The sequence below is a fragment of the Nicotiana attenuata genome, unplaced genomic scaffold (genome assembly GCF_001879085.1).
Source record: "Nicotiana attenuata strain UT unplaced genomic scaffold, NIATTr2, whole genome shotgun sequence".
NCBI classification, from domain to species: Eukaryota; Viridiplantae; Streptophyta; class Magnoliopsida; order Solanales; family Solanaceae; genus Nicotiana; species Nicotiana attenuata.
In genome coordinates this window covers 237,647-309,735 of record NW_017670332.1, presented here as the reverse complement: position 1 = coordinate 309,735, position 72,089 = coordinate 237,647, and the positions used below count along the sequence as shown (strand labels likewise).

At 38.9% G+C, this 72,089-nt stretch overlaps 3 protein-coding genes across 8 annotated transcripts; 2 read left to right on the top strand and 1 right to left on the bottom strand.

Annotated features, from left to right (window-relative positions):
- Positions 1 to 33,175: 33,175 nt before the first annotated feature.
- On the top strand, positions 33,176 to 38,468 carry LOC109237990 (putative E3 ubiquitin-protein ligase RF298). Of its 2 annotated transcripts, none has more exons than XM_019404411.1 (3): positions 33,176 to 33,333; positions 33,891 to 36,066; positions 37,634 to 38,468. In XM_019404411.1, exons 2-3 carry the CDS (start codon positions 33,898 to 33,900, stop codon positions 38,174 to 38,176), a joined length of 2,712 nt encoding a protein of 903 aa, XP_019259956.1. In that variant the 5' UTR covers positions 33,176 to 33,333; positions 33,891 to 33,897; the 3' UTR covers positions 38,177 to 38,468. The 2 variants fall into 2 exon arrangements, with proteins under 2 accessions (XP_019259956.1, XP_019259957.1); XM_019404412.1 differs by having other exon boundaries at positions 37,596 to 38,468.
- A 2,033-nt stretch (positions 38,469 to 40,501) lies between these two features.
- On the bottom strand, positions 40,502 to 45,935 carry LOC109237989 (putative pentatricopeptide repeat-containing protein At1g16830). Its single transcript, XM_019404410.1, has 5 exons — positions 43,576 to 45,935; positions 42,594 to 42,684; positions 42,436 to 42,504; positions 42,176 to 42,320; positions 40,502 to 41,067 (listed from the first exon to the last, which is right to left on the bottom strand). The coding sequence occupies exon 1, from the start codon at positions 45,713 to 45,715 to the stop codon at positions 43,703 to 43,705; it is 2,013 nt and encodes a 670-aa protein (XP_019259955.1). The 5' UTR covers positions 45,716 to 45,935; the 3' UTR covers positions 40,502 to 41,067; positions 42,176 to 42,320; positions 42,436 to 42,504; positions 42,594 to 42,684; positions 43,576 to 43,702.
- Positions 45,936 to 54,026: 8,091 nt separating this feature from the next.
- LOC109237988 (pyruvate, phosphate dikinase, chloroplastic) lies at positions 54,027 to 63,704 on the top strand. Of its 5 annotated transcripts, none has more exons than XM_019404405.1 (21): positions 54,027 to 54,161; positions 54,469 to 54,744; positions 56,394 to 56,450; positions 57,262 to 57,492; positions 58,177 to 58,314; positions 58,484 to 58,646; positions 58,766 to 59,001; positions 59,103 to 59,231; positions 59,395 to 59,574; positions 59,884 to 60,021; positions 60,314 to 60,478; positions 60,560 to 60,721; positions 60,812 to 60,901; positions 61,084 to 61,222; positions 61,412 to 61,589; positions 61,946 to 62,075; positions 62,298 to 62,426; positions 62,614 to 62,751; positions 62,843 to 62,920; positions 63,258 to 63,349; positions 63,475 to 63,704. In XM_019404405.1, the coding sequence occupies exons 2-21, from the start codon at positions 54,475 to 54,477 to the stop codon at positions 63,515 to 63,517; spliced, it is 2,886 nt and encodes a 961-aa protein (XP_019259950.1). In that variant the 5' UTR covers positions 54,027 to 54,161; positions 54,469 to 54,474; the 3' UTR covers positions 63,518 to 63,704. The 5 variants fall into 5 exon arrangements, with proteins under 5 accessions (XP_019259950.1, XP_019259951.1, XP_019259954.1 ...); XM_019404406.1 differs by having other exon boundaries at positions 54,449 to 54,744; XM_019404409.1 differs by lacking the exon at positions 54,469 to 54,744.
- Positions 63,705 to 72,089: the final 8,385 nt, after the last annotated feature.

Below are 72,089 nucleotides of genomic sequence, written 5' to 3'. Positions count from 1 at the left end.
TTTCGCAATGTTTTGAAGTTGACGTGACCTAAGCGTGAATGCCATAAAGTGTTTGACTCAAGTAAGTAAGAAGAAGCATTAACTTTATTGATAGGAACTGCTATTACATTTAGCTTAAAAAGGCCCTCATTCAGGTAACCTTTTCCTACATACATATCATTCTTACTTAGTACAACACTATTGGAAACAAAAATACATTTGAATCCATTCTTGACAAGAAGTGAGGTAGACACCAGATTCTTGCGAATTTCTGGAACATGGAGAACTTGGTTTAGAGTCACAATCTTTCCCGACGTCATCTTCAACGCAATATTGCCAACTCCTTCAATTTTGGTTGTAGACGAATTTCCCATGAAAATTGTCTCGTCGGGTCCTGCGGGGGCATAAGAAGAAAATAACTCCTTGTTAGCACAAACATGGCGGGTAGCTCCAGAATCAATCCACCATTCTTTAGGATTTCCTACCAAGTTGCATTCAGACAACATGGCACACAAGTCCTCCATGTCTTCAACATTTTCAACCATGTTTGCTTGATTCTTCTTCTTCTTTTTCTTTTGTACATCATTCTTTGGTGCACGACAGTCCACGGCCTTATGCCCAGACTTTCCACAGTTGTGGCAATTACCCTTGAACTTTTTCTTGCTTGGGTAATTCTTTGGTCCAGAAGCCTTTTTCCTCTTCTTATTTTGTGGCGCCTCCTCAACAATGTTAGCCCTTATTATTGTCGAGTTTCCACGTGACTTCTTTTCAGCATTTTTGTTGTCTTATTCTATCCTCAAACGAACAATCAAGTCTTCTAGTGTCATTTCCTTCCGCTTGTGTTTAAGATAGTTCTTAAAGTCCTTCCACAACGGAGGTAACTTCTCAATGAAAGCGGCGACTTGAAAGGCCTCACTAATGACCATACCTTCAGCAAGGAGGTCATGCACAATAACTTGTAATTCTTGGACTTGAGTTATGACCGACCTAGTGTCAATCATCTTGAAATCCAAAAACCTTGCAGCCACAAACTTCTTAAGTCCGGCATCCTCAGTCTTGTACTTTTTCTCAAGCGCATTCCATAACGCTTTTGATGTTTCCATGACACTATAGACATTGTACATGATATCTTCCAAACAACTCAAGATGTAGTTCTTGCACAGGAAATCAGAATGTTTCCATGCTTCAGTTACAACACATCATTCGTCATCTGGAGTGTTTTCAGCCAGGACCGGAGGATCCTCCTTGATGAATCGCTGCAAACTCAACGTAGTAAGATAGAAGAGCATCTTCATTTGCCAACGTTTGAAGTCAATACCGGAAAACTTTCCGGGTTTTTCTGCTGGTGTCATAGCATGAGCAAGAGTTGAACGGCTTGACGAGGCAACCATATTTGTAACAGTAGCACCCGTTCCCGCAACATTTCCATTAGTTTGGTTTTCATTCGTCATTTTTCTGTAAAGTTGGAAACAAAACAGAACTTGGTTAAATCAGTGAAGTTTTGATATCTTCAAACTGAATACCAAACCAAACATACAACACGTAACAATGGTGAAGTTTTTATATACTTCAAACCCGTACGTTTATTATTCCGGTAAAGTTTTGATATACTTTAAACCGGAAAAAACAATTATTGGAGCAGAAAGCACGAAAGCTTTAATCTCTAAAACAATATACAAATATAAATAACAGTTTTAATATATATTTCAACACAGAAACGTTAGTATAATATAAAATTCCTTAAGCTTGTTGTTGCTACTGTGTTAAAACACAAAATCAGAAAAACTGTTAGAAGAATAAAAGAAATTGGAAAAACAGTAAAGATTAAGAAATATTCCGAGTCCACAATTTGTTTGTGCGTCCTTAAGGAATTTTAACCCCCTCACACGTTGCCAAGGTAATGGATTAAATCCTCCCAGGATAAAACGGAATAAACCTTCCTGCAACAGTGGCAATACAAACTGCAGGATACCAACGAACTTAAAGAACGGAGCAAAATCACACTTACGAATTTGAGAGAGAGAGATTGCGAATTAGAATGCAGTATTTTCAGAAAGAAGGAAGTTCTGTAATGTTTTTGGTGTGTTAAAAACGAAGCCATGACTCAGAATTTATAGGCAATTATTGGAAGAGGTGTGATGTTTGTTCTGGAAAAGGTGCCTTTTCAGAAGTTTACGCGGCCTGCCGCGGTCCTACCACGGTTACGCCAGGACCGCGGCCAGAGTGGCCCTCTGAATCTGCAGCAGGGTTCTGGCGCGGTCCTACCGCGGTTACGCCAGGACCGCGGCCAGACTATCCTTCTGATCTTCAGTAGTGATCTGGCAATTAATTAATTATTAAATAATTAATTAAATAAATTTTGTCCAAAAATAATCTTATCGATCGATCATTTGACAAATCCAAATCCAAATCCAAAGCCGAAGCCGAGCCGAGCGACGACGACGGCGCGAGGGTTCATTCTCTTCAACTCCTTTTAAGAGCTTTAAAAAGTGATTCTATATATAAGCACACAAATATAGTTGTCCCTCACCAATGAGGGACAAAGTGCAAGTCAAAAGCTCACTTCATTCAAATTTTCATTTCCCTCCATTTTATTTCCCACCATTCCAATTCACACTCTTATACTTTAAAGCCCAATGCTTAAAGTCTTTGAAGCTCAATGCCTTTAAAGTCCAACAGGTTGTGTGACTTATGGTTGTCTAGATGTACACCAAAGTTCGACGGTTCAAAGATATTAAATCTACCGATTGACCGAGTATATCCGACATAAGTTCACTACGGAAAGTTCAAAGGGAAACCTACTTATCCAGATGTAATTAATCCTTGCTTGCGAATCACACAGTTTTTCATGCATATTTCCGTGATATAGCCATTCCCCATTCATGTGGGGGATTGTTGGGCTTTTAAGCATTAAAATAAGCTTAAAAGAGGGTGAATGGGAAATGGAGGGAAAATAAAATATTTGAGTTTCATTTGAGATTCCCTCCTTGACAAAGGGACATTGTCCCATTTGGAAGAGGAAGGGGTTTTTGATGGGTATATAAGTAATTGCTCTTCTTCTAGCTCTTAAAGAGTTGAGAAGAAGGCAAGTATCGCGCCGTCGTTGCATCGCTCGCTCGGCTTGGCTTCGGCTTCGGCTTCGGCTTCGGATTACGATTCGGATTTGGATTTGGATTTGGTCAAATGATCGATTAATTGACTAATTTTTTGGACCAGATTTATTTGTTAATAGTAAATATTAACAGAAATATTATTAAATATCAGTTTTAATAACAGAATATTAAATGTTAATATTAATATTAAATCCAACGGAATATTAAACGTTTTTTCGTTATCCGTTTTACGGTTGTGTAACTGAAAATTAACCTCCCTCTTGAATTTCCGGTTTATTATTATGTAAATAGCCATTTATGTTATGGCATTTATGCTATGGCCGTTTTGCATAAACATCCATTCTGAAGAGTTTCACCTCTTCAGTTTTCAGCCCAACCTTGGCTATAAATACAAGTCCATTCTCTCAGATTTTCCATACGATTTTCTGCGTTTTCCTCCTTTCTTCTGCATACTTTTAACTTCAAAGAAAGCAACAGTAAGTGTGATTTGCTACCGAACTTTGTGTTCGCTGAAACACTGGGGTTTGAAGTACCACTACACCAGTGTGTAATTCGTTCTATCCTGGGAGAAAATAATCCATAACCTTGGGTACTAGGAGGGGATTAAATTCCTTAAAGAAACACTGTGAATTCAGTGGGTTCAGATTAACTTATGTTTGGTTTGCATTTTCTGTTTATATATTATTCTATCTTTTCCAGAATTAGTTTACAAATACAGTTTGATATAACACTCACTCAAAAGAAAGCAAAGATTTGACTTTTTTTGTCTACAAATAGATAATTGGCTAATATTAGTAATATTTAATGAATTGGCTAATTTGTATAATAAGCTACTTATAAATGGACATAGTTAGTAGTTTCCCAAATTTTAATGTATAATTTTAGCCGCTCTAAAAATAATAGCCGATAATATATATATATATATATAATATACATATTTTTTTTATATTTTTCAGCTAGCGAATACAACTAATTTCAGTCTACCGGTAGTTCCGTATTTTGCCCGATTCAAACCCCCCCTTCCTTTTCTTTAAATTTTCAATTACACTAGCTAAATACACTTCTAATGCAAAATAAAAAAACATAAAAGAATATTTTGACCTATCCATCTGGTAAAGTCAGAAGGGTTTTACTTTCTTGAGTTATAAACTCTATATTATTCATTTTTTTATGCAATTAGGGTTGTTTTGGAATTTTGGCATCAAATTATAACTAATTAATTTGATTTTAAGTTGCTTTTTATTTACTTCAAGGAAAATTTGTATTTAACATTATTTTGGTAAGAATGGATCTATACTGTTTTAAAAACTTTGGTGTGAATCATTTTTTTCTCGTAATGTATCATGAATTAATTTAGATTTCAAATATAATTACATTTGACAAAAAATTGTATAATAATGATTATAACAGTTGTTTTACATTCTACTTCATGATTATATATGACAGAGGATCATGAGTGGCAAACGAGCGGTTTGGACGGATATGGTTCGGGTCAAAAATGGGTAATGAAAAAATAAACAAAATTATCCAACCCGAACCATAGTTAATACGGATAAAAAACGGGTTAACCGGCAGATAATATGGGTACCATATTATCCATGACTTCTTGCATATGATCACTTTTGGGAGAATTCTTAATCTGCCTAACTTGAGGAACCCCCGATTTGAAGTCAAAATAGCACGGTATAGCCAGTTTTCGGACTGGTCATTCAAAAATAGCCAGCGTTTACCAAGTCAATGAAATATAGCCACTATTGTGCTGCAGCAGAGACCGGTCCAGCATAATATACTGGAGTTCGGTGCACCTTTGTATAAACTCCAGCATATTATGCTGGCCCGGTATACTTTGCTGGCTCCAGCATAATATACTGGAGACTGGAGCACCAGTGCTCCAAACTCCATTATGCTGGACCGGTATACTTGCTGAACTCCAGTATATTATGCTGGAGTTCTAGTGTATTTATGCTGGAACTCCATCATATTATGCTGGAGTTCCAGCATACTTATCCTGGAACTCCAGTATAATATGCTGGAGTTCAAGTATACTTATGCTGGAACTCCAGCATAATATACTGGCGTATTTTCCGAGTTTTGAACAGTGTTTTCGCTCAGATTTATCTTTACATGAAAAGTGGCTAAATTTCGATTACTTTTGAAACTGGGCTATTTTTGATCGACCAGTTGTAAATCTGGCTATTTTTGAATTTCTCCCCGATTTGAAGCTTTACAAATGTAAAAGTTAGACCCATTGGTTATCCATTTTCTAAATGGATTATATGGTTCTTATCCATATTTGACCCGTTTTTAAAAAGTTCATTATCCAACCCATTTTTAGTGGATAATATGGGTGGTTAACTGTTTTCTTTTAACCATTTTGCTAGCCTACGAAGGATCATCAATCTACAAAATTTTATAGCTGCTTCAGCTCTCGATCCCTTAATAATTTTATCAAATGTCTCTAATCTTGTTATTTTTTCGAAATATACAAAGGTGAACATAAACTTTTATACTATAATTTTCCAACAACTAAAAAAACACTTCAACCAATGAGAGGTGATAGGACTATAAATACTTAAGTTATGGACTTATGGTGATTGCTTCTTAATTATCAGAATAGTTGTAACCTAATTGAATTATTGAAATAAAGGTGTGCTTGTGCTTGAAACTTAAGCTTTCTTCTTTTCTTATAAATGTAAGCACGTCTAACTCATAAGTACAGAAGAAGGCTCTAAAATCAGTAGAATTTATTCAATGCATCAAATATTAAAGGCAAAAGTCAACATTTTGAAGAAATAAAAAAGCCATTGACATATCACAAGGAACAACTCCTATTTTTAATCTTTTAATATTTTTTTTCGTCAATCCTATGCAAGTCTTCTTTTTTTTTTTTTTTTAAAACAAGTACGATTTGTGATAAATTGCCTTTTTGAACTAATTGATTATCAAGCAATTATTACCAATATAAAATCAAAAAACACACCAATAAAATTCTAAAGAAAACTACATCATTGCATGTCATGTTTGTATCATATAGTTGTGCATCACAAGGTCTTTTCTTTTAAATTGTCTAGTTTCTATTATCAAGGTCACACACATAGTCTTATGGTATTAATGTGAACGGAACTATATTTCTCACACAATATGTACACATTAAATTTTAGCTATTCTATTTTTTCTCTCTATTTCTCCTTCCCGAACAAAGGACAAGATACGGGAAGCAAGATTTAGATGGTTCGTATTAGTACTGGCAAAATGAGCCCATATTTTATTACCCGTCCAATCCGCCCATATTTTAGTGGGTTGGATGAGTGATATTTAAATTGGGTTTGGGCTTCAACCCATATTCAACCCGTAGAAATAGGGCATTCATGGGTAAAATATTGGTTAGCCTAGTGGGTTATCTTCCAACTTTTGCTTACTCAAAATTAGGAGTGGCAAATGGGCAGGTCAGGTCGGATATGAGCGGGTCAAAACGGGTAATTAAAAAAAAAGAATAAATTATCCGACCCAACCTGTACGGATAAAAACGGATTTATCCGGCGGATAATATGGATATCCATATTATCCATGGCTTCTTAAATATGATCACTTATGAGAGAATTCCTAGTCTTCCAAACTTGAGGAACTTCAATTTGAGGCTTTACAAATGTAAAAGTTAAACACATTAGTTATCTATTGGTTATCCATTTGGTTAACCATTTTCTAAGTGGATAATATGGTTCTTTATCCAATTCGTCCCATTTTTAAATGGTTCATTATCCAACCCATTTTTTGATGGATAATAAGGGGGGATAACTGTTTTCTTTTAAGCATTTTGCCATCTCTACTCAAAATACATGATATCATTTTTCAAACTGAAAATGCTATCAAGGTATTCCAACTCATTTTCCTTCGTATGTTTCTTCTCAATATAGTTGACTATGTGAGTTTTCTTTTTCCATCTAAACATTCTAAGTACTGTTTACTATTGTTTAGCATACTTGTTCTTTCTAGAATGCATACTTGAATACCAAAAATAGTGTTTACCTTGAAAATACGAGTAACAACTAAATTTGGTTTGTGGTTTTTGATCGCGGCCTACCCCGCACTACTAATTAAGTAGCGAGAGAGGATCAGAGCAGCTTTTACCTGATTTAGAGTCGGGATCGATATCCACAGAGAGCTAGAATTTGGAGTCGGGTATCTATCTAGTTTAGGATTGCGTACGTGTTCTTAATTACACTTCTATTCATTTTTGGGATTTTTGTTTACTTCTACTATTATCAAACTACAAATGGTAATTGCAACTATATTATGCTAAGAGATATAATGATACGAGTTGTTCAAGTAGGTTTAAAAGGCACTAGGGCACTGACTTCCGCCTAGGTGGTCAATTGACGGGTACTTGAATCTAAGGCACGTTGACACATTTGGGGAGTATGTTATAACCGTTGCACGACTTTACCCACTCTACACCTCTCGGTGGTTCGAGTGATTTTGCCCGAATTGGCTTTCTCAAGACCAATTGGGTATTGCAAATTTGCACAAGCAACTAGGTTCAATTCTGGTATTACTCTCTCGAGGTCTAACCCATTAATTGGGGCTATCAATCTCTTGAGTACGCCCCAATTCATTGTTGGACCAATTTCGGAGACTTAGGCTCTCTTTCTCAAGAAGAGCTCAAGTCAACTCAACACAAACTAGTGTCTGCAACCACTAATTCAGAAATTAACCATGAAATTGGACCAAATAACAAACACCCATAGTCAAATTAGCCCTAAAATACAAGACCCATCAATTACCCACACTAGGGTTGAGCCACAACCCTAGCTTATGGGTCTAGCTACTCATATTCAAAGAAGAAAAGCAAGAAATAGATGAAGAAAAGCTAATATTAATTAATCACTAAGTTAAATACAAAGATTCAATGATTAAAAGTAGCTAAAATTGCCCAAAATAGCTTAGAAAGTCGAACCCACGAGTGCAGCTGCTTAATTCTAATATCTGATACCCTAAAAATGGAAAAAAAGCTATTTATACTAGGCTGAAAAATCTGGACAAAAATACCCCTGCGGGGTTAGTGCGGACCGCACAAAATGGACCGCGTCCGCACTAGGGCTTTGGCCTTGAAATACAGCTCTCTGAACCTTGGCATTGCAGCGCAGAGAATGGACTGCGGCCGTGGAGGCTTCTAGTGCGGTCCGCGTAAAATGGACTGCGGACCGCATTGGCTTGAAAACTCCAAATTGCAACTTCTCTGATTCTTGGCTCTGCGGACCGCACTAAATCGACTGCGGCCGCATTACCTTCACTGCAGACCGCATAAAACCTAGTGCGGCTGCACTGCCTCTTAGCCTGGAAATTAGCCTCTCTGAATCTCCTAGTGCGGACCGCACAAAGTGGTGTGCGGCCGCACTGGGCCTGTTTTGCTGAGCTTGTCTTGTCTTTGGCACTTGTGCAAGTTTCACTCCTTTTGAGCTGATCTTTGACATCTTGTCACTTTGATGATCAAACCTGCAATCAAGTACAACTTGTGAGCCTTTTTGGGACTATTTTGTATGAATTTCTAATCAAAGCATAAGCAAGAAGGAGTGTAAAATGCGTCAAAATCCCTAGTTATCAACTCCCCCAAACTTAAGCTTTTGCTTGTCCTCAAGCAAACAAAATAAGACTCACCCCTTAAAGAAAACCATGAAATTTTCAGTTGTCCTAAAGTAACCTCAACTAGCCTCAATTGGGACTAACAATTGCCCTCAATACACATGAATCATTAACACATTTACTCTTTTAAAACACTATGGATCAAGTGCGACACAAGAGCATCAAGAATTGACTCAACACATCAAAGAACTCTTTTCTATTACTTCTGTCATTGTGGAACTCAAACCCACACATCCTCAACTCTCCCTAAGCAATCCTAACCTTTAAGATAATGGCACTCATAACGAGAATAATGGGAATTCACTCATCTCTCTCAAGAAAAAGCCGCAAGTCCGGCTCTAGGTACCATATGCTTTCCCCTTATGTGAGTATCCACTAATGTAAGCTTCATTCAACTCAAGATCATATAGGGCTTTAGTGGAGACATTGTGAAGGCTTTTGGTTCAGGGTAGGAGATATTTTGGATTAAGTAGGTTCCATCTTCCCTTAAGCACTTCTTTTGATTCATTTGGCATCCATTCACTTGACTCTTTGAGTCATTTCACTTCTTTCTAAGGGGTTAAAGAGACACGCTGTCACTATTTCTTATGCATTTCAAACCTTTTCTCCTTTTTTAACTTTCCACACCTTTCATTCTTTGCTTTTCTTTGAATCCCTTTTTATTCTTTTTCACATTGAACTTTCTTTTTGTCTTTTTGCTTTTCTTTTTTTTTCATTGCCTTTCCTTTTCTTCATTTTTGTGCTCTTTTTATCACTTTGTTGCAATCCTCGTCTCTCCCCCCAAACTTATACTTTTGCCATGTGCTAAAGGAAAGATCGAGTTTCAAGAGAGGGTATCTTTTAAAACGGGTATAGGCTTGTATCATGGTTATTGAAGGAAAAAGGTCCAAGGCTCAAAAGGGTTGACTAGGGATCTTATCATTGGTAGGTTATGGAAGTGTTCAAGCTATCATTTGGACCAAGGAGAGCCTATAATCATGTCTCAAGTCAAAATTCGCTTAGGATTTCGCCTCAACAAACATTCAGGGCAAGTTCTAAACCAATGGCTCGGGACATGGACTTGCAATATGATTACTCACCACACAAGCTATGGGATTGCTAACGACACAGAGTCGGGGCCCACAACGACCTTAGATAAGATTTAAGCTCACAATGGTCCCGAAAAATCACTTGATGATTATCGGCCAACACAAGAGTCTCAAGGTCACGACTTTCACCATCCTAAACACAACAAATTGTTTTTGACCATAAGATCAAAAAGGCAAATGTGCTAGGCCCAAGTGAAGCTTTGCTCGAGGTACCCTTAACTATTAACTACTAAAAACAAAAAGAAAAACGGACTCAAACCCTTAAGAAGGTTGTCACGCCATCTATCATTGGGAAGAGCCACCCGGTTCACACAACACTCCACCTTTGGAAAGAGCCGTGGAATTAAGAAAACCAAATGCTTATTGCAAATTTCAAAACAAGAAGCTACGAATCACAACTAAGAAGCTAAAAACGAAAAATTTGCGGAAAGTAAAATGAATATATACAAGAGGGGATTTATCGAATATACAATAGATGGGATGAATATCTACAATGTAACATAACTTTATATACAGACCCAGAGTAAAATAAAAGTGCGAGAATTGTAGCGAAATGTTAAAAATATATACAGACCAAAGATGAAAAATAAAGAAAGCATAAAAATGTCAAATACATACAGTCATCCAAAATGTAGGGCCTATCCCCTCAAATGAAAGCTGGCATTGTCCCCAATGTCAACTAGTCTAAATAAAGCATCAAAAAGAGAGAGGAATGAGGATATAAGAAAACTCCCTATGGCCTGTCTGTCTGCATAAGCTCATGTGTGGTCCCTGGGTCCTCTCTATGCTCGGGAACCTCAGACTGGTTCCCTGTGTCCTGCTGCTCTGCTGCTGGGACCTGGGCCTGGACCTGGACAGGCTCCCAAGATACATCCGGTGGCGGACTGGAGGAAGCCTCCGTTGGGTCGGCCAACTGGATGATTGCATCATCTGCTCTGGGAATCATCCTCCTCCTCTTGGGAGGCCTCTGAGACTGCTCCGGCTGTGGATGAACTGCTGGTGGTGGGTCCTGGAGCAATAAGTCTAAAGGCAGGTGATCTGCCTTCAGTCTGTCAACGTCCGCTCTCAGCTCCTTCACGGACTCCTTGGACGCCCGTGTATTCCTCAGCTTCTTGTGCTCCCTAGCAAGCTCCTTGAGAGCCTTGCTGTGTGAATCAACTCCCTCAGCAAGCTTCTTCAGGTTGTCGAGGATTTTCTTCTGGTTGTCCAACATCTCCTTAAGAGCATCCTCTATGGACTGTGGAACCTGTGGAGCTGGAGGAGCCGACTGAGCCTCTACAGTGGTGGTCAAAATGGACAACTTGGATGAGGAAGTCTGAATCCAGTTGTTGATACTCAGAAGTGCCTGGCTCAATCTGTGGGTAGTAATAGGATGGGCCCGGGAAGATGGAATCTCTGGGCCTGCTGAGGTGGACGGGCCAGAAGGAATGGCTGTGGATGGACCGGGAGGGATATCTGCGGAAGTGGAGGTAGGCTCAGCAGGAGCCACTACCACAACTGGTTCTTCAGACTGGCCAGTTGGAGCAGTAGCTGTACCTTTGAAGTTCTTGCTCTTGGGGTTATCATCCCCCTGCATGCTATACCAAGAGAAAGGGGCCTTTGCTTTGACTTTGACATCGAAGGACCTCTTATCCACCTTCAAGTCCCGGAATTACATAGTGAGGGTACTGGGGAACGGATAGTTTCTGTCATGCTCGGCACCCACAATTGAGATAATCCTCGACATCACATTTCCCATATTGATTGGGTACCCTGCTATGATCGAAGCTACCAAAACAGCCCGGGAAAGAGGAAGGGTGTTGTCGTGAGTCGTGGGGTCCAACCTACTACATACAAAGGTCTCCCACCCCCGTGCCTCAAAGTTTAAACTCCGACTCAGAATTTTGACTCCAGCAGTCAACCAGTCAGGGGTGGCACCTGGGATTTCCTGGTATTATGCCAACCATGGACGGACCTCCTCACCCATTTCCAACTTTGCCATGTACAGGGTCTCATCCTCCTCATTGAAGCCAAGGTATTCATTGATGTACTTCCCTTCAAATAACACTTTCAGATTCCGAACCTTGGTCACTTTGGATCCCTTTTTGATGTGGGCTACATTGCAGTAAAATTCCTTGACCAGGTGTTCGTTGGCATCCACACACTCATCTAGAAAATGCTCCCAACCCACTCTTGTCCTAAACTGCCTCAGCATGTTGGGATTGTGAGGTAATAGATCTTTATCAACAAAACTTCGCTCCGGGATCAACTTTTGCTAACAAATCTATCTTGCCAAACCTCCGGCTTTCTGGTTCTAGCAATGCCCCCCACCTAAGGCTCACCTCCTTCTCCTACCTCTTGTTCTCCCCCAACTTCCTCCTCAGCACCTACTGTACCCTCTCCAGATAATGAAGCTGTGGGAGAGGTGGAGTATTCCCCACTACCTGTTGCTGAGCCCTCAGACGACTCAGAAATGACATTTGTTGGTGCTTGGTCAGTGGGTGATAGTGGAGGACTGTCTCTTAGCCTAGGTCTCTCCGGCCATCTTCCGTGTATTCTAACACAGAGTACGAAGAAATGTCCCGTGATGGCTCATACTCACTCCCCGAGGAATGGGAAGCAGCTCTATCAGCAGCTTTTATAAGTTTTCTGCTCCTTTTAATATTTTCCCGAGCTTGGGGTGTGAGTTTTATCATCTTCTTCTTCCTTCCCCGGGAGGATTCTCCTCTGCCTGGTTGTTTACCACGTTGTCTCCTCCATTGTCTGCAATCATAATTCAATCAGCTTGTTAGTCTCAGTGTAATCAATTAAGAAGCACAATTGCAGAACAAAATTGCAGAAGGGAGAAGTTGCAGAAATGTTGTAGAAAGCACCCAGTGCGGACCGCACAAAATCAATTGCGGCCGCACTGAGGTCACCGCGGACCGCACAAAATCAACCGCGGTCCGCACAGAGGTGGGGTTCAGACTACCCACTCTCTGTATATAGGCAGTGCGGACCGCACAAAATCAACCGCGGCCGTACTGGGCTAGTGCGGTCCGCATAAAATGGTACTGCGGACCGCACAAGGGCACCGCGGACCGCACAAAAACGACCGCGGACCGCACAGGGAACCCTACTGTGGCACTAACTTAGGGTTTCACATATCTTGATTTTGGGTCCAATTTTCCACCTAAATAGTGTCCCTACATGATTACCCATTGATTTTAACTATCTATGTCTATTTTAACCTAAAAATTAACAATCCTAACCTAATCAATTGAAGAAAATAAGGGAAGAAAAGAATGAAAGACAAGAAAAAAGAAAATTAAGAGAAAATTAACAAAATTGATCAATTAAAAAGCAAGTAATGGTATCAGATGTGAGAGTTAATGAAGAATAACAAGTCCAAGCAGTTGATTGCAACCAAAATAGATGATGAACAGTTATTTTTAGGGTTCTGAGAGTTCAAGGTGCGAAAAGGGTAAAAGAAGGGCCTCAGGCCCTATTTATAGAAAAGGACCTGGGGCCCAGTCTCACCAACCGGTGCGGACCGCACAAAATGGACCGCGGTCCGCACTGCACTGTTTTGTTCAAGCTTGAGAAGGCAACGCTCTGCGGTCCGCACAAAATGGACTGCGGCCGTAGAGGTCCACCGCGGACCGCACAAAATATTGTGCGGCCGCAGTGGCAAACTTCAGAGAGTTGCATTTTCACATTTTCTTCAGTACGGTCCGCACAGAATGGACTGCGGCCGCACTGACAACTTCAGAGACCTGATCATTTTTGTCCACTATGTCCTGCAATGCATCAACTCAATCCTGTAACATCTCAATACAAGTTAGCCTAAAAATCAATCCTACACTACAATGAAAATCAAAGAAAAACAAGAATAAAAACATATGGGTTGCCTCCCAAGAAGCGCCTGATTTAACGTCGCGGCACAATGCATGTTACCATCCAATCATTTGAAATGCACAAGAGCCACCACATGGCTATCATCAAACTCCCCAAATAGTGCTTGACCCTATGCCCATTCACTCTAAAAGCTTCCCCACTTTTGTTCTTTAAATCAAGAGCGCCAAACGGGGTCACACACACTACTTCAAACGGTTCGCTCCACTTTGACTTTAGCTTTCCCGGGAACAACCTTAGTCCAGAATTGAATAATAGCACCAAATCTCCTACCTTGAACTCCTTGCCCCGAGTATATTTGTCATGAAGGTATTTCATTTTATCCTTATACAGTGACGAACTAGAGTAGGCATGGAATCTAAATTCATCAAGCTCATTGAGTTGCTCCACCCGAAGATTAGCAGTTATATCCCAATCAAGATTCAACTTCTTCAAGGCCCACATGGCCTTATGCTCCAACTCCACTGGTAAATGACATGCTTTCCAAACACCAACCGGTACGACGACATACCAATTGGAGTCTTGTAAGCGGTTCAGTAAGCCTATAGAGCATCATCTAACTTTTTAGAACAATCAATCCTATTGGCATTGACGGTTTTGGACAAAATGCTCTTGATCTCCCTGTTTGACACTTCAACCTGGCCACTTGCTTGAGGATGATAAGGCATAGACATTTTGTGGTTGACACCATACTTGGAAAGCAAGGCATCAAAAGCTCTATTACAAAAGTGCGATCCTCCATCACTAATAATTGCCTGAGGCGTACCAAACCTTGTGAAAATGCTCTTCTTCAGAAATGCCACCACACTCCTAGCTTCATTGTTGGGCAAGGCCACGGCCTCAACCCATTTTGAGACATAATCAACCGCTACAAGAATGTAAGTGTTTCCGCACGAGCTTACAAAAGGGCCCATAAAATCGATACCCCATACATCAAAGATATCAACTTCAAGAATTGTGTTTAGAGGCATCTCATCTTTCTTGGAAATCCCGCCCGATCGTTGACATTGATCACATCTTTTTACTAGATAACTTGCATCTTTGAACAAGGTTGGCCAATAAAAACCACAACTCAGAACTTTGGAAGATGTCCTCGCCCCTCCATGATGGCCACCATAGGGGGAGGAATGACAAGCCTCTAGGATGCTAAATTGCTCCTCCTCAGGTACACACCTCCGGATCACTCCGTCTGTGCAAATCTTGAACAAGTATGGCTCGTCCCAATAGAAGTCCAGACTATCCCGTTTGAGCTTCTTCCTTTGGTTAGAAGAGAGCTTACACGGGATGATGCCAGTCACAAAGGAAATTAGCAATGTCCGCAAACCATGGCATATCACTCATAGACACAGAAAGTAGTTGCTCATCGGGGAATGTATTATTGATCTCTAGGCCATCACATGGCCTTCCTTCCTCCTCCAAGCGGGACAAATGATCCGCCACTTGGTTTTCGCTACCTTTCCGGTCCACTATCTCCAAATCAAACTCTTGAAGTAATAAGACCCATCGCATCAGTCTAGCTTTGGAGTCTTTCTTTGACATCAAATATCTAAGAGCTGCATGATCGGTATGCACTATGACTTTGGCTCTCATAAGATATGGGCGAAATTTTTCCATGGCGAACACAATAGCCAACAATTCCTTCTCAGTCACAGTGTAGTTCCTTTGAGCTTCATTCATTGTCTTGCTCGCATAGTACACCGGATGAAATATTTTGTTCACTCTTTGACCCAAAACTGCCCTAACCGCAACATCACTCGCGTCGTACATGAGCTCGAAATGCAAGCTCCAATTGGGTGCGATAATGATTGAGGTGGTGGTCAACTTATGCTTGAGAAGTTCAAAGGCTTGCATACATCTCTCATCAAACACAAACTTTGTATCCTTTTCTAGCAACTTGCATAGAGGATTCACTACCTTCGAAAAGTCCTTGATAAATCGCCGGTAGAACCCCGCATGTCCAAGAAAACTTCTAACCCCTTTGACAGAAGTGGGTGGAGGAAGTCTTGAAATCACCTCAATTTTGGCTTGTCAACCTCAATACCATTCTTTGAAATTTTATGACCCAAAACTATGCCCTCCTCAATCATGAAGTGGCATTTTTCCCAATTTAGCACAAGATTGGTGTCTTCACACCAGGACAACACTCTATCCAAATTGTTCAAACACTCGTCAAATGAATCACCCACAACACTGAAGTCGTCCATGAACACCTCCAAAATATCGTCCACCATATCGGTGAAAATGGCCATCATACACCATTGGAATGTTGCCGGTGCATTGCACAACCTAAAGGGCATCCGAGAGAAAGCAAAGGTGCCATATGGACAAGTAAAGGTTGTCTTCTCCTGATCTTCGGGAGCTATCAGAATTTGATTGTACCCTGAATAACCATCAAAGAAACAATAGAAGGCACGCCCAGCAAGACGATCAAGCATTTGGTCAAGGAAAGACACTGGGAAGTGATCCTTGCGGGTCACCTTGTTCAGCTTGCGGTAGTCCATGCACACCCTCCATCTGGTCACTATCCGGGTTGGAATAAGTTCATTATTAGCATTGGTCATGATGGTCATACCACCCTTCTTCGGCACACATTGCACCGGAGAAGTCCATGAGCTGTCAGAGATAGGATACACCACACCGGCATCTAACCACTTGATCACCTCTTTTTTCACAACTTCTTGCATTGCCTCGTTCAACCTCCTTTGATGTTCCAAGGAGGATTTTGCATCATCTTCCAGAATAATCTTGTGCATACAGAATGCGGGGCTTATTCCCCGAATATCAGCTAGAGTCCATCCAATTGCCTTTTTCTGCTTTTTGAGAACTGCCAATGTGGCATCTACCTGCATGTTAGTAAGAAAAGAGGAAAGAATAACTGGTAAAGTTGAATTAGAGCCCAAGAATTCATACCCGATGTGTGGAGGTAATGGCTTCAACTCCAACACCGGGGGTTCCTCAATTGAAGGCTTCGTTGGAGGGGTCTTTCTATTTTCAAGATCTAAAGAGAGTTTCTTAGGCTCATAAGAATAAGAGCCCATTCCATGTAAAGCATTCATGCACTCCACTCGACCCGCATCATCATTGACATCAAGATTCAACAATACGGCCTCCAAAGGCTCCTCAACATTGATCATTGCACTAGTATCATCAATTATCACAGCCGTGACTAGATCCACAAATGAGCACACTTCGGTACAATTGGGCTTCTTCATTGACTTGCACACATGAAAAACGACCTTTTCATCACCTACCCTGAAAGTGAGTTCCCCTGCTTCCACATCCCTTAGAGCTTTCCCCGTAGCAAGGAAAGGTCTCCCTAATATGATCGGGACCTCATAATCTACCTCACAATCCAAGATCACAAAATCAGTTGGCAAGATAAATTTGTCCACCCGGACGAGCACATCATCAACAATACCCAATGGTCGCTTCATTGATCTGTCTGCCATTTGAAATCGCATGGAAGTTGGCCTCGGTGGCCCAATACCCAAAGTCTTAAAAACTAAGTAGGGCATTAAGTTGATGCTTGCCCCAAGATCACATAAAGCTTTAGCAAAGTCTGCACTACCTATAGTGCAAGGGATAGTGAAAGCACTAGGATCCTCTAACTTCGAAGCCATTGAATGTACTATAGCACTAACTTGGTGGGTCATCTTGATAGTTCCACAGTCCATAGATCTTTTCTTTGTCACCAAATCTTTCATGAATTTAGCATAGCCAGGCATTTGCTCCAAAGCCTCCACCAAAGGCACGTTGATGGATAAGCTCTTCATCATGTCAATGAACTTTTAAAACTGATTCTCATTCTTCTGCTTGGCTAGCCTTTGAGGATAAGGGGGAGGTAGCCTAGGCAAGGGAGCCTTGGCTTTTGGCACAATCGGCTCCGGCATGTCAATTACGTGCTCCCTAGACGGGTTCACGTCACTTTGTGTTTCCACCTCGGCATCTTGAATATTGATCCTCACTTCTCCATTCACATTTTCATCAACCATATTCTCATCCACCAAAGGAACTTCATCTTCTTGCAACTCAACATCTTCACCCAAAACTTGCGTTTGTTTGGAGGCATTCGCATCACCGCCTCGTCCACTCCTAGTTGTCACAGCCATAACATGATTATTTTCTCCCTTTGGGTTCACTACCGCATCACTTGGTAGAGCACCCTTAGGGCGTGTATTCAAAGACTGAGAGATTTGTCCTAGCTGGACCTCCAAATTCCTAATTGAAGTATTATGAGAAGCCAGTTGCGCATCGGAGTCCGCATTCTTTTTCATCATCTGTTCGAACATCATTTCAATTCTACCCATTTCATTGTTGGATGTACTAGGATCCTGGGATGGAAAAGGTGGTGGATTGCTCGGCTGTTGGTACATTGGGGGCCTTTGAAAGCCTTGCCCCTGATTTCCTTGGTTATTGTGCCACCCGTCTTGGTTGTTGTTGTTTCCACCCCAATGGTTGTTGTTGCCCCAATTTCCTTGATTGTTGCGGTTGTTATTTTATTTCCCCAATTGTTGTTCCCTTGATGTTGATTGTTCCAATTATTGTTGCCTTGTTGTTGATTGTTCCAATTGCCCTGGGATCGCCATTGTTATTGTTGATTGGAAGAATTGCCTCTTTGGCCTTGGTAATTATTATTCATATATTGTACCTCTTCATTTTTCCCATCATAAAAATCATCTTGGAATCCACCACAATCATTGTCAAATTGGTCCGAATTCCCTTGGTTCTGTTGACCCCTTTGTCTTATATTGTTCACAAGCATGTTAACACCCTCTATAGCATTCACTTGGCGAGGATTTTGGACTTGTTGTAACTGTGCCTGTGCTAATTGGTTCATTGTTGTTGTAAGTTCTGCTATAGCCTGTCCATGGTCATGTAGTTCTTTATGCAAATGAGTAACCGTGGGGTCACCCTGAGGCACATGGCTCTACTTTGCCAAGCGGAGGATGTGTCAGCAATTTCATCAAGAATCTCACAAGCTTCATCATAAGGCAGCTTCATGAAATTACCCTCAGCCAATTGGTTCACTATGCATTGATTTGTTGTATTGATGCCCCGATAGAAGGTTTGTTGTATCATCGCCTCTGTCATATCATTGTTGGGGCATTCTTTCACCATAGTTCTGTATCGCTCCCAAATCTCGTGCAATGGTTCAGTAGGCTCCTTCTTGAAGGCTAAGATCTCATCCCTTAGTGCTGCCATGTGTCCCAGTGAGAAGAATTTGGCAATGAACTTATCCGCCAACTCATCCCAAGTTGTGATGGAATAGTTGGGAAGTCGCTCAAGCCAGTCCAATGCTTTCCCCCTAAGTGAAAATGGGAAAAGCCTTAATCGAAGAGCATCCTCGGACACATTGGTTTGCTTGCTCCCCCAACAAGTATCCACGAACCCCTTAAGATGTTTGTACGCATTCTGAGTGGGAGCACCTGTGAAATACCCACGCTGCTCCAATAATGTCAGCATCACGTTGGTTATTTGAAAATTGCCCGCCCGGATCCGGGGCGGAACAATAGCACTTGCATAGCCTTGATTGGGAAGAACTCTAGGAGCCACTCTTGGAGGTGGCGGAGGAGGGTCTGGGACGTTCTCATTTGCATTGGCCCGGTGGCCAATACGTTGTCCTTGAGGTACAAGAGGCACCTCTTCATCTCCATTGTCATCCACCTCCTCCCCCGTATTCACGTTTCCAAGAGGGTCATTAGCATTTAATGCCATTTTGTACCTGATGTATTGACACAAACAAATTAGTAACAAATAAGGAAAGAAGAACAAAACACAAGTCTATCTATATAGATAGCCAAAACCGTTAGCTCCCCGGCAACGGCGCCAAAAAGTGATCGCGGCCTACCCCGCACTACTAATTAAGTAGCGAGAGAGGGTCGGAGCAGCTTTTACCCGATTTAGGGTTGGGATCGATATCGACAGAGAGCTAGAATTTGGAGTCGGGTATCTATCTAGTTTAGGATTGCGTATGTGTTCTTAATTACACTTCTATTCATTTTTGGGGTTTTGGTTTACTTCTACTATTATCAAACTACAAATGGTAATTGCAACTAAATTATGCTAAGAGTTATAATGATACGAGTTGTTCAAATAGGTTTAAAAGGCACTAGGGTAGTGACTTCCGCCTAGGTGGTCAATTGACGGGTACTTGAATCTAAGGCACGTTGACACATTTGGGGAGTATGTTATAACCGTTGCACGACTTTACCCACTGCGGCCGCGGAGGCTTCTAGTGCGGTCCGCGTAAAATGGACTGCGGCCCGCATTGGCTTGAAAACTCCAAATTGCAACTTCTCTGATTCTTGGCTCTGCGGACCGCACTAAATCGACTGCGGTCGCATTGTCTTCAGTGCGGACCGCACAAAACCTAGTGCGGCCGCACTGCCTCTTAGCCTGGAAATTAGCCTCTCTGAATCTCCTAGTGCGGACCGCACAAAGTGGTGTGCGGCCGCACTGGGCCTGTTTTGCTGAGCTTGTCTTGTCTTTGGCACTTGTGCAAGTTTCACTCCTTTTGAGCTGATCTTTGACATCTTGTCACTTTGATGATCAAGCCTGCAATCAAGTACAACTTGTGAGCCTTTTTGGGACTATTTTGTATGAATTTCTAATCAAAGCATAAGCAAGAAGGAGTATAAAATGCATCAAAATCCCTAGTTATCAGTTTTAAAGATATGTGATTTAGTTCAATACCAATTAATAATCAAGAAATATAAAGTATAGATGAAAGGAATGAATGAATCAAACCAGTGTTGCCAAACAATATCGGCCTCGAACTTGGTGACCTCGGGATGAACCAAGAATAGTAAAATAAGAACAGTAAAGAGAAAAGACAAGTTTGATGATTAATGAGCCAGAAAAATAAGATAGTATATTCTTTACCAATGATTAGATGATCTTTACAAATGATTGGGGTCCCCTTTATATAATAGGGGAATCCTATATAAGGTACATTTCCATTTATAGTAAGGAATCTTATTGGGACAGCTGTCTAACCACCTAGTACGGAATCGTACAATTCTATTCCAGGATTTGCGCCATGATTTTGGGGATGTGGCAGGAATCTCGCTCATTCCGTTTGAAATTCATATCGGTATTATTTCGGGGTCGAGCATACTCGGCTTCGGTATTCATTGTACTTCGATCCTCGGGCATTGCATCCTATCTTAGAGCTCGAGTCTGGTCCATCGGCTCGAACTCGATCTTTCCTAAACTCGGTCTTAAGACAACCCCTCGAGCCTATCGATCGAAGGCATATGAATTTGACCGTATACAGATAGTCCCCGCGTTTCTTAGAGTAGATTGATAAGAAATGATTTGATCATCGATGCTCCGACGCCTTGATCTTGATGTCAATCTCGCGATGTCAGCGGCTGAAGTGACTGAAAGGTCGCTTTCGTGCAGTTCCCAAAGTCATTAATTGGGGGTGGCTGACGGTCGCCTATTTGGCTTCCCCGATACGCTAAAGTGACTTCTATAAATAGCCCAACTTGACAATTTTGCAAACATTACTTCTCAAATCGTTCTCAAAATCTCACTAGCTCTTTCAACCTTTCTGAATTCACCCTTCTCTCAGTTTGTTCTTGATTCATCATCCCCCTTTTTTTCTTCTCTTGAATTTCCAAATCGTAATGGCTAAAACAACTAAATCCATTCCCCAAAAAGAAAAAACCACTTCATCATCGAGGCCGGCCAGAAGTAAAATGGCGGTGTCACCTCGTATCGAGGAGTGTATTCCCCCGCCGTGTGAAACAACATCCGATTTCAAAATCGAAAAACATGTATCGACACCAGGCCGATGTGAGCCTATGTCCCGATATATCTCTTTGATAACTAAAGATGAGCTCCAGCAGGTGAAAAGGACTGCAATTGGGAGAACAAAGATGTAGTGATTCCTTCCCCTGAAGAGGACATCACTACTCATAAAGCAGGGTACTTAAGCGTGTACACCTACCCATTACGATGGGCCCTGCCGATCCAGCTCTAGGTCCCATTGATCCAGTTATTCTTGATTTTTGCCAACAATACCAAGTGACGCTTGGCCAGATCTATCCTTCATTCTGGCGCATCATCAATCTAATCAGATTCTTCTCGAGACAGGTCGAGGGAATGCCTTTTACCATCGATCATCTGATCAGGCTATACAGCCCTCGTCTTTACCGAGGTGGCCTGATAAAGCTGCAACACCGATCCACGAAATCTCTCTTCTCCAGCATCTATGAAGACAAAGATCGAGGGTGGATGAGCCGGTTTTATCCGAGTCAGGACCTCCGACCTGATTCTTGCTGAGAGGATGCCATTCCCCAAGGAATGAAATATGTAACGTAAGTACATGCTTGTCGATAATGACTTTATACCCTGTTTTCCCTTCTCTTTCTCGACCTCATCTTTTTTCTCGGTCTAACCCCTTTCCAATGTGCGGTCCCAGATCTCAAAAGTTGGGTCCGGAAACTGGCCTCTACTTCTTCGTACGCGGAGCGCAGCTGGCGTGACCTGGCCAAAGGTCGATGGGAGGCTAAAAACCATGGTGAATCCTCTTGTTTTCTTATTTGTGTTTCTCAGAGAAATACTTACTTTGTCTTTATGCAGGCCTCAGAGACGCCGCTGCTATAAGGCCGCCCCCGCCCGGTGAAGAAGAGATCCCAAAGCCTTTCAAAGAAAAGAAAAGAAAGGAGGGGTCGCCTGCAAATTACCTGAAGCCAAAGAAAACCAAGTCTCGAAATCCTAAGGCCAATACTGTGGCCCTATCTCCAAGAACGGCCCAATGCCTTCGGGACGAGGAGGAAGAGAGGGAGGATGATGACTGCCTGTTGGTAGTTTGAAAAAGAGGAAGCATTGACGCTTCGAAGTCTGCCGAACCGATGGTGGATGATGCGGTTCATTCTAGGACTGAAGAAATCTCCGATGAGAGCTCGAGCAAAGTCTCCAAGCCATCGGGCAGCAAACGAAAACATCGTCTAGGAGGTCATTTGGAGGGTGAGACCGAGGGGCTTAGTCCCGAGGCCCTTCAAAGAGAAGAGAATGCCCCAAGTGGATCACTTGGGGGGTAATTAACGTGGATAAATCATCGCCTGGTCCTTAATTCTCCGAGGGGAAATTCCGAGATGCTCAGAACATGCGAACTCCTGATGTGGGGACGAGCCGCGAATGGCACGATATCTTTCGAGAGTGCCTTGCAGGGATCGAAGATGGTCCCGACCCAGATGCTTATTTTATTTTTGATGAGGCCCAGCAGCTCTTTAAACAAGTAAGTTTCTGCCCTTAGGATCACGCCTGCGTTCTATCATTGTTGTTTTGAGTCTAACTTTTCCTTTCTGTGAAGGCTGTGACGCTCCATCGGGAAGCTTTTTCCAAGTCTCGAGCTGAGCTTGCTCGATGTGAGGCCGAGCTCAAGAAGCTCTCGGAAGAGAGGGATGGCCTTAAGATCCTCTATGTCAAAAAGGAGGGGGAGATCAATGACCTTCAAGCTGAACTGGCGAAGGCTCGTCAAGAACAGACAGAGCTTGTCGAAAAGGTAATATACCTTTTGAATTTTTGTTATGCATTTTTCCGGTTGGTCGGCTAACACTTCAACTTTGCAGGCTCAACAAAAGGGCGAGCTGGTGGAGCAGCTCCGAGAGGATCTCAAGATGAAGGAGGCCGAGACCCTGGGGTGGAGACAAGGCATGGACCGTCTCGCCTCGGAGAAAGATACTCTTTGGGAGCAGCTGGCTTCAGTTGAACGCCAGCTCCAGAGTGTAAAGGAGGAAAGCCTGGCCCGAAGCCGCAGAATCGAGGAGCTCGAAGCTAAATCTGCTGTCGAGCTTGCCAAGGCCAAATCTGACACATAGGCATTTATATCCTCGTACCGAGCTGATGCTGAAGTAGCTAACACCCGGGCAAAGGAGATCTCTACTGCAGCCAAAGTTAAGCTATCATGTGCACTCGACCACGCCAGGCGACAGTCCCGGAGAGAAACCCTCGAGAAGGTGCATGCTCGCGGCTTCGACCTCTCAGCCGATATTAAAAAGGCAAAGACTTTGGAAGAAGAGGCTGCCGCTTTGCTTTCTGACGACGAGGACTCAGCTAGTGGCTCCGAGAGCGGAGGAGACGAAGATGAGGTCCCCGAGGAGGAGGTTCCTGAAGACGCGGCTCCCGAAGATGCAGCTGCCGAAGATGTTGCCCCGGATTAGGTTTAGGTTTCTTTATTTCGTCTTTGTGTTTTTGTGCAAAGACCCCTCGTGGGTATTGTAAAATATCTCTTGTAAGCCCCTCTTATGAATATAAAAGGATCTTTTTGCTTCATCTTCGATTCTGTATTGTCTTTATTTTATAAAAAATTTGATAACTTCAATGACCAAGTGAACCTTGGCTCGGATTCTGAATAAAACAACCCTTAGGCTATTTAGTGATTAGTATGTGATCCTCGAACTTAGAATAGAATACCTCTTAAGATTTTTGTTAGTCTTCGAGCTACCCTTAAGTTGATTTGGCGCGAGCTCGGGATAATGGGATTCTTGAGTCCGAGTTGAATGAGAGCAAGGTCTCGAACCCTATATGTTTTAGCCCTTAGGCTCTTTTATATCGGCCCTTAGGCTCTTTTATATTGGCATTAGGCTCTTTTAGGTCGGCCCTTAGGCTCTTTAAGTTGGGCCAATTCGGCCTCTAAGGTGGCTATAATTTTTCTCTCTTTTCGGCTAAAAGACTTAGTGAAAATTTATCTATGCCTTAGCATGTGTTTTTTGTACCCGTTGGGTTCTTCGAAGGTTCGACGTAACTGAACCCTATTAGTAATTTGTTTCTGTAAATATAATCGAATACCTCTTGAGGTTATTTCGAAGGCTGATGTTATCGAAGCCTTTAAATTATTTGAGGGATGATTTTATGGAAGCCCTTTGTCTTTTGCTTTTGCCGAGGGTAGCCTGATTTAACCAGTTTTTTCAAAGTGTTTGAAGGCCTTTAATTTTATGGCAGAAGTCAGACGTCTCCGAGCCGCATTATTTTGGCCGTAGCCTTTTTATATGACCGTAGTCTTTAATATGATCGTAGCCTTCGATATGGTCGTAGCCTACGGGTATGTCTCTTGGACTTGTTTCCCGATAACCTTTCAAAGTATGATGGCCTTGGCCTTTATATCGAGGGGATGCCTCTTTGAGGTCTTATGAGTTCGAGTTTTTGATGATTCGGATGTGTTGACAGTCGATGACAGCCCCGAATATTCGGGGTGTATTTGCGTTCTGGCCCTTGGGCCGTTTCTCGTAAAATTGTAAGTGTAGAGCTCGTATAATAGTAGACTTCTTTGAGACACAAAGTGTTTTGATATAGAAGGAATGCTTCTTTGAACAATTGATACATGCGTACATATTTTGCCGTCGGGGCTCGACTATTCTATATGGACACAGTTCATCTGACCGTTTGGCCCATTACAAAGTTCTCCTATCGAGGCCCTCTCAGGAGTGAAGTATCTTCCTTGAAAATATGACCTTCGAGGGTGATGCCCCCCAGTATTCGAGGTTGATTGAAAAGAAGCCTTGGATACTGTTGAGTTCTCCTTAGGTAGCATATAGTTGTTGCCTCGTTAAAAACCTCGTCGGTAAAACCCATTTGGGACAAAATCCGATCTAAGGAAAAAAGAGTGCAACGCATGCTTTAAAACCTAAAGCCTTTGTGTAAAAAGGTGCCTCTGATAGCTTCGATCGAACACCTGCAATGAGTAAGTTTCAAATTCAAATGAACAAGAAAGATACATTCATACCTTAGCAATAGTACCGTTTGAGTAATGATACGTTCCAATTGTTCGGTAGTTCTTCACCTTCCATTGTGCTAAGTTTGTAAGATCCTTTACCGACAGCTCCGAGGACGCAAAATGGTCCTTCCCAATTTGGGCCCAGTTTCCCTTCATTCGGGTCTCGAGTATTGAGGGTGACTTTCCGTAGAACTAAGTCCCCGATTCCGAAGTATCGAAGGTTGGTCCTTCTATTATAGTATCTCTCAATCCTTTGCTTCTGCGCGGCCATCCAAACAAGTGATGCTTCTCGTTTTTCATCTAATAGCTCGAGGCTAGTATTCATAGCCTCGTTATTTGACTCCTCCGATGCATGTCGAGACCTGGCACTGGGTTCTCCGACCTCGACAGGGATAAGGACCTCGGAGCCATATACTAAAGAGAACATAGTAGCACCTGTGCTAGACTTCGATGTTGTTCGTTATGCCCAAAGGATCTCGGGTAGAACTTCTCTCCATTTTCCCTTCGCATCGTCCAACCTTTTCTTAGGTTTTGAATGATAGTTTTGTTTGCGGACTCGGCTTGTCCATTTCCAGTTAGGTGGTACGGTGTTGATAAGATCCTCTTTATTTTATGTGCTTCGAGGAACTCCATCATCTTATTGCCAATGAATTGTTTTCCATTGTTGCATACAATCTCGGCAGGTATCCCGAACCGACATATGATATGGTCCCGGATGAAGTCAATAACTTCTTTTTCTCTGACCTTCTCGAAGGCATGTGCTTCCACCCATATCAGAAAAATAATCAGTCATAAACAAAATAAATTTAGCTTTACCTGGGGCCGTTGGTAGAGGGCCGACTATGTCCATTCCCTATTTCATGAAAGTCCACGGGGATAGGATCGAGTGGAGTTGTTCCCCGGGCTGATGGATCATCGGTGCAAACCGGTGGCACTTATTATATTTTTTGACAAACTCCTTAGTATCTTTTTCCATGATGTCCCAGTAATACCCTGCTTTAATAACTTTGCGAACCAAAGAATCGGCGCCGGAGTGATTCCCACAAGTACCTTCGTGGATTTCTCGTAGAACATAATCGGTGTCCCCTGGAACTAAACATACCGCTAATGGCCCATCGAACATTCTCCTATATAGTGTTCCATCTTCATGTAATGCGAACCTAGCAGCCTTGGTTCGTAGGGCCCTCATTTCTTTGTGGTCCGATGGGAGTTTTCCATTCTTCAAATAATCGATATATTTATTCCTCCAGTCCCAAGTCAAACTTGGTGAATTTATCTCGGCGTGACCCTCTTCAACCACAGACCTCGATAACTGGACGACAGTCCCCGGATGATATCATCTTCTTCGACCGAGGATCCCAGATTAGCAAGTACATCGGCCTCGCTATTTTGTTCTCGAGGCACATGATCCATAGTCCACTCCTTGAAGCGGTGCAAAGTTACTTGTAGCTTATCCAAGTATCACTGCATATTGTCCTCTCGAACCTCAAAACTCTTGTTTACTTGGTTTACCACCAATAGTGAATCGCACTAGGCTTCAATGACTTCTGCTCTCAAGCTCTTAGCTAACTCGAGACGTTCAATCATGGCCTCATACTCGGCCTCATTATTAGTCAACCTAGAAGTTTTGGAAGATTGTCTAATGGTACCACCCGTAGGTGGCTTTAAGACAATGCCAAGCCCGGACCCTTTCACATTTGAGGCACCGTCCGTGAAAAGGGTCCATACCCCCGATGATGTACCCGATCTTAGCAAGAGTTCTTTCTCCACTTTGGGTACGAGGGTCGGCGTAAAATCGGCCACGAAGTCGGCTAGGATTTGCAACTTGATGGCCGTTCGGGGTTGATACTCAATATCGTACCCGCTAAGTTCGACGGCCCATTTGGCCAACCGGCCCGATAGGGCTTATGCAAAACATTTCAAAGGGGGTAAGTTGTTAATACACATATGGGATAACATTGAAAATATGGTTTTAGCTTCCTAGATGCGCTTATCAATGCAAGTGCTAATTTTTCTAAGTGAGGGTATCTAGTTTCAGCATCTCCTAGAGTTCGGCTTACATAATAAACAGGAAATTGTGTACCTTGCTCTTCTCGAACTAGTACCCCACTTACCGCTATCTTTGATACTGCCAAGTATAGGGACTTAACCAACATATCATCAATGTAAACTTCCATTGTTTTACCTATCTATTCTTCGAACATTTTGTTAACTAGGCGTTGGTACGTAGCTCCTGCATTTTTTAGCCCGAAGGGCATTACATTGTAACAATAAGTTCCAAATTTAGTGATAAACGAAGTCTTTTCCTGATCCGCTGGGTTCATCTGGATTTGATTGTACCCGAAGTAGGCATCGAGAAAAGTTAGGATCTCGTGTCCGGTCGTGGCATCGATCATACGATCGACGTTGGGCAGTGGGAAAGAATCTTTCGGACATGCTTTGTTTAAATCCTTGTAATCTACGCACATTCTAAGTTTATTTCCTTTTTGAGGAACTACAACTATGTTGGCTAACCATTCGGGGTACTTTACCTCCCGAATAGACCCTTTTAAGGAGTTTGGTTACCTCGTCCTTTATGAATGCATGTTTTACCTTGGACTGGGGCCTCCTTTTTTGCTTTACTGGTTTGAACCTGGGGTCGATGCTTAGCCCGTGTGTTGTGATTTCCGGTGGAATCCCTATCATATCTAAGTGGGACCAAGCAAAGCAATCCATATTATCAATAAGAAATTGAATGAGTTTTTTCCTGAGCTAGGGGGTAATCCCGTTCCTAGGTATACCTTTCTCTCGGGCATGTATTCGATCAGTATGACCTGCTCCAGCTCCTCGACAGTTGATTTGGTCGCATCGGACTCTTCGGTAACGATGAAGGTTCGAGGAGTAAGGAAATCCTCTTCTTCATCTTTGATTACCTGTTGCTCCAATACCGTCGAGGCTGGGGGCGGTGATTGCTATTTGGCCTCCTGCTTACCTTTGATGCTCGATTTCTCTGAGGTCGAAGGCTCTGGTACAGGCGTCACTTCATCGACTGCAAACATTTCCTTTGTTGCATGTTGCTCTCCGTAGACCGTATTCACACCATTCTTCGTTGGGAACTTCATCATCTGATGAAGAGTTGAAGGTACCGCCCTCATGTTGTGTATCCATGGTCTCCCGAGGAGTGCATTATACCTCATGTCTTCTTCGATGACATGGAATTTGTATCTTGTATGGTCCCGGCTACGTTGACTGGCAGGATTATCTCCCCTTTTGTTGTTTCGCTTGCCATGTTGAAGCCATTTAGGACCCGGGATGCAGGTACAATCTGATCCTGTAGGTCAAGCTATTCTACGACCCTCGATCTGATTATGTTCGCTGAGCTACCTGATCCACTAGAACACGTTTAACTTGAATTTTGTTTAAAAGGATAGAAATTACCAGGGCGTCATTATGCGGCTGATATATGCCTTCTACTTCCTCATCATAGAATGATAAGGCGTCCTCGGGCATATAGCTACGAGTCCGTTTTTCTCTGGTGATCGACACCTTGGTGCGTATGAACACAGGTCCTTGCGAGACATCGACACCGCCAACGATCATGTGGATTACATGTTGTGGCTCTTCCTGCTCATTTTTTCTTGCATCTCTCTCCCTGAAGTGGTTTTTAGCTCGGTCACTGAGAAATTCTCGAAGGCGATCCTCTTTGAACAACCGAGCTACCTCCTCCTTTAGTTGCCTGCAATCTTCGATCCTGTGGACATGTGTTCCATGATACTTACACATTAGGTTTGGATTCCTTTGAGAAGGGATCGGTTTGTATGGGCCTGGGCCACCTGGTGTCTTTGATTCTTCCAATAGCTGACACGATCCCTGATGCGTCTACACTGAAATTATACTCTGACAATCGAGGTGCCTCCGCGGGATCGATGTGTTTATCGAACCTGCTCTTACTCATGAGTCCCTGGGAGTTTTGACCTCGATCGTTTCTCTGATCATTCCAAGGAGCGTTACGGCCCGAACCGTTGTTTCTCCGATCGACATACGGCTGATACCGTTCTTTGTTTGACCTCGACTCCCTGTCTATATCCCTCGGGGGCTTGGCTGCCGATCTGTTAGGATGAACTGAACCTGAGTGGGATCCCAACTGGTAGTCCCCGACCCTAATCTTCAATTGGTAATGGTTATGTACATCGGACCACGTCACGGCTGGATACTCGATCAGATTCTGCTTTAATTGTCGAGACGCAATCGAACTCCTTTCATTCAAACCCTGCTTAAAAGCTTGTACTGCCCAGTAATCCAAGACCGATGGTAATTCCATTCGCTCCATCTGAAACCTGGACACGAACTCCCTCAACATCTCGTCGTTCCTTTGTTTTATCTTGAATACATCTGATTTCCTCGTTGCCACCTTTATGGGCTCGGCGTGTGCTTTCACGAAAGTGTCTGCTAACATAGCAAACGAATCAATAGAGTTAGGAGGCAAGTTGTGATATCAAATCATGGCTCATTTCGACAGTGTTTCCTTAAACTTTTTTAACAACACGGACTCGATCTCATCGTCATTCAGGTCGTTTCCTTTAATCCCACAAGTGTACGAGGTAATATGTTCATTAGGGTCGGTTGTCCCGTTATACTTGGGTATATCGGGCATGCGAAACTTTTTTAGGAATGGGCATTGGAGCCGCGCTTTGAGGAAATGGTTTTTGTATGAACTTTTTGGCATCTAAACCCTTCAAGACTAGAGGTGCCCCCGGTATCTGGTCAACACGGAAGTTATAAGTTTCCACCTTTTTGCCATTGTCTTCAATCTTCTTTTCCCCGGACTCTATCCTCTTGGTGAGCTCTTCGAGCATTCTCATAATAGTGGGGTCAGTCCTCGAGCCATTTTCGTTTGACCTCTCCGGCACCGGTTCAGCACGTCGAGTATTTTGCGGTTCAACTATACTCGGAGTTTTATTCTGACTCTGAAGTTGAGCGATGGCGATTTGCTGATCTTGCAGCATCTCGAATATCACTTGGAGGATGACTCCCCCATCTCCTATTCCTGGTGTTCCTTGACCCAGATCAGGCTTCTCTACGTACACTCCCTCCGGGGTCTATGCTTAGATCTGTATTCAAAGCAATGTGCGAACTAATATCAACTAGCTCCACGTTTGGCACTTCGCCAGGGTTTATCGGTGATACACCGACCCCTACATTGTTGTTTTCCCCATGAAATCCAAGACCTTCGTTGTCATGAACAGGTGCATTTTGCGAGTTTGACATGTTTAATCCTGAGGATCAGAAAATCTTGACAAGAAAAAGTGTAAAAATAACGTGTGTAATGAGAATCAGTAATGAATAATCACTATTATCTTTAGCCCCACGGTGTGCGCCAAACTGTTTACCTCGAAAATACGAGTAACAGTTAAATTTGGATTGTGGTTTTAAAGATATGTGATTTAGTTCAATACCAATTAATAATCGAGAAATATAAAGTATAGATGAAAGGAATGAATGAATCAAACCAGTGTTACCGAACAATATCGGCCTCGAGCTTGGTGACCTCGAGATGAACCAATAACAGTAAAATAAGAACAGTAACGAGAAAAGACAAGTTTGATGAATAATGAGCCAGAAAAATAAGATAGTATATTCTTTGCCAATGATTAGATGATCTTTACAAATGATTGGGGTCCCCTTTTTATAATACGGGAATCCTAAATAAGGTACATTTCTATTTACAGTAAGGAATCCTATTGGGACAGCTGTCTAACCGTCTAGTACGGAATCGTACAATTCTATTCCGGGATTTGCACCATAATTTTGGGGATGTGGCAGGAATCTCGCTCATTCCGTTAGAAATCCATAACGATATTATTTCAAGGTCGAGCATACTCGGCTTCAGTATTCATTGTACTTCGATCCCCGGGTATTGCATCCTATCTACGAGCTCGAGTCTGGTCCATCGGGCTCGAAATAGATCTTGCCTGAACTCGGTCTTAAGACAACCCCTCGAGCCTATCGATCGAAGGCATATGATATTGACCGTATACAAATAGTTTAAGAAGTAGAAGCAAATTTTTATAGTCTTTCATTTGTTCTTGAAGAGTACACGTTAAGAAAGATAATATTTTTTTCCCCATTTGTAATGCATCACTTTAAGATAAAACTATACGGTATGAGGAAATATTTTTCGGAAAATATTTTCTAATTTTTTCATATTTGGTTGGCTTAAATATTTTGAAAAATATTTTCTTCGAAAAATTGGAGGAAAATATTTTCCTTATCAGGAGAACGGAAAATATTTTTTAAAATTTTTCTTCAATCTTCCCCACCCTATTCCCCATCCCATCAACCTACCCCTACACCCCCACCCACTCTCACCCCCCAAACCACCCTACCCCATCCCTACCATCCCAACCCCCACCCACCCTCACCCAATTCAATAGAAATATTATTAAGAGTACTTTCTTTTTCATTTCAACAAAATGAGTATTTTCTTTTTATGATGTAAAAAAAAGAGTTTTTCTTTCATTTCAACAAAATGATGTAGACAAAGTATTTTCTTTCATTTCAAAAAAATGAGTACTTTCTTTTCATATTGTAGAAAGAGTACTTTTTTTTCATCCAAAAAAATAGTATTTTTTTTAATTATGGAGCACATATTTCAACGTTTTCTTCCTAAAATGAATACTCATATTTTTTGGAAGAGTAACTTAAGTTTATAATATGAATATATATAATAGTCAAATTTGAATACATATAATGAAGAAGAGTATATATTATTCCAGTTAAGCTTATATATTTCACTAAATATTCTGAGCAAAAGGAAAATTATAAGTTGTACTTGAAAAAATATTACACTTATATATATATAGGTTAATCCATATTCAACCCGCTTATTTAACACCCAACCCATTTTTGAACCGCATGGAATATGGGCGGGTAGAGATCCAACCCGTTTTTGCTCAACCTATTTTAACCCGCCCAAATCCAGCCCAACTCGTGCCGCCACTAGTTCGAACGTGTGAAAAGCAGAGGCACAAATGCCCAGTAAGGAGGTGTGAAGGTTGGCCTTGAAGAGCCCGAGGAGAGATAGAGATAGGCCGAAGAAATATTGAGGACAGGTGATTAGGGAAAACGTGGCGATGCTCCACCTTACTAAGGACATACCCTTTTATAGGAAGTTGTGGAGGTTGAGATTTACGGTAGAATGTTAGGTAGCCGAGAGTTTACCTTATTCATACCAGTAGTTTTACTGCATTACTTAGTGTTAGTCTTGTATAGTCTTATTCGTATATTTTTGTTATTACTTGTTGTTACTTTCGCTTCGATTTTCTGATTGGTTTGTTGATATTGCTGCTTGTTATTACTCTTTCCTTTTCCGTGTGCCTTTTATCCTGTTTATTTTTTAATCTTTCCTTAGCCGATGGTCCACCAAAAATAGCGTCTCTACTTTCTCATGGTAGTGGCAAAGACTGCAAACATACTACTTTCTCCAGACTCATCAGTGGGATTATACTGGGTTTGTTGTCGTTGAACTCTGAGTGAAATAAAAATAAAATGTAACAAAAAAAATCTCCGCGTGAGGTGGGGGTAGCTTGAGTATTGGTGTTTAGTTTGGTACAATATTAACCATAGTTAGTTCCAAACCCCATGTGATGACTCTTCCTAACCATGTCTAGTTTAATTACATGTGTACATCTCTGGTTAAAGTTATAACTCACATACAAAAATAGAAAAATAGAAACAAGAAAAAGTAAAATTAACCCCAACATTTAGAGACAGAGAAAGAGAGAGAGGCGTTCAATGTATTAAAGCTAAAAAATAAAAATAAAAAGAAACAAACAAAAAGCCAAACAAAAACTAAGGATCTTCTCTACTCTTTTTCTCTATGCTCTCTAGATTTATCCTACCTTTGATTTGCTCGAAACCTTAGCTCAAAAATCTGGTATGTATATGATCAAATAATCTTTAAAAATCAAATCTTGATCAAATTCTCACACTGTCTTGTACCGATCTTATCTAAAAAAGAATCTTTTTTTTATTCGTCGAATTTATTTTTGTTATTTTATTATGGGTTGATTTTGATTGCTGATTTGAATTGGGATTGATCGGAAGTTTAATGGGTGTGATTTAAATTCATTCAGTATTGGAAGTTTTTTTCTGGGTAATTGTTGTTCTTGATGTAAGTAACTTATTTAATTCATGTTGATTTTTTTAATTTTTTGTGAAGTCATATGTATAGTTCTTGGATTGTGGAATTTGTTTGGATTATAAGATTTTAGACTTGAGCAATATATATGATCATGTTTAATATGGTTTGTTAAATGCATTTCAATTGGAAAAAAAAGTTGTTTATTAGTTTGTTTTTTTCTGATGTTCTGTGACAGCTTAAGAACTGGGTTTCAGTGTTTTTGTTATAGTTATGTGCATTGGTATGAGGTCAACACATTTGTGTTTTTTAAATATTTGTGATTCTGAGAAAGAAAGATTTTTTTTTGGCAGCTAAGTTATGGCATCAATGGTTGCAAAGGCATGTGCTACGACGTCGGCTCAATATTCACCGGCTTTGACAGTCTTGGAAAAAGGGAGTAGGAATAAGAGGAAATTCAGGGCGGATCCACCTCTAGCTGATCCAAATAAAATAATTTCTTCTCCTCAGTTTGAGTGCACGAGTTTTGAATTTTCAGCGGACAAATTTGGAATGATCCCTAGTCATGAGTTTTCGAATGGTTGTGATATGTGTAGCTTGAAGCAAGACGGCTCAGAAAGTTTGAAACTTGACCTCGGATTATCTTGCAGCGTAGGATCATCTGAAGTAGGTCCAAGTGAGCCTAGAGAGGAGGAAGTTGAAACAACTGAAGAGTTCCATGATGCCGATTGGAGTGATCTTACGGAATCCGAGCTAGAAGAGCTTGTCTTGAGCAACTTGGATACAATTTTCAGGAGTGCAATTAAAAGAATAATGGCCTTTGGTTACAATGAAGATATTGCCGCAAAGGCTGTTTTAAGGTCTGGTATTTGCTATGGTTGTAAGGACATTGTGTCGAACATAGTGGAGAATACATTGGGTTTTCTTCGTAGCGGCCAAGAGATTGACTTGTGCAGGGAGCATTATTTTGAGGATTTGCAGCAGATGGAAAAGTATGTGTTGGCTGAATTGGTCTGTGTTCTGCGAGAAGTTAGGCCTTTCTTTAGCACTGGTGATGCAATGTGGTGCTTGTTAATATGTGACATGAATGTATCTCATGCTTGTGCGATGGAAAGTGATCCTTTGAGTAGTTTGGTTGCTGATGGGAATGAAAATTCCTCTGCTTCTGTGCAGCCTTATTTGCAATCCGAGGCCAAAAGTTGCGAATCCAACAATAGAATTCCCTGTAAGACAAATCCTTCAGTTGCTTGTGCACATTGTTCGTCTGAGACTTCCAATGCCGCTTCTGTAACTTGTGGGCATAGCTTTCAGTTGGAGGCGTCTGCTATGACAGGAGTTCATGATGTCAAACCCAAATCTTCATTTGCCCCGAGTGGAATTGTTTCAGAGAAATATTCTTCAAGTTCTCTGTTTGACACTGTTGATAAAACATTTACGGCAGTTGGAACACCCAATCCTCCAACCGTCGACGAGGAGTTTGTTGGTAGTCGAAAGTTGTCTGGGATCACCAAAAGAGAGTACATACTTAGGCAGAAGTCCCTACATCTTGAGAAACATTACCGTACTTACGGTTCTAAAGGAGTCTGTAGGAAACTCAATGGTTTTGGTGGTTTAGTTTTAGATAATAAACTTAAGTCCATGGCAGATTCTGCCGGCATGAATATAAAGAATGCTTCATCAAAGATCAATAAGACCAGTTTTGCTGTGACTCAAGATAATATACACCATAGTATCTCAACAAATAATGGATTTTCTTCAACATCAGTATTTGGGTCCGATAATGTCAATGTTTCTGTTCCATTACCTAATGCAAATATCCCTTCTTCATTACCGCAAGTGAATACATCACCTGCATTGCCCGTTGCTGATACTGAGCTCTCGCTCTCATTCCCTACCAACTGCAACATCACCCCGATGCCTCTTCGTTATAATGCTGAGGGCGCTGTTTGTTCTCTTAATATGATTCCAAATGAAAAATCTATTGCTCAATGGGTTCCTCAAGACAAGAAAGATGAAATGATTTTGAAGTTAGTTCCAAGGGTTCGGGAGTTGCAAGGTCAGCTCCAAGAGTGGACAGAATGGGCCAATCAAAAGGTTATGCAAGCTGCTCGTAGACTGAGTAAAGACAAAGCTGAGCTTAAGACACTTCGGCAAGAAAGAGAGGAAGTGGATAGGCTTAAGAAAGAGAAGCAGAGTTTGGAAGAAAATACCATGAAAAAGCTGGCCGAGATGGAGAATGCCTTGTGTAAGGCTAGCGGACAAGTCGAACGAGCTAATGCTGCTGTTCGTAGGCTTGAAGTTGAGAATGCCGTACTAAGAAGGGAAATGGAAGCTGCCAAATTTCGTGCAGCAGAGTCAGCTGCGAGCTGTCAGGAAGTATCAAAGAGGGAAAAGAAGACGCTTATGAAGTTCCAGTCATGGGAGAAGCAGAAAGCTATATTTCAGGATGAACTTATAGCTGAAAGACGAAAGCTGGTGGAACTGCAACAACGGCTGGAGCAAGCTACAGATGTTCAAAACCAGCTCGAGGTATGTTTACTAGGGGATTAAGATCATAAATTCTTCACAAGATGCTTCTTGCCAAAAAAGTTTAGGCTTTAGCTAAGTTAAAAAGACTAATGTCTAGTTATGTACTAGGACCTTAACCTTTAATTCTTAAAGAGGAATTTTTTTTGCATAACTTAGGTAAGAAGATGCTAATTAACAAGCTTTATGCTAGTAAATTGTGTTTAAGGTCATATACAATGCTCAATAAAGTCGGTGAATAAGTGGTATTGTGGTAGCTTGGCTCTCCTCAGTCTGACATGTGCATGTCATTGGCAAACTGACATCTCTGTAGAAGCTACATGCAATCTGACTTCTGTGATGGGAATTTGGTACTTTGTTGCCTACTTGACAGATAAACCTAATCATGAGAAATATAAATGAACCTCTTGTATGTGTTTGCTTAAAAATGACTCGACACGGTTTTTGAACTTCTCTCTCTCTCTCTCTCTCTCCATTTTCTTTATTTTACTAACTTGTGTAATTTTAGAATCTGAAAACTGAACAAGGGAACTTTTGCCTGCTGGATTCTTTATCTGAGAGTAGCTTGACTCTCGTCTGTGCAAATTTCTATATGTATAAGCAAGAGTTGGGATCAAGAAGCATCTAACTAATGCAAGATCTTTTTCCGCATCTTTTGGCTTTGTTCTGTTAGTAGGAGTGCATAGCATATTTGTGCAGTGCCATTTTCCTCACTTTGTAATAGGGTGTTTTTGAAGTGGGATAGCTTGTTGTCTAAGTCGAATAGCTGTGCTGACAATGGGAATGAGGTATCTCCACCTCTCATAGTGCCTTGTTGCATTTTTATTCATGTGTTGAAATCAATATGCTTTGACATTGATGTCTGATGTGGACATAATGTTTCAGAAGACATCTCATATGATACCTTGATGTGATTAACTTTTAAAGGAATTTATCAAATGGATCTTGAGACATAATGTAGATGAAATGGTACTACGCAGAGTTACAGTAATAGGTTATTGGCACTTGCCTCCTACATGCATCATTGCAGTTGGAGGGCTCTTACAAGATTTTGCAGAAGATTGAATGGATATATTTTTATTTCTTGCTTCACTTGAGACTTCACATTTTCCATTTGTCTCAACTCTTAACATGATATCGAGTCTGTTTCACCCTTGCCAAAGTCTTGGTAAAACCAAAATCAGTATCACAAAGAATACTTTTTTTCAATGAAACATGTTTTTGAAAAGTTTGATAAGGGAGGGATAGCCTTGTGAAAAGGACCTTCTACCTCCACTCATGAGTTTAGGGGTTCGAGTCACCCGAGGGAGTGAAGAGTCACTTTTTGGGAAGGGGTTTTTTGAGGTGGGTGGGGCTATCAAAGAAATTCATGTCTCTGATCAAAACCATAGAACTCTTGCACTTTGTGCTTTTGCCTTTTGATATATGAATTTGCTAACGGCAAACAGTAAAGGGAAGTGGTTGGCTTTGCAGGTCTTTCGTAGATCTTTATACTTTCAACTGATGTTCTTATATTAATGTGATTTCTCCAGATGAGCTATGCTCTTACCGACAAGCCAATGTCTTGCAGGGTAGATGGAAGCAGGAAGAAAAGGCCAACGAAGACTTACTTAGGCAGGCTAGTTCAGTAAGGAAAGAGAGAGAAGAAATTGAAACTTCAGCCAAATCCAAGGAGGATATGACCAAATTAAAAGCTGAAAGTAGTTTACAGAAGTTTAAAGATGATATTGAAAAGCTAGAAAAGGAAATATCGCAGCTCAGACTGAAGACCGATTCTTCAAAGATAGCCGCTCTTAAAAGAGGCATAGATGGAAGCTATGCTAGCAAACTGGCAAACTTTAGAAATGCTTCATTACAAAAGGACACTCAAATGCCTAATATCTCCTCAATGGTGACAGATTTTGAGGAATACTCTCGGGATGGAGGGGTGAAACGAGAGCGTGAGTGTGTGATGTGCTTGTCGGAGGAGATGTCTGTGGTTTTTCTACCATGTGCTCATCAGGTGGTATGCACGACATGCAACGAGCTCCATGAGAAGCAGGGAATGAAAGAATGTCCTTCTTGTAGGAGCCTGATCCAGCAGCGGATTTCTGTGCGTTATGCGCATACTTAAAACGTCACTTCAGGGAATGAGTTAAAGCTATCAAAATAATGATTCATGAAACTTCATAATGAATAATGCATTTGTGTGGCCCCTTTCGGATGTCTGGACAATTATGCTTGCAATATGTGACTGTTTTCAAGAATGAAAAAGTAACATAAAAAAGAAAAGCAAAAAACAAAAAGAGAAAAGAGTGTTAAGTGTGGCCTTTGTAAATCATCTGTTCCCTTTCAAATAAAACTTGAGTTTTCCTCCTTGTTTTCTTTAATATGTGTTTCTTTATCGACCATATGTTTTAAGTGAACTTGGCCAATACTGTGCTCACTATTGCTCTGATTTTTGTGCATTAGAGTGAGGATCTCTCATCTGCAGCTTATGAATGCACTCTTTGTACATTATGTGACACTTTGTATATACTGGGCACTTCAGTTTCTGCACGCTTACATAAAATGATATTCTTGGCCTCTGAGAACCACTTAACAAGGTCTTGGTACCCAGAGTTACCCATGGTACTTGTGCTAGTGACAGGTAGCAGGTATTCAGTGAAATTGTCGCAGTATGCACAAAATGGCAAGGACGTGAGCGTTACACCCGGGAATAAAGCAGCTAAGACACCAGGATACAGAACTGCTAGCGCCACTGAAAATGCTTGTCTCCCCTTTCTCAAGTATGACAAAAATGATCAAACTTGTTACAGAATTAACGAAAACTGGAACTATTATCATCTTCTATTTGTGTATCCCCTTTAGTCATATTACCCTCTGCTGGAACAAAGAGCAACCTACCTTCCCTAAGCACACTGAGCTGGAATGCTGGTGCAATTGGAAAACTCAATGATAAGAATTATTGATATTGTAAGGGTAGTGGTGGCAAAATGGATTAAAAAAAATTTTTATCCATATTATCAACTAAAAATAGGTTGGATAATAAATTTTTTAAAAATGGGCCAAATATGGAGTTTATCCATATTATCCACTTAATAAAACTGATACTTAATGGATAACCAATGGATTTAGCTTTTACATTTGCAAAGACCCAAATTGGGAGTTCCTCAAATTTGAGAGACTAGAAATTCTCCCAAAAGTGATCACATTCAAGAAGCAATGGATAATATGGATACCCATATTATCCATCGGTTAACCCATTTTCTATATGTATTAAATATGGGCAGGTCGAATATTTTATTTATTTTTGCGTTACCCGTTTTCGACGCCCATATATGATCCGCCTGTTTGCCACCTCTATGTAAGGGCTTCAATAATAATGTGAAACTTGCGCATTTAGAAGAGAGTAGAACCCATAAGCTCAAGCTCTTTAAATAGCACCATAAGGAAAATCTAAGGGGCAGTTGGTTTTGTTTCATAATAGATGCAATTGTTGTGCCTTGAAATAATTATTTTTCACTTTGTTTCTCAGGAGTCAAAAATTTCCTGCAGCATATAAATGACTCATTTTTTCTAAACAGCAAGTGATTATTCATTAAATAGCATTAGCACTAAGATGGTGATGAAATCTGTACAACAAAAACAGTATGAATGTTGAACATGAAAGCGAGAAAAGCTCTAGGACTAGTTCTTTATTGTATTACGTTATATTATAAATATTATGGAATCGTCAGATACAAAGGCTCCTCAAATGATAGGCTATTCACTACACTCTATCAGCGAGAATTTGCTCAAGTTCTATGACTGCACTTATCATATAGTGCGCATAGTTATGTGTATTGGTGTAATACATGACAGAATTGATATTCATTTGAAAAATGTTAAACTCCTATGCAAGAATACATATCAAAAAATGAAATTTTAGTGTCATGTTAGATTGTGGAAATTCAACTTTGCAGTTTGTGTCATCCTGCCACGGAAGGGGGATCAAAGAAAGGTAGCTTGCTTCTCCCGTGGATGGATGACGACTTATGTAGTGGTCATCCTACTAGAATGCCTTCTTGGTCGAAGAGCCCCTTTTTGACTAGTAAGGGCGCAGGGAGCAAAAAATGGACGTTTTCTTCTCCTCTGCCCTCTCCTCTCCCAAGGCCAAGGGAGAGACTGCATCCCTTTCCTTCGGTACCTCTTCTACTTTCCAAGGATTATGTTTGAAGCTATATAAAACTGGTTAAACTTTCTTACATTAACTAATTAAGCAAATAAACCAACTTGAGACCAAGAAATAAGCATTTTGCGGCACTATGTCTTCACTACTAAGTCCAGGGATGGGACTTAAAAAAACAAGGTAAAAGCCTGCGTGACCGACAGAATAGTGCATCAGTTCATGAAATCAATTTTAGGTTAATGCAAAGCACCAGGAATTATAGTAATAGTAAATAGAAATAGCTAAGAATGACATGAAGAGACAGTGAATTTCTCATCCAAAAGTACAAATGCTGATTAATCACATGAGGATTATACCAGGGAGCAGTATTAATAAAAGCAAAAAAGCGCAAAAAGCCACAAGGTTCCTAGGGCTTGATGCGAAAAGCGGGAAGTGAAGCGCACAATCCACGACAAAAAAGTGGCAAACATGAATTGATTAAGTACTCTACTAATCAAATTGCAATTTGCAATAACTAATTTCAGTATTCAATATACACTAATGCTGATATTAATCCAGATCACAAAGTTGAGATTCAAAGAACATGTCGTTTCTCGTTGGGATTAGATTGTGTGTCATGCATTGAAGCACATATTTTTATGAAGTGCATGGCGTCACCTGTGAAGTGGTAATCCCACACTTGGTATTGCTCTTGCTTTAAGCGATGAAGCGATGGCTTTTAATAACAATGCTAGGGAGATAGGCCTAGCAGGACATGTGTTATATATCTGGTACAATCCCGGTTGGATAAGCCAGTACTTCCATATACCAGCTTTCACGGGGAGCAACAACGCCATCTTCTGAAGAGTGTATTGCTGCAAAGTTGAAGAACCAGATAGACAATCCATCAGAAAAATGATTAATGAATAGAACTAATAATCATTAGGCAACAGAACACATATATAAATGGAACTTGGATGAAAAGCAGAGACCACCCCAAAAAAAATATATCGGAACATCCCTTACCTCGGCGGCAGATCCACTTGGAGGGGTATGGGTTCACGTGAACCCATGCACCCTCCATGGTCCATGTATAGCACTGCTTTTCTGCTAAAACTACTTAAATTTCTATATGGCCACCCATGCCCAGGAGAGCACCTTGGTCTACTGCGGCCGTCGTGCCCCCCCCCCNNCCCCCCCCAAATGTAGAATCTCCATGCCCTACCTTTCAATTAAAATCCAGTTCTTTTATCTCTTTTTCTTCTTCGTTCTTTTCTGTTTCTTTTGTTCAACTTTTGTTCTTTTCTTTTCTTTTGATCTATCTTTTAATTAATTTCCCATTTTTCTGTTTGTTTTTTCTTTTCTTTCTTTTCCGTTTTTTTTTTTTTTGCCTTTTCTTTCTTTTTCTTGTTTATTTATTTGTTTATTTTGGTAATGACGATGATACGAGTTGAGGTTAATGAAAGGAATGAGAATTCATATCGCCGACCCCAACTTGATTGGGACTGAGGCTTAATTGTTGTTGTTCTTTCTTTTCTTATTTCGTTCATTCTTGGATTTTCAAAATTATAAAACATCGAATACCCATCTCTCCTCTAGCAGTGCACCCATCCTCCTGAATTCCTGGATATGCATCTGCTTTAGCTACAGAAATTTCCAATACTGCAGCAATAGCAGGTATTTATGTTAAATTGTGCCTGTAATAGGTAAATCATGGAAAAGCTCAGTTGGCCTAACAATATCGGTGGCTGAAACATTTAGAGTTTTGCTATCAAATAACCATAATTTTCTGTATTCCTTAAGTCAGTCGAAGGCTTCTACACTGAAGATCTAGTTCAGGCTCCACCCATGATCATCACACAAAAGAAAGCAAGATGATTTGTTGCTTTTGCAACATCTAACAGTCACCAACCACACACAGAGACAGTCCAAGCTTTATAGAAACATAACAGACAAAAGCATTCAGCTAGGTAAATTCAGTACCTCCATCTTGCTCATAATCTCTGGCTGTCAGAGCAGCAAGAACAATCAGGCCGAGCCACAGGCTACGTGAAATCTTCTTTAACACCATTTTACAAATAACACAAGCAAGGTACTATATTATCACTCAGCAATTAGCAAAACCAGCCTGCACGATAGTGAGTTAATCAAAATCTTTGCAAATCAACCGTGTTATATGGAGGCAACACTATACAAAATCTTTGCAAATCAACCGTGTTATATGGAGGCAACACTATACATACCATATTTTGAGGATTCCTCTTCCTTTATTATCACTTCCAGGAACTCTTCCATGGTTCGATATCCTCCTCCTATACTCAGTAAAGGAAAATGACAATACTACGCCAGCACCAGAAGCATATATAGCTCAAAATGATAGTTTATTCTTTCAGGCACTTACCAGGAAGACAAAAGAAGCATCCGCCTAGTGACCTAATCCAGCTTTACACTCGTAAGTCATATCTCTGGTGCTTTCCACCAGATACCTGTCACTGCAAATCATGTCACCGGTAAATGTTGCAGTTGAAATCATGATCTTCACAGAAAGTCAGATGAACTCCTAACAAGAAAGAATTTCCAAAATGAAGCTTATTTGATCTATGAAGTTTCAAATTTTCTCCATATTGATCTTTTTCAATGTAGTAATGACACAATATCCCAAACAGAATGCTGTAGTGGAGATTAATTCTAGGTCTCTTTTGCAGTTTTTCAATACTTCTACTGCAAATGTGAAGTTCTAAGGTCATATATGATCTTATCCCTCGTATCAACACCTATGATTAATCACTCGCTCATAAAAAACCCATCAACAGACAAATCAATAGGATCAGTGAGACAACATAGTCCGCAGTGTCGTGAGTTCAAACTTCCAAGAGTCTATATTCACAAAAATTTTGGCTTATAAGCTCCTTTTAAAGCGTTCTTTATTTATGGATCTCTATAACAACCAAAGTATATGCTCTGTATCGCACATCAAAAGGGAGATACCTAGCTCGTAGGAGTTCAGCAACTTATTTAATCTCAGATCAACAAGGATAGAAAAACCAAATTACAGTTCAAAAGAAAAAAAATCTCCAAAACTTGAGATTAATTTTATATTTGAAAGAATTGCAGTTGTTTACCCACACAGAACATAATCCCCCAGGAAACCCCCCCTCCTCCCCACTTCATTTCCAATTCTATAAACAGTGACCACCCCTTTAGAACCAAATTGAGTGTTTCCAATTCTATAAACAGTGACCGCCACTTTAGAACCAAATTGAGTGACCCAGAAAAGGGGGATAAGGGACAAAAAACGATAAATGAAACGCTAAAACCAGCAACCTGACAGAACAGCAGTCCATTTGAACATGTCTGTCATTTAGATGGAGTTTAGGCGGTACCTTTACGGAATCATCATTCTTAGATCACTCATCATCTTAGATATTCCCAGACAGTAAGCTCTGATTCTTGATGAACTGAAGTGGTGCATTTTGCTATACATAGAATAAACTGCCAAATCAAGACATCTCAACCAACTGCAACAGCCAACTCCTGGGTTTCATCAGAGCTGGATGTGCCAACATCAAGGTTATTAAACGTGCCCGCATGCACATTTCTAACATTTACATGATGAACCAGCTCATTGATCATTTCATTGTATGCTTCCTTTGGAAGGATTCCGGAATTTGAAATGTTAGTTAATAGAGTTAAGAATGAAGCAGAATGGCGGTGGTATCTATACAGGAGATTTTTCATCAACCTCAGATTAAAATGGTCAACTTCAATTCTAGCATCAACCATTTGAAGTAGGATATCTTTAACCATGCAAACATCACTTCTTTTACAAAAACCTGAGAGAATCTGATTATAGGTCTGTTTACTTGGCACTAGACCAACCTCCTTCATTTGGCGGAACAAGGCATATGCTTCTCCAACTTGACCACCAGTAAGTAGTCCACTAATAGCAATAGTGTAAGAAACATCATCTAGTTGGGACTTCTCTGAAGCAGCTTTCTTGATTAAGCTAACAGCTTTGTGAAATTTACCAGATTTTATTAGCCCATTTATTATCACCGTATTTATATGAGAATCAAGCCCAACGTGACTTCTAACAAGTCCATGGTACACCTTGACTGCCTCTCCTGTCCTACTTGACCTGCATAATCCAGTCAGTAATCCGGCAAAGGTATACTTATCTGCTACGAAACCTCTATCTATCATGTCATTGTAAAATTCAATAGCACCAGCAGGATAACCAGCTTTGCAGAAATAGCTAAGGAAAGAGTTACATGCAACTAAATCAGGTTGGATCTCGAAGCCAGTTATGAGCAGAGGTAATTCAACATATTGCTTAGAGAGACAGACAGTTGTAATCAAAGAACAAAGAGTATAAGAATCGGGTGTTAGTCCTTGCTCCCGCAAAAGGAAGAAAGCATTAATTGCATCTTCATACCTCCCCATTTTAGAGAGGCTATCTATTAACACGTTACAAAGAACCAAATCAGGGAAGCATCCTCTTGATTCCATGGTATCCAAGATCCCAAATGCCTTGCTTGGCATCTGGGACTCAAAAAATCCCTTGATCAACGACGTGCAAGTAACAACATTTGCTGAATACCCACTCTCTATCATCTTCTCAAGCAGGTGAGTCGCAGCATCCATGTTGCCAGCTTTACAGTATCCGTCTATTAATATACCCCAAACTCTATCGGATACAGGAACACCCAAAACTATCATTAGACCTAATATTTGTTTTGCCTCTGCTATCCGACCTCCTTTACAGTAACAACTCAAAATCACAGAAAATGTCTCCTCGTTAGGATAATAGCTTTTCCTCAACATAATATTAAGCACATCCTGAAGATTAACCAAATCATTGAGCTTACACAAGTTACACACAGCAATGCTATAAGTTAAAAAATTTGGAACCTGGGTTTCTTTCAAAACTCTAAGTGCCACTTCGACACGCTCAATCTTGAACAATACATCCATTACGATGTTCCTAGAGAAAGTATTTGGAGTATAACCACAACCCAATATTTCCTCAAACGTCTCGAAAACCCTATCATACATTCCACCAAACCAATAAATTCTCAACAAAAACATCAAAGTTTGTGGCTTTATTACACAACCAACCTCCTCCAATTCCTTAACTATCCCTTTCACTGTTCTAAACCTCTGCGTCAACCGAGAAACAATACCAATCATATGGGTCAATGTGGCCCTGTCATGAAAGTAATTATGTTGTTTTGCACACCATAAGAAAAAAGAAAATGCAAGAATGTCAGAACGGCAATTTGATATAGTTTTATGTACAACTCTAGGGGTAAGGATGATTCTTGAGGAAAAATAACTTTGTGGGTCATCAGAAATGTTGGAACTATCTGGAAACTTCTGGTAATATCTAGGGGAAAAAGAACCTTGTGGGTCATGAGCAAAGTATTGAATTTGTGAGCATAGACATTGGAATGAGGCTAAAGATTCCATTTTGAGCATTCGACGTGAAGCAACTCTTCCAGTGGAGAACCATATCCATAACATTTCCAGTATATAATACCAAGAAACGCAAAATGCAGCATATAAAGAACATAGGGGAGAGATTCTGAGGGTATTATTTCGACCCTTTTGACTATATTGATGAGTTTCGTGAGGATGGAGCTTGGAAGTACGGCTATGTGCTGGTAAAACCCTAGAAGACGACCAAAAACCCCCCCAGAAGAGATTAGCCGACTGAGTCCAAGACCCGAATCCGATTGGCGCCTGTTATTTTGGGCTTTAAGTATTGACGCGCACTTGTTCATCCCAATAATTAGTAAATATGATGTGGGGTAGCCACTTTTTAAAGTGCTATTTACTTTTTATCCATTATTTTTAATGATGAACAAAAGTAGCCAATAGTCTATTAAAATTTAATATAAAAAGACGGTCTTACCCTATCTTCTATCTCTTTTCCTTCCAAGCCCCTATCAAATTTTCAAAATCCTTTCTTTCGATCAAAATTAAATTGTTAAAGAAAGCAGGACACACGTAACAGTAGTTGATTCGAATTAACGTATTGTGATAGATTGCAAAAAGTGAGAGATAGAAATTAGAAACAAGCAAGCTTTCAGTAATTAGTGAAACTCCAATTACGATACATGAGTTCCAGATTTAAGTGGAGTTGCTAAAGTGTGAAGATGTTGCTAAAGATTTTGGGAAGAAGACTTCCAAATTAGAAGAAGAATAGTTCAAAAATTAAGGACAGATAGTCCTGAATTTCGAGTTCCAAGTTCAAAAGTTAAGGACATGTAGTCCTGAACTTAGAGTTACAAGTTCAAAAGTTAAGGACATGTAGTCCTAAACTTAGACTTACAAGCTCATAAATTAAGGGCAGTTATTCCTGAACTTACAGTAACAAGCTCATAAGTTAAGGATACTTGGTTCTAAACTTTATGAGTAGAAGGGTATTTTCGTCCGGGAGGGTAAAAGTTTATTAAAGCAGTGGTTAAAGACTAAAGACATTTTAAACAGTGGCTTAAGGCTAAATACATGTCTTATTACTGGCTAACCGTGCATTTCTCCCCAATAATTACTAGTGCGTAAAAATTGCAATCGCCCTTTTTAACTTATACTCGTTTTATTTTTCATTTGCATCCGTACCCATTTTTTTGTTACAAGCGTTTTAAAAAGACAATTTTGCTCTTCTTTAATAAAAGATTATTGACAAAACTGTAGATTGCGGGACAAAACTTCAGCGTGTTTTGGTATAAAGTTTTAGCAAATGAACTAAATAACTTCAACATGCATTAGAAAATTTTCATTAGAAAATTACATACTCCAGGACAAAAACTTAAGCATGTTTAGGCTGAAGTTTTAGCAAATGAACTAAAAAACTTCAGCTTGTTTAGACAGAAGTTTCGGATAAAACTCAGGACAAAACTGTAGACTGCATTACAAAACTTCAGCATGTTTTGGTATGAAGTTTTAGCAAATGAACTAAATAACTTCATCATGCATTAGCAAAAACTCTTTAGAAAATTACATATTGCAAGACAAAAATTTAAGCATGTTTAATCTGAAGTTTTAGCAAATGAACTAAAAAACTTATACATGATTAGTCTGAAGTTTAGCAAATGAACTAAATAACTTCAGCATGTTTACTCTGAAATTTTAGCAAATGAACTAAATAACTTCAGCATGCATTAGCAAAAACTCATTAGAAAATTACATACTGCAAGAACTTAAGCATGTTTAGTCCGAAGTTTTAGCAAATGAACTAAAAAACTTAAGCATGTTCAGTCTGAAGTTTTAGCAAATGAACTAAAAAACTTAAGCATGTTCAGTCTGAAGTTTTAGCAAATGAACTAAATAGCTTCAGCATGTTTAGACTGAAGTTTCGGATAAAACTCATGGCAAAACTGTAGACTGCAGTATAAATAACTTCAGCATGCATTAACATGAAGTTTTAGCTTCAATATGAAACAACTTCACGCTATATTAGCATGAAGTTTTAGCTTCAACATGAAACAACTCCATGCTACATTCGCATGAAGTTTTAGCTTCAACGTGAAACAACTTCATGCAAGTGTGATACTGAAGATGAATCTGGACAAGTTTCTGATTTTTTGATAAAGTTGCTGAGAGGAGAGGAGGAGATCTTTTTTTCACGAATGAGGTTGCAGATCACGCGATTAATGCGTGATGCAAGTTTTATATCTTTTGTCAAGGGTGTAACTGTCATATTATTACAGACTTTTTGTCAGTCGGCTACCAAATAAATAATTTTTAAAAATAGGGTACAAGTTAAAAGGTAGCACAAATATAGGATACACCTGCAAATCCCCCAAAATTAGCTGGGTTGGCCACTTTTTCGGGCGGCTATTAGAGTTTAGTCATATTTAAATTGTAATGGCAAAATAGTTACTGATTTAATTAAATCGACATATTTGCCCCCAGTTAAATACTAACCAGAACTCTAGCAATCGGTATTGGAGTTCGAAGCTTTGACAAGTGGAACCCTAGTAAAAGTAAACTATGTTGGAATTCAAAATTTTGTTGAATTTTCAAACTTAAGAATGATTCCTAATGTTTTTACCTTTATTAGTGCAAAATTCAAGAATGATTCCTAATTTTTAAATTTTTACTAGTACAAAATTCAAGAGCAATTCCTAGTTTTTGAATTCGTAGTGTACTTCACCAATTTTTAACTTTTACTAGTACAAAATTCAAAATTCATAAACGATTCCTGATTTTTGAACAGTTTACTAGTGCAAAATTCAGAAAAATCCATGAACAATTCATGATTTTTGAATTCACATTATACTTAAGCAATTTTTAACCTTTAAATACAAAAATTCAGGAAAAACACTGATTTTTGAACTTTTACTAGTGCAAAATCCAAAAATATACAGGAACGATTTATAGTTTTTAAATTCACAGTATACTTCAGAAATTTTTATCCTTTAAATACAAAATTCAAGAAAATTACCGGTAACCTTTGCTAGTGCAAAGTCTATGAACGATTCATGAATTTTCATTTCACATTATACTTTAGTAATTTTTTATCTCTAAATATAAAATCTAGGAAAAATTACTAATTTCTAAACCTTTACTAATGCAAAATTAATGAAAATCCAGGAACGATTCATGATTTTTGAATTACATTATAAGTCAACAATTGAGAGCTACTGCTTCAGGCAATTCAAACTCTGGGAACAATTTCTGAATTTTAAATTTATAAATATTCAAAGTCTAGTAGTCATTCATGGAGTTGTTACGTATTTTAGATAGGGGTATTTTTGTCTAGACTTGTATTTAGCATTAATAAGCAGCTACTTTGTCAATACAATTTAAAATATAGCTAAACTGTAATAGTCGATCTAAAAAGTGGCTATTTACCAAAGATCATCCAATAATTACACTAGTTATTCTCCTAAGGGACTAGTCTTTAAATAGTATCCGTTTTTTATTTTGTCACAAAAATAGGCTTCTTTTTTACTAAGAATACCATAGTTATTCAATATTAGAAGCTTTAAATTCCTGTTTGTGGGTAGAAACTAGAAGTTAATGATTGATTATTGCTAAAGTTATTTGAAAGTTGATAAATTTTGCTTAAATTTTTAGTTCAAACACCAAGTTAGTGATTTATTATAAAGATATTAAAACATTATCGTTGATCCTTTGACAAGTGAGTCTCCTTGATTTGGTGTTGTTTGACTAAATTGATGATTGAGGATTATTTTGTGTTGGTATTTGAAGGTTTTATTTTAAATTTGAGATCATTCGGAGTAAGTTTAGAGTGGTTTGAACGAAATTGGAATTACAATTTCCAAGAACATTGTTGAACAACACAGCAAAACTATGTCAATCATGTAGACTTTGATCAATAATTTAACAGGTAGGTCAAATGCAGATAACACAAAGTCATGCCAACCTAGTAAAGTTTGGTGAACAATTGAACAAGCACAAAATCATGCCAACTAGGTAGAGTTTGTAAACAGTATAACAAATAAGTCGAATGATGTTAATACAAAGTCATGCAAATATGGTTGAGTTTGGTGATCAATTCAACAATCACAAAAGCCATGCCAGTCGGATAGAGATCGTAAATAATTAACAATTAAGGTAGAGTAAATATACCATAAAATCTACCAATCTGATAAAAAAAATCCCTGATAAGAAATAAGTGTGTGTAGGTCGATGGTCATTTTCTAAATACTTTCGAAATGACAAATATATAAAGACCAGTCTCTTACAGGGCAATTCCTGTCAAGCACTTATTTTTCATAGTTAAGGTGCATTTGCGCAAATATCCTCTTTTGAAGTCACTGTTAGATTTTGACCATATTTTGAGAAATTATGCAAATACAGACATAGTCCATCGGGAAATTACTCCTTACAAACAACGCTAGATTTATATTCCATGTTTACTCATACAATTTATAGTTTGCACATAAAATATTAGATTGTGGTATAAGATTTATAATGTCTTGCGAAATTTTAGATAGAAGTCTAACATTCTCTCATAATGTTTTCAGTTTGCTAAAAAAATCTTTAGACCATAATTTAACATGTCCATCAATTACAAAAGAAATAAAAATAGAGTAATTTACTGAACAAAAGGTAAATAACATCAAGTCTAAAGTTATCTTCTCCACAAACTGCTACCGAGAGGAAGTAGATAGACTAGTCAGGATATTGACCATTAAACCCAGACTCTCTTTTGGTAAGTACCTGGGCTTTTCTATCTTTCACAAAAGACCCACCAATAGAGAGACTATCAGTTTATTATTGATAGTATGTAGACTAAGCTTGCATGCTGGAAAACCCATTTCCTAAATATGGCTGGGAGAATATATTAAGAATTCAGACCCATTTCCTCTCTTGGGTGCATACCTAGCCATGTTATGCAATATATTAAGCTCCCAGCTCAAACCAAATTGACAGAATTCAGAGGAATTTCATCTGGGGTACCGCTGCAGCTAAGAAGAAAATGCACCTAGTTGGGTGAAAAATTGTGACAAAGTGCTTTAGGAGTGTACACGGCTGAAACAGAAACATTGCCACCCCACACTGGTCTGGCCTGGAGGATGTACAACAATACTAATGTCCTGTGGGCCAGGGTTCTGTTCCACAAGCACTGTACTAGCACGAACCCTTCTAGGCATGTTGCCTCTAGGACTTGGCAAAATATCAAAAATGGTTGGTATATGTTGTAGTAAGGCTACTAAGTGGGTAGTACATAAGGGGGATAAAGTTAACCTTTATGGTGACAGATGGATCCCTTGTATGGAAACTCTATTATCAGTAGTCCACTCAACGTAGGAGATGAGAGTTTGAATGTAGGCTCATTCTATAATGAGGGTAACTGAGACATTAGTAATATCTCATTTGACCTCCTGAGGAGGTAGTTACTACTATCAATTCTATCTTTGTTAATCCTAATTATGGGAATCTGGATAGCATGGTTTGGAACCAAACTGGTAGTGGGCTCTTCTCAACAAAAATTGCATATACCCTCATTAGAAGTCTGAGCCATCATCAGGATCACAACTATGGGAAAGATTTCAACTGGGTTTGGGGCCAAAAATTGCCAAACAAGATAAAATACTTTCTTTCGTTAGTAACCCATGCTAGGCTCCCTACAACACAATACCTCCACTCAAGAGCTATGAATCTTAACCCTATGCGCTTCTTCCATGACAAATAGGAAGAAACAATTGAACACTTGCTCCTCATATGTGACAATGCTAACCAATGCTGGTAGAATTGAGCAAAGCCATTTCAACCTCAGCATCCCAAACCTTGTAATTAGCCAAATAATCTGGGGGCACACTCTTAACAAGGTAAAGCACCAACCCTTTGACATACTCAAATGGGGACACTTTAATCCCTTTATGCCTTTGGCAAATTTGGATAACCAGGAACATCAACAGCTTCAACCATAGGAAGGATCATGTCCCCTTTAGAGTGGCCATTAACACGGCTAGAAATTCATGCACATAGTAATAGGAGGAAAAGAGCCCAAACACATTACTGTTGTCTCTATTGAATGGCAGCACCCATGGAGGGGTTGTTACAAGCTATACACTGATGGTGCTTACCATAAAAAAGATAACACGGGAGAATATGAGGGGTAATTAGAAACAACAATGGGGGCTGAGTAACAAGGTACATGGGGAAAATCAAGTGCACAAATACCCTCCATCAGGGCCTAAAAATGGCAAGATCAAACAATCTAGTGCCCTTAGAGGCCACTATGGACTAGACAGAGGTAATACAATGTATAAACAATGGTCATCTGATAAATGATCCCCTGATCTGTGAATACTGGTCTCTCCTAGTAGTGTTGAGCCATCCACTAGTAAATCACACATTCAAAGAGGCAAATAGGGTGGCGGACAAGTTGGCAGTAGAGGCACGAAAGCAGTTGGGAGCAGGAATCAACTTTTTGGTAGTTCTTCCGGTGTTTGCCAATGAAGTACTATGGATAGACACCCTACGAACTATTTTTGAAAGAAACGTTAAAAGATGTAATATTGTAAATGTAGCCTTGGACTACTCATTGTTTGGTACGATGGGCTTAACTCAACAACCCAATGTAAGAACAATCTTAACTTAGTATTATAAATATAGTATCCTGTTGACCAAAAAGAAATTGACAAAAGTTTAATTTCATGGTTATGTGTTGTGTTGGGACAAGTAGCATCCAAGAATTATGGATATTTAGATTATTTATCCTTTTTGAACTAAATGCTTGAAAGGCAAATTAAACATTAAAAATGGAGAAACTCAGAAAGAGATTTTCCATTTCAGATTGAAAGGCATTTAGATTCTCTTTTCTAGAAAGTTCTCGACAAAGATGGTAAAGTACTATATACTCTCTCTTTATCTAGTGGCTGAATAATTTTCAGCTTCAAATTTGTAGTGGTTCTTGAAATTTCTCAGCCTCATGACTTTTTCCCCCTTCTCTTATTGAACTGTTGATTTAAAATAAAAAGGGATCATTTATTATGTTTTATAAATATAAATGTCCAAATAAATATGCCAAAAGGAATCTTCCTCATTTTCTGGAGACCGCAATGGCAAAGAAGGAAAACTATAAGATATGGAGAAACAAACTTCTTTTTTTATTTTTATTTTTTATGTGTGTTAGGAGATATGCCACGTGGCATAAATTCGTTGGTAAAAAGTATATTCCAACAAGTGTGGATTGGGTCCCATTTTTCCAGAACACATTTTGGGTTTACTTGGTTTCTATTTTTCATTTTTGCTATTTATTTTATCTCCTTAAAGGTCATCATCATGATCATAAATTTAGAATCATTCAAAATGCTTTACCAGAAATACCCCCACCCCCTTTATTACGTTTACACCATATCTTCCATAAATTGTGAGTTAATTATTGGATTGTACCATAAGACTATGCTTAAAATTGTACTACAAGTATTTAGCACATTAAAAAAAAAAAAAGAAGTGAAGTATTTAATAGTAAAGCAAATGGACTTCCTCAAAGTTAGAATAATATTAAGATTTCCCCTCTACTTTAGTGTTACATTACACATGTAGCATTATCCCCTCTGTTACGTATATCTATTAAATATAGAAAATCATTTATATAATCAAATTATGTTCAAATTTTTCCCTAACAATATTGTATCAACTTTACGAATAGCATAACCAAATACATGAAAGAGAAATTTGGGTTAATTTCATACATATTACAGCTAAAAATGAACTGTTAACATAATTCTAGATTATAAACGACTTAACTTAATTCTATGGGTCCTGATTTGTTACTATCTTTAGTCTTTAAAAAAAAAAACAAAATTAGAGATATAAAAGCATAAGAAAATGTATAACTAAGAGCAATTTGGTAAAAAATAAGCAACTGGATGCTTGAAATAGGTAAAAGTTTATTCAAATTTTTTTTGTAATAGAGGATATTTAAGTAGTTGACAAAAGAGCAAAAAACAAAAATAGTATCACGAAAAACATGCCAAGCAATATTATTAGTCGAGTTGAGATGCGTGCCATGCCATGAATTGGCCCATACATAACCAACTCAACTTGCATGGTGTACACTATACACGAGATAGAGGTGGAGTAAAAATTTTAATTTTATACGTTCTAGATTTTAGAACGTTGATCTCCTATGTATATATATTTAATGACTTTTTAAAACATAAATACAAGTACATTGTTTAAGAAGAAGATATATATGAAGAAGGGCAACTTTGGAAATTCGTTATTATATCAGAAATGTTTTTCCCTCCCAATTAGTCAAAGTCACAGTTAACCATCTTGCAAAAAGACTAACACCATTATTGATCATGCCATTCTAATATCGTCCACAAATAATGTTTCTCTTTTTTGCTATTAATTCATTCATATTTTCATGTACTACCATACTATTAGTCCTTGTACATAGCCCAACTGCCATTTTTTCTGTTTATTTCAGAAATAACTTTGAAGTTTCAGCTCTTACTCAAACTCAATCACAACAAAGGTATGCATGCATCTTTTGCTGATCACATAAAGTATGTTATTTAGCTGTGTGTTTTCCTTTTCCTTTTATATGTATGAATCTTGATATTTAAGTTGCAGGTTATGTTGAAATTCCTTTTCTTGATTACCCTTTTGTTTGTTTAGCAGGGGACTTTAATTTGTGTGTAGGAATTAAATAAAATGCCTTCACTTGCAAATTTTTGCTGTGTGTTTTCAGTTCTATGTCTGATATTAAGTTTCAGTTCATGTTAGAATTAGTTAAAAATTTCATTTATTAATATATAGCAGGGGAGTTTTTTTGTGTGTAGGATTTGATGAGTTCAGCAATGAAGGGATTATTGTTAAAGTCAAATACAAATGATATGTACATGAGAAAATTAGTCAAACAAAAGTATACAGAAGAGCAGATTCAACTATTTCAAGCAAAGAACATACGTGTGAATTGGTGTAGTAATCGAGGTAAAGTAATTAGGTGCAGTCAAGAAGCAAATGGGTTTTCAAATCTCAGAAAGCAAAATATTGGCTCTCTTCCACCTCAGGCAATTCTAAGTCCTGTTTCAGATCCCACTTCAACTACAAAAAAGGTACTTACTCGCCTTTTTCAATTTATTACTATTGGAGGGGTTTAATATATTAATATTAACAATCAATTTAAGTTATATGTAAACCGTGAGGGTCTAGGCTTAGAGCGTACAATATCACTAGCGGGCTGGGCTGTTACAGATGGTATCAGAGCCACTCTTGTGTCAGCCATACCGATGGTGAGTCAGAGTTCAACTGAGTTTAGGCAAATCCCGGTTAGGCGGGGCAAATCTCAGTGCTGAGTCTAGGCAAATCCCATGCGGTGGGGCAAACCTCAGCGAGGATGCAGAGCCCATAAGAGGGGGTGTATGTAACACCTCAGACTTTAGACATAATCACACAAAACACAAGAGGAATGCTGGGTATATAAGTTAATAAGCCTTAGACCCGGGTGACGTGTTTTAAACCCGCGAGGGCAAGAGGGATGTTGGGTATTATCACTGGCTCAATACAATTTAACTGGTTATAGCATGTTCAACTCTATTTTTCAACTTACTATATTAGACTTGATATATAGAGTACTGATTATTGTAGGTCAAATTTAATATATACGGTTATTTTTTAACAAAACATTTGGTTTTGTCATTTTAGTTGTTTTAAGCTATGTAATACAAATGCTCAAATTTTTATTCAACATTTTATTATGCACATATGTAGAGATTTCCGCATATGCAGGGATTTCGACAGTAGTACTGACCACTCCAGCCCTTTTTATTTTTCGTCTAAGGTTTTGACATATTCATTACAAATATTATTTAATTACATTATTCATTAGAGGATATTCGATTAAATACCTATTTTTCTTTCTTAAATAAGTGTAATTAGTCATTATATGCCTTGAAGGAGTAACAAAGGTGAAGTCGGAGAAAATGAATACTCCCTCCATTTTAATTTATGTCAACATATATTTCTTTTAATTCGAACCGAAAAGAATGACCCATTTTAATATTTGGAAATAATTTATCTTTATGTATTGATTTATAGTCACACAAAATATATATACTTTATTTTACAATATAAGTTCAAAAGTCTTCTCCTTTTTGTTAAATTGTGCTTAGCCAAATAAGTTCACAGAAATTAAAACGGATGGAGTCGATCTTAAATTTTTAAAACATAAATATTTGGAGTCGAACTTTTTTAGCTAAAAAAACCCGAGTGAGTGTTATTTTTTTAGTAATTCTGGATTTTAGGAAGTGGGATCTCATTACCCAACCAAGGAAAGACCTGTTAAAATGGCTATAGTTGAGGATAAAAACCTAGAGTTTGGTGAAACAAAACAGAAACTAAGTAAAAATTTGACTTTCAAACTAAGATGTTACACGTGCTCTTGTTTTGAGGTTGAATCTGTCATTTGGCAGCTTAAAACTGACACCTACATTTGCCTTATACACGTGCCTATATATAAGTTTGTTCATTCACTGAGACTGATCACTCTTCACTCAGTGATAACTACTGAATTAGGAGGCAATAGTTGTTGAGTTCTTTGAATTCTACACTTGCACATATCTGCTAATTTTTCCTCAAGAGTAAACATGCAGGTACATTTTGCTGAATTTTATACATCCAAAATTGTTTTACGTAGCTTAAAATGGCCTTTTATATTTCTGTAAGTTGAATTTCAATCTTTTTTGTTTGTTTGTTTGGTGGGCAGAGAGTATACACTTTTGGGAAAGGAAAGAGCGAAGGAAACAAGGGCATGAAGTCCTTGGTAAGTTATTCTCCATCTCCTAATTCTTTTTTTCTATTTTCTTTCCTTCGCAATTCACATGCATTTAGAATTTGTTTGCACTAAATTTTACCCAAAGATTCTTTTTTGCTTTTTTCTTTCCTCACCCTTCAGCTAAGAAACTGTAATTGTTGAACTTTCAACATTCAAATTACTGATATTGGTATAAATCACAAGTTTGAGTAACTGCATAGAGTATGACATTGGCACACTTCTAGTTTACTGCTTTTCTATTTGGAGCAACGGTACATGTTACTTCACGGTTCGAGTTGTGGAATCAGCTACGGATGCTTACGTCAAATGAGCTGCCTACGTTACAACCCTTGGGGTAACACAAGTTGCTTTGTGCACCAGGCTGCCTTTTTTAATTCTTCTGGATTTCATGTTGTTCCTATTTTTAGTATGATTTCTGTGGTATGATTTCTGTGGTGATACTAATATTGTCTCCTTTTGTCTTTTTGTTTTCTTGAGCCGAGGGTCTTTCGGAAACAACCTCTCTACTCATTCGGGTAGGGGTAAGGTCTGCGTACACACTACCCTCCCCAGAACCCACTAGTGGGATTTTACTGGGTTGTTGTTGTTGTTGTTGTTTGTGTTGTTGTTGTTGTAATATCAGTCTAATTTAATCCATTGTAGTCTGCCATAAGGTTACTAATTTCACTAATTTCTGCAGTTATGTGTAGTTATTTTTTAATTGCCCTAATTTAAATTGTTAGCGTATAAAACTTAAACTCTTTATATTTTGAAATTTTGAAGCTTAAGCTTATTATGCACATATGTATATGTATTGTAGTTGGGAGGTAAAGGTGCAAACCTTGCCGAAATGGCGAGCATTGGATTATCCGTGCCCCCCGGCCTTACTATATCGACAGAAGCATGCCAGGAGTATCAGAATGGCAAAAAGCTTCCACAAGGACTGTGGGAGGAGATACTGGAAGGTTTGGAGACTGTGGAGAAAAACATGGGAGCTTTCCTTGGGAACCCCTCCAAGCCCCTCCTTCTCTCGGTTCGGTCTGGTGCAGCTGTAAGTCTTTTCTGTGTATTCGTGTAATCTTATGTCTTCATCCATAGTCCTTGCTTATATCTCACTCTTCATAAGAAATCATTTTTAGGAGCATGGCTTCTATAACACTATGCTTCGGTCTTCTCTTTTTATCTTGTTGTTGTTATTACTTGTAGCCTTTACTTCTTTTCATCATTTCTTTAGCCGAGGGTCTATCAGAAACTACTTATCAATCTGCCCTTTCGTGGTAGAGGTAAGGCTACGTACATCTTACCCTCCCCAGACCCTACTTGTGGGAATTCACTGAGTTTTTTGGTGTTGTTGTTGTTGTTGCTTCTATAACAGTACACCTAATACTCCGCATTTTGTGATAATTCATATTATTGACTCAAAAATTCTTAATTTTGTTTATTGAATATAAAAAATGTGATGTATATTTTGAGTGCTCAAGAGGTGCTTGTTTTGCTAAGTGACTCTTTAGACATCTTTTTGTGGATAATCTTCCTTCTAAGTTAAAGCAATAAAAAAAAATCTCTTGATTGGTTGTACATAAGCTTTAGTCTTTCTAGTTGGACAATTTGAGAATGAAGATTAGTTCAGAGCTAGACATTATGCATGTTAGTCCATTTAACTAGGTGTATCATGTATGTAGTTTACTTTATTTCTATTTATTCCTCTGCTAATTTTTGCTTGATCTACTTATAGATTTCTATGCCTGGGATGATGGATACTGTCTTGAACCTTGGACTCAATGATGAAGTCGTTACTGGTTTGGCTGCCAAAAGTGGAGAGAGGTTTGCTTATGACTCGTACAGACGGTTTCTTGACATGTTTGGAGATGTGGTGAGTATTCTCATCGACGTCTTGTCCTTTCTAATTTTTCCAAGTCATGTATCAACGTCCTTCTTTTTCAAATTTTCCTACATTTCTTGAAAGGGAAACAAACCGCTGGTCAAATTCTCTTCGTAGATTTAATCTCCTACGATTCTCACATTGCTCTGTTTGAATGAAGGTAATGGGTATTTCACATTCATTATTTGCGGAGAAGTTGGAGAAAATGAAGGACGCCAAAGGAGTGAAGCTTGATACAGAGCTAACAGCATCTGATCTTAAACAGCTTGTGGAACAGTACAAAAATGTCTATGTTGAAGCTAAGGGTGAAAAGTTTCCTTCAGGTATTGTAAATCACAACCATCTTCCACTGATGGCCTGCATCCTAAAAGGGTGACAAAAGGGCTGCTCTGTCAATTTTTTGATTGAGAGTAAATTTTGTGGGTTATGATTCTGTATACAGATCCCAAAAAACAGTTGGAGTTGGCGGTCAAAGCAGTTTTTGATTCTTGGGACAGTCCAAGAGCCATCAAATATCGAAGCATTAACCAGATAACAGGACTTAAAGGAACTGCAGTAAACATTCAATGCATGGTGTTCGGGAACATGGGTAGCACTTCGGGAACAGGTGTTCTCTTCACTAGGAATCCAAGCACCGGCGAGAAGAAGCTCTATGGAGAATTTCTAGTCAATGCTCAGGTCTAAAATTATGCTATTTTAGTTCATTTTATGGTGCATTTGAAGTTTTAAGAACGTCTCATATTTTTGTCAAAAAAGCTGATAAACACTGCATTAATCAGGGAGAGGATGTTGTCGCTGGAATTAGAACGCCTCAGGACTTGGACACAATGAAGGAGTGTATGCCTGAAGCATACAAGGAGCTTGTTGAGAACTGTGAGATTTTAGAGCGGCATTATAAAGATATGATGGTAAACCTCTGGTATTATATTTGATTACAGCATATTGCTTAGTTGTTTTACCTTTCTATTTTCAGATTCTGATTAATAATCTATACATCTCCACTAAATAGAAAAATCAGAACATTATTACGAATCTTTTCTCTTTCCTTTTTTTTTTTGGGGCGAATGGCAGGATATCGAATTCACTGTTCAAGAAAATAGACTGTGGATGTTACAATGCCGAACAGGGAAGCGTACGGGTCAAGGAGCTGTAAAGATAGCAGTTGACATGGTGAATGAGGGACTTGTTGACAAGCGCACAGCTATAAAGATGGTGGAGCCACAGCATCTAGACCAACTTCTTCACCCCCAGGTCCGGATATGTTGATAAATCTTGCATGGGTGTGATGTTGCATTTATGCAATAACTCTTTTTTGCTTTTAGAAAATAGTCAACTCTAGAATGTATCAGTTAGTAGCTCCGATGTAAGGTAATATTCTGCACTTATGGTATTATTTTAATAACCCACTCTGACTGTACATCAAAAGGGATTTGCTGGATAATCATTTCCGGATAGGCAACAAGAACTACTTCACTTGAACTTTTCAGATGATGCATTATGCTTATCAGTTTATTGTCAATATAAAGATAAATACTTATTTTCTTCTTTTGTTTGTCATAGTTTGAAAATCCATCGGCTTATAAAGACAAGGTGATTGCCAATGGCCTTCCTGCCTCTCCTGGGGCAGCAGTGGGACAGGTTGTGTTCTGTGCTGAAGATGCTGAAGCATGGCATGCACAAGGGAAGAGTGCTATTTTGGTATTTCCTCGCCTCACCCTGTATATCTTTGTTTATATGAATTATCCATGATTTATTTTCTTTTATATTGTCCTGTGGAAGGGGAGGGGAGTGTTTGTAGGGAGGTAACTCAAACTAAGACATTGTTTATTGATATCTTCTCATCAACCATTTATCGATACAACATCAGTGTTTCAGCTTATTGACTTAATGAAGTTGGACTTATTGGAAACAACATTCACAACGTTCTTGCCTTGTGCAATTAACAGTTTCTTCGTTCTTGAAATTGAACTTTCCCTTATGGCATATAAAGGTGAGAACTGAAACAAGTCCAGAGGATGTCGGAGGCATGCATGCTGCCGCTGGGATCTTAACCGCACGAGGTGGTATGACATCTCATGCAGCTGTTGTAGCCCGTGGCTGGGGTAAATGTTGTGTGTCCGGGTGTGCTGATATTCGTGTTAATGAGTCGGACAAGGTAAGGCTAAAGCTACCGAAAATGAACATTAGTGTTGACATCAAAGAACTTGGAAGAATTCATTTGACCAGTTTAATGCAGGTCGTCATCATTGGAGACAAAATGATTCATGAAGGAGAGTGGCTTTCATTGAACGGATCAACAGGTGAAGTAATCTTGGGCAAACAACCACTCGCGCCTCCAGCTATGACTGGCAATTTGGAGATCTTCATGTCTTGGGCTGATAAGATAAGGCGCATCAAGGTGCCGCAGGATATACAGTAGTATTATGCTTCATAAGTTACTTCGATGATATACTTTTAACTGATCATGAATATGTTGTCAATGGATTAGGTTATGGCAAATGCTGACACACCAGAAGATGCACTAACAGCAAGGAATAATGGCGCTCAAGGGATTGGTCTATGTAGGACAGAGCACATGGTACTAACTTGTTGTATTTTTTTGCAATCTACACTGCCACTCTTCGGGCGATTTCCAGTTTTCTTGCGTACTTCAATGAAGGGGAATAATAATCAGTACTGTCTCAAGAGAAGTGCCATATCTTTTATTGTGAAATTCGTTTATTTATATTGCGGTGAGCTGATGTATATCTCTCTTTTCAGTTCTTTGCATCAGACGAAAGGCTAAAAGCTGTAAGAAGGATGATAATGGCAGTTACTCCTGCGCAGAGGAAGGAGGCACTAGACTCATTGTTGCCTTATCAGCGATCCGACTTTGAGGGCATTTTCCGTGCAATGGATGGTAACTTCAATAGTGTCCAGATTTTGTATTTCACTGCCTTGCTAGATAAAAGTGCATTTCTGTATTCATAAAAGTACAGCCATAATTAAAATTCAGTTTGCGCTAGTGGAACGACTGTCCAGATTTCCAAGTTGACATAAAACTTCCGAAGAGAGTATGTCAGTTGTCCTAAGTTTTCTATCTTTTCAGGTTTTCCGGTGACAATTCGACTGTTAGACCCACCACTTCATGAATTTTTGCCAGAAGGGAACTTAGAAGAGATTGTCAATGAACTAACAACAGATATAGGCATGCGCGAGGAAGATGTCTATTCTAGGATTGAGAAATTATCAGAAGTCAATCCCATGCTTGGATTTCGAGGCTGCAGGTCTGATCTTTTCGCATCATAAACAACTGATCTATTTTTACTGCATTACTTAATTTTTCGGAACGATTGAGGATGTTGTCTAAAAGTAAGGAGATTATGGTTAGTCTATATATATGTTGCAAAGGTGCATATGTTATCTCACAAATTCCATGCTTGATGCATAACTAGATCCAGGTAGTGCCAATACGATTTCTGAGTTACGCAATGCATTACCTCTTTTATACTAAAAATCGAGAACCAAATTACTTATAATGTTCTGCTAGCAGTTTGCTGCTGGAACCTGTATTGTGTCTGAAAACCGTATATAGCAAACTTATTTCTCTCAAATAGTGATGTTTGTTTTTTCTTTTTGACAGGCTAGGTATATCCTACCCTGAGCTGACAGAAATGCAGGCTCGTGCAATCTTTCAAGCTGCTATAGCTATGAGCAACCAGGGTATTTCAGTCTTTCCAGAGATAATGGTTCCCCTTGTTGGAACACCTCAGGTATCTCTTTTGTGGCCTATGTAAGATTTTTTTCCTACTCTTACATCTTGATATAATTGATGTATCAAGAATAAAGAGACATCATTGCCCTTTCATTTTATGAAGTGTATAAAAAGGGGTTGATTCGGTTATTTTGTAATAGTGGATTTTTACCTTTGTTTCCGTCATACCAACCCTTCTGAGAAATAAATTTCAAAGTGACAGTGCATCTTTAATTGACAGGAATTAAGTCATCAAGTCGGTTTAATCCGTCATGTTGCCAAAAAGGTTTTCTCGGAGATGGGTACCTCGTTGAATTATAAGGTTGGCACCATGATAGAGATTCCTAGAGCTGCTTTGATTGCAGACGAGGTATGTTTTTTCCTCTTATTTTACTAGTGATAAAAGATTATCAACTTGCTAATCTCTTCAATGATATATTTCGATCCCAATGCTACACAAGCGACAACCATGAGAAGTCTAACTTCTACTCTAGAAAAGCTTCCACTTTGCTATATTGCTTTGCTTATGCTCCATATTTTCTGTAAACTGGTGATAGATTGCTAAAGAAGCAGAGTTCTTTTCCTTTGGGACCAATGACCTCACGCAAATGACGTTCGGGTACAGTAGAGATGATGTAGGCAAGTTTCTTCCAATATATCTATCTAAAGGCATCCTCCAACATGATCCATTCGAGGTTAGCTTGTCATATCTCAAACTACTCTCTGTGTGATATGCAAAAAATTGGAAACTAGCATGTTGAAACTTGAAGATTTAATGTCATTCAGGTCCTTGATCAAAAGGGTGTTGGCCAACTCATCAAGATGGCTACTGAAAGAGGTCGTGCAGCGAGGCCAAACTTGAAGGTCAGTTACAAACTGAATAAGAGATTGAACTTGTATACACTGTAAATAACTCTTACACTCTGTAATTTAACATCCAAGAAGTTAGTTTCACTTTTTATGGGTAGTAACCTGGAGTTATTTTTTAAGTGACCTTACTTCTTTAGCTGTTAGCGTATAGAAGTTAAACTCTTGCATGTGATACCCTAAAAGAAACTTTAATTTTCTCAAGTTCCATTTAACTTGTTGGTCTTGTTGGATCATTTTCCTTGTCATTATCAGCAGTTTGTCCCTTTGGGTACTACATTCTTAGTTTTTAGTTCAAAGTGTAAGGCTTCTTTTTGTTCTTGAGATATAACAGGTTGGAATTTGTGGAGAACATGGTGGGGAGCCCTCTTCAGTTGCATTTTTCGCCGAGGCTGGATTGGACTATGTTTCTTGCTCTCCATTCAGGTAACCTTGCTGAAACTGTATTTTGCTGATTTCTAGAATTTCGCGCGTCTTTTCCAAAAACATTTCGTACATGACTATATTACTTGGCGATTAATGTTTTTTGTATAATTCATGTGCTTAAACAGGGTGCCCATTGCTAGGCTAGCTGCAGCTCAAGTTGTAGTTTGAAGGCAAGGCTCAAGGAAGAAGGAAGAAAAACTCGATTTTCAGAAGCTGCAAAATAAATAATAAGATTAGTACAAAAAAGGTTGTTTTAGAGAAGAAGGGAACAAAATCTATTATTTCCTTTTTATAGACAAAAAAGTGTTTCCTGTGGTGCGAAATAATAAATAACAGATTTATTCTTCTTTTCACATCTTTATTCTTGTATTCTGTTTTTTACAGTTTATATTTCAAGCATGGATATATGTTTGCTTCACTAGGTGTAGGAGATAGTGTAGTTTGTTACATCAGTTCCGAAGGATAATTATAATTGCAAAAAGGGATCAAGGTATTGGAGTTGAATTTTGTTGAGTTTATACATGCAAGGAGTCAAAAGTAATAGTTGTGGCATGTTGACCACATTTTCAACGTACTGTGTAACTGAGTAAAAACACTTTAAAACTTGTCTACTTAGTTACTTACCTAACTTTGCTTAAAATTATCACCCAATTCGGAAGCAAATATAAGTCAGAATAATTGTTTTTTCAAAGGATGGTTACAGAGGGGAGACTTCTTTACCATTTTAAATCATACTGAAATACTTCTTTTAGGCAGCTGGGCATCCGATCTCTTTCTTTGCTGGCCAGTTCTTAAGCATTCTCTGAGTGTTAAAAGTACGTCAGACTCCTTTGGTCAGATGGCGCTTTGTAACGGCTTATCTGAAGTCCAACAACAGATCCCTATTCGCGACAGACAACATGACTTGCTTCTATAGATTTGTTGAATTTACGACAAATTGGATTTAAACAAATATCTCTGTGTGCCGCCCTGCCTTTCGATTGACAGGAGGCAGATCATAATTTTAGACGACAATAGACCTACCGAAATTTTATACAACAATAGACCTACATTTAATTGATTTCAAGCTAGATACTTGAATTTTGTTCAAAAAGCTCTTGTACAAGAAAATAAAGAGCAGTTGGGATAGATTTGGTAGGCATTATGGAGAGCCCTATTGCTCGGGGGATCTAAATATTTGGAACTTTTGAATACTTAAATCAATTTTTGAGACAAAAATGTTAAGATTATTGTGAAAAGACACTTTCATTGTTAGTGTCTATTATTTAAAAATAGGTTTAAAAAGAACCCCAAACTTCTAGAATTATCACAAATGCCTTAAATGGACCCCAACCCTCTCCAAAAAATGAAAATCTAGCCCACAACACCCAACTGGGCCCCACCCCCTAAAAATAGAAGGGTAACTTACACAAATGTCCCAAATAAATTTCAACTTACCAATCTCTAGCCATTAGTCATAGACTTACCAAAACTAGCCAACAAAAATTGAAAAACCAAATAATAGAGTCCGTTCCTTCAAAGAATCACATGCAAAAATCACTTTCTATATTTTTAAGCGTGATTAGCAACATTAGATACAAGAGGGAAAGGAAATTTCATGGACGGGGTAGCAAATAAGGTGATAAAATACAAAAATCTATACAATATTTCAAAAATCTAAACAAAAAAGGAACTTTTTCAATGGGTATAGTTGAAATTCATTGAAAATATATAGATAAGTCAATATACAAAATTTGAGGAAGGTTGGAGGTGATTTGGACTGGTTTTGTATCAAAATTCGTAATTAAATCGAGTTCAAAAAAGTCTTCTGCGACATGTATCAAACATGTAACACACACAGAGGTATACATGGATATACATGTGATACACAATTGATACAAATATGATACATATGTGATACACAAATGATACACAATGTGATACACATATCATTTTTTTCATGTTCAGCTTTTACTTCGAATTTTCAATTCAAACCACCTCAAAACTTCACCAAATCATCCCAAAACTGAGATTCAAGCTCCTTAAGTTGTGTCCAATCTATTCTAATAACACCCACTCAAAACAAAGTAAAAATTTGATATTTTTTTTGCTACAAATAGCTAATTGGCTAATTTGGCTAATATTAGTAATATTTTATCAATTGGCCAATTTTTGTAATGAGCAACTTATAAATGGACATAGCTGGTAATTTTTCAAAATAAAAAGAAAACCCTCCCCATTCCCGCTCCCAGCCCACATTCCCCATTCCCAAAAACCTATGATTTTCTTCTTCTTCTTCTTCTCCTTCTTCTTCTCCTTCTTCTTCTTCTTCTTCTTCTCTGTTATGTTCAATCTCCTATTCTTCTTCTTCTTTCTTCAACCCCAACATTATTTTTCCATAGATCTTCTTCTTTGAGCTTCTTGTTCTTTATTAAAAAAGATTGGTGAAGAAAGAACAAGAATAATTGGAGATTGACCCTTGCACCATTGAGAAACATTTGTCCGTAATTTGTTAAATTGACTTGTGCATCACATCAAGGGAGATATTCAGTCTATTTGTCACTGTTGGTAAGTAATTGGTGTTTAAGCTTATTTTTTCGTCTGTAGATATTGCAAGTTTTCTGCGATTTCTTAAACATGCTGTGAGATGTTTAAAAAATCATGTGAGATGTTTAAAACATTCTGATACAATTGTAGGTAGTTATTTCAAACATCCTGAAAGTTCAATCAGGATGTTTTAAACATCCTAAGTATATTCTCAAGATGTTTTAAACATCTTCTTAGAATGTTTGAAACATCACTAGGATGTTTGCAAAAAACTTGATTCTTTAAACCAATAATTTATATATTTGTGATATCTTCAGGTATTACAATCACAAAATGATTAATTATGTAGTATCGGGAGTTGATTGTCACGGTGAATGAGAAGAGTGCCCTACTCGTTTTACCTGGCGTTCGAAGAGTAAAGAGACGGTTCTAAATAAAAGTGCGTACAGATGTTACGTATGATGAGTTTATTGATAAGATTAGTAGCGGTTATGAATTAACTTATCCGAGTGATGTCTCCACGACTTACATGCATAGCATTGGTGAAAAGCACAAGAAAGTAGCTCCCTTTAAAATAAAGAATTATGATTATTTGAGCTATTATTTGGAAGATGAAAATAGGCTCATTCTAAGGGTATCTATGACGAGCACAAAACACAATAGAAAATTTATGCTCGCCAGTCAAATATAGTATAGTTTAATTATCGTTTCCACAGAGATTGGATTTAAATAATGTTCAAGTAATTTCTGGCTTAAACGCTATTTGAGATGATCAACACTTTGATTGAGAATGATTATGAACTACAATTAACTACTAAAAGTAAAGAAAATAACAATTAATCACGAAGAACTAGAGATTAGCAGAATTGATTGGTTATTAGTGTGAGAAATAAGGGTCATAACATGATAGGTGCAAGAGTGTTATCCTGATTTGACACTGCTAAATTTCACTCTTAATGTTCTATTGATTCTCACGAATTCAACATGTTATTATCTTATTATTCTGATTCAGATTCCTCTCTCGATTAAACCTAAACCGTTCAACTAAGCTAATGTGAAGTGTAGTAAAACTTGCAAGAATCTATTGGTAAGAATGGTCTAAGAGAAACTTCTCGAATATTTATCAATCTTAATTCAAACGGTAGATCACAAAGCTCTTTCAATTACTTCTAAGAAGTACCAAAATAAATTAAGGCATGCGTTGCAACAATATTCAATATTATGCTCCTCTTCCAATTAAACATGATAATGAATAAAATCACAACTAGAGTTAAACTCTTCTAACAAATTCAAGCAATCAAACAATAATCAAATCCATAGATAACAATCAAGTCACAATTTCATATCAAACCCTAAGGTAAACTACTCCATAATTATGGAGGAAGTCATCATAAATAGAGTCAAAGAATAAGAAAACATCAATCTAATGTTATAATCCAAACTCCCGTATTGAATTGGTGGAAAGATGATGAAATCTTGTGTCTTGAAGCCTCTAATGCTCTCCCAATCCTCCATAGGTCAAAGGTTCTCTAGAAATCGTATTTTTAGTGTACTTATAACATGTAGAAGCAGGTCCGGACGGAAGTGGAAAAACTTGTCAGCGAAATGGAACAGGCGCGGCACGCCCTGCGGCGGACCATGCGCCACGCCAATGGAGAAGTTTAGAAAGCATATTTTTGTCACACATCTTCCATTTCATTGACGCGCCTCGGCACCCATGGGGTGCGGTAGTGCTATCACGACCCGAATTTCCCACCATCGGGATCGTGATGGCGCCTAACTTTTAGAAGCTAGGCAAGCCAACAAATAAAGATCTAACACGCTAATCACTATCCCAAACAGTAAATAACATTAATTTAAACCAAAACAAAGTGAGAAGTGCGAAAATCTATAACAATCTAAACACTGCCACATGACTACCCAAAATCTGGTGTCACAATCCACGAACTTCTAAGAGTCACTACAAATACTGGTTTAAAGAAAATACATCTGTTCTCGAAATAAAAGAAAACAGAGAAACTAGGATAACTGGAAGGGGACTCCAGGGTCTGCGAACGCCGGCAGATCTACCTTGGGTCTCCCGTGGACTGGAAGCAGCAACCCAACTCTGATCAGTGCGGTTGATAAATGATGAAAAGTGCATATTTTTGAGTATATTTGCATATTAATTCTTGTGTGTGTCACGGGAGATTACATGATTTTCGAAGTGAAATATACTCATTATGTGTTTCTTATGTGTAGGAACGAGTTTGGATGATAAATGATCAAAAGATGACAATTCGACACAAAAAGAAGAAATTAAAGGAGTGGGAGCTCGTCTACTCTCGTGCGTGGCACGAAGTCGGACGCGAAAAGGAGAAAAATTAAGGCACAAAACAGCGAAGCGAAGCAAAGGCACGGAGCGCTTCGCGAAATGGAAGAATTTCAAAAGCTGCATCCGCGTCAAAGTCCGCGTCTAGACGCGAAGGCAGACGCGGATTCCAGCTCTCCCATCCGAAGTTGGATTGAAGAATTCCGCCCCTCATCAACCCTAGGTCATATAAATACACCCTAAAACATCACTTTGAAAAGAAGAGACACTAATTTAGGGTTAGACAATTCCCTTGGAGGCAAGAACACTCTAGGAGCAAGCCGGTGAATTCTTCTACGAGTTTTTCCTTCCTCTTCCTATTTTTCATTGTTGGTTATGACTTTTAGTATTGTAGTTTTACATGCTATTATGAATAGCTAATTTTTTATCTAGGTTTTTGATGGAACCTTTTGTAGGATAAATTCTTGTTATTTTTATATAATTGAGCCGTAGTATTTCTCTATTTGTTCAAAATTTTGGCGCCGTTGCCGGGGAACTAACGATGTAGTTGTAGGTGTACATATGTTTGAACTTTTATTTTATTATTTGATTTTTTTAATAGTTTTATTTTTTTATTTGAGAAACATGGCATCATGGAATTATGAGAATTTTGATGTTGGTAATTCTACTTTTAATCCTCCTTATGCATATTGTGAAGGAAACCACCCAGGGCAAAATTATCAAAATATTCCCGAGAGCGAGTTTATTGCACCAACTCAATATTATGTGTGGAATGTGTGTGATATATGTGGTGGTCAAGATGGTCACTTTCACGGTTGTGCTTATATTTCTTACCTTTCCCCAACTCTTTACTTTGATGGTTCTTCTTTTTCTGGTGAAGTTAATAGGAACAAAGAACCCAGGGAAGCTGACCTAAAGAAGATCGAAGATATGTTAAAGTGCATTTTGGAACAACAAAGTAAATTACTACTGCGGATAGAAAGGCATGAGGAAACTATTCACAACTTGAAAGTTCACATGAGTCAACTGGTTGAAGTTTTTAATGCTCAACAAGCCAATATTGTGAATAGTATCCAAGAAGAGCGTGAATTAGATACAGAAATTGATGAGCTAGAGGAGGAGGCTAGAGTAGAACACCAACAATCAATCGCACTAGATTTTGAGGATGTCGATGTTGTAGAAGAGATACTAGAGTCAACCAAGGATATTGAGGATACATATTTAGTTGACTCTATTGTCATTAGCGTTGAGAATGTAGACAGTCCCAATGTTCATGTAGTTGAGCGCATTGGTCCTCACTCCAAGCATTTTTCCACATTGTATTTAGATTATGATATGGAAATAGAGTCGTTCGAGCCATTTGAGGAGTCAAGGAATGAGGAACAAAGTGCTTACATTCTGGAATTCTTCTTGCCAGAAAGTCGGGATTACACACCTCATATAAAGGCCAAGAAGTGCAGAATACTACATTATTTTATTGGGCCGGTCAGATTCGTTCCACCATCCCAGGAGCATGATCATAGAGCAGAATCAAAACTTGGGGTCCAATTCATAAGTTGAAAGTGGAGGCAGAAAGTGATTCACGTCGTGCCGCGACGTTAAATCAAGCGCTTGTTAGGAGGCAACCCAGCTTTATTGCTTTTTTTTAATTGTATTATTTTTGTAGTGTCAATTTTTTATTTTCTCGGAGCATGGAAAGCAAAGGTATTGGAAGGATGCAACAACAAACCAAATGGTTGGAACTAAGTGTAAGGTACTCGCACGAAGGACCAAGCTTGGGAGAAGTCTGAGTACCCCATGAACTACTAGTGCTTCGACCTTTGGCCTACCAAGGAATTTCTTTTAACCTCTTGTACGTATGAGTGTGCATTGGGGACAATGCACAACTTTAAGTGTGGGGTGAAGAGATTATCTGGGTGACTTTTCATGCTACTTTAGCTGTGTTCGTTTAATTAAATAATTTTTTTTTAAAAGATTGGACTTTTCCCGATGACGGATCTTCTAGACAGTTTTCTTGAGGGAAGTAAGTCTAAAGAAAATACCAAAAAGATTTTTTGTTTTGTTTTAGGTAGTGTAGTAACTCCCCCTTGGTTTTTCTTTGGGCCATGGTTCTTTTCCAAGGGTTTTATTTGAATCGGGTGTAGTTAGTTTTTTTTAAGGAATAAGAGCCATTGTGTTGTGTGTTGAATTGAAGCAATATCTCTTGACTTTGTTATGCCTTGAGAATAGTGAGTACTTTGGTTGTGACGCTTAGGCGCAGTTTTTGACTCTTGTATAAGTACCTTAAATTGTATGATTTTAAATTTGCTTAACTGCTTTGACTAGAGTGTCTTGATGTATCTGATCCTGAGTGAGTTATGTGCCATGTGTGTGTAAGGATTTGTTATATTCTGTGAATTGCATTTGATGCCTAGAACTTGCCCCGTGTGTTTGCAAAGCGCGAAATAGTAGTTTTGTTCAGTCTTGGAAGTGACATAGGCGTTTCTTTGTTGAGCCATATATACATATTTTACCCGCCTCATTGTGATATATCGTACTTAACCACTTTTGAGCCTATAATCCTGTTTCTTTGGCAACCACATTACAAGCCTTACCCAATTGTTTGAATTGACCATATATTTGAACCTTTTCACCTCTCATGAGCACTTGAATTGTTATTAACTATGTAAAAGTTAAAGTGTGGGGTGGTTGGTTTGGCTTTTGAGTGGAACTAATGAAATAAGGAGAAAGGTGCACTATTTTGAAAAAGTAAGAGCTACTTGAATTGAAAAAAAAATAGTTGGATTGTTGTGAAAAAAAATTCCTTGATAAGTGGTGGCTCTTGATGTAAGTGTGCTTAAAGAAGAATGGGGTAATATACATTGATGTGAAGGTGGAGTTTTGGATTGATATAAGTATTGGGTTTGAATGTTAAAGTATATCTATTAAAGTGCTTAGGGAGGTGTAGTCACTCTTATATCTAAATGTATCCTACCCGTCCCGCAGCCTACATTACAACCAAATAAAGTCCTAATTGATCCTAGATTGAATGAGCTCGATTAGTGGAGTAGTACACTATGGGCAAGCTTATGGTGCATCTTTTGTGGCATATGAATGTTATTTCTGAGAGTGAGTGAATTCTTTCTATCTTGATTTCCTAAGTGTTCTTAAATTTTATTGTGTGGAACTCCTCTCTTTTGTTGTATGAGGGCACTTGATTCATGAAGGAAAGGTAATGTCAGTAACCTCTATGTTAGAGTAAGTGGGTGAGTTGTGAATAATGCGTGGTACTTGTGAGTCAAATCTTGAGGTGAAGATGTTACGCTTTTGTGCTTAGTCTATTTTAAATACTCTTGGTGTGATGAGTTAAGAGAATTGTTTAAAAAGGTATTCTTGCCTATGCGCTCAATTTTAAGTTGCTCGAGGACGAGCAAGAGTTTAAGTGCGGGGTGTCACCCTTGGAGGCAAGAACACGCTAGGAGCAAGGCGGGGAATTCTTCTACGAGTTTTTCCTTCCTCTTCCTATTTTTCATTGTTGGTTATTACTTTTAGTATTGTAGTTTTACATGCTATTATGAATATCTAATTTGTTATCTAGTGTTTTGATGGAACCTTTTGTAGGATAAATTCTTGTTATTTTTATATAATTGAGACGTAGTATTTTCTCTATTTGTTCAACTACGTGTTTGTTATAGTTAATTGACAGGATCCTCAATTAGCTGTGCCTATTTAGTGTGCATAACTCGGGAGAGAGTGCATATTTAGGTAGTTGTTGACAACACCACTCCCAAAGTATAAGAGGGATCTATAACTGCGGGTTTAAAGGCGGGATTAGGGATAACGAAGCCTTGGGTGCAATCTAAAGTGAGCTGTAATAAACAAAGCCAGCTAGCGTAACTCGGGAGAGTGCGTCTAGTAAATTGT

What these genes read in the sequence shown, in the direction of transcription:
- LOC109237989 (XM_019404410.1), bottom strand. Translation starts at nt 45,715, where the DNA reads ATGTTATGGATATGGTTCTCCACTGGAAGAGTTGCTTCACGTCGAATG.
- LOC109237988 (XM_019404405.1), top strand. Translation starts at nt 54,475, where the DNA reads ATGAGTTCAGCAATGAAGGGATTATTGTTAAAGTCAAATACAAATGAT. An exon ending in ACAAGGGCATGAAGTCCTTG is followed by an intron (nt 56,451 to 57,261) that starts GTAAGTTATTCT and finishes TATGTATTGTAG; the next exon opens with TTGGGAGGTAAAGGTGCAAA. An exon ending in CGGTTCGGTCTGGTGCAGCT is followed by an intron (nt 57,493 to 58,176) that starts GTAAGTCTTTTC and finishes ATCTACTTATAG; the next exon opens with ATTTCTATGCCTGGGATGAT.
- LOC109237990 (XM_019404411.1), top strand. Translation starts at nt 33,898, where the DNA reads ATGGCATCAATGGTTGCAAAGGCATGTGCTACGACGTCGGCTCAATAT. An exon ending in ATGTTCAAAACCAGCTCGAG is followed by an intron (nt 36,067 to 37,633) that starts GTATGTTTACTA and finishes AATGTCTTGCAG; the next exon opens with GGTAGATGGAAGCAGGAAGA.